Source organism: Protobothrops mucrosquamatus, unplaced genomic scaffold (assembly GCF_001527695.2).
Source record: "Protobothrops mucrosquamatus isolate PMUCROS unplaced genomic scaffold, P.Mucros_1.0 scaffold511, whole genome shotgun sequence".
Taxonomy (NCBI): Eukaryota; Metazoa; Chordata; class Lepidosauria; order Squamata; family Viperidae; genus Protobothrops; species Protobothrops mucrosquamatus.
In genome coordinates, this window is record NW_015386825.1 from 155604 (window position 1) to 212005 (window position 56402).

The 56402-nt window shown below is 38.4% G+C and overlaps 3 protein-coding genes across 3 annotated transcripts in view; 1 reads left to right on the top strand and 2 right to left on the bottom strand.

Annotated features, from left to right (window-relative positions):
* Positions 1-7669, bottom strand: part of SYTL3 (synaptotagmin like 3) — a 23012-nt gene extending 15343 nt beyond the window's left edge. Inside the window, exons 1-3 of the mRNA XM_015816854.1 lie at positions 7454-7669; positions 5363-5578; positions 4312-4376 (exon numbers count right to left, since the gene is read on the bottom strand). Coding sequence (XP_015672340.1) covers positions 4312-4376; positions 5363-5578; positions 7454-7563 — 391 coding nt within the window. The 5' untranslated portion in view covers positions 7564-7669. The remainder of the gene's footprint in view (positions 1-4311; positions 4377-5362; positions 5579-7453) is intronic.
* A 7789-nt stretch (positions 7670-15458) lies between these two features.
* Positions 15459-22588, top strand: DYNLT1 (dynein light chain Tctex-type 1). The gene is made up of 5 exons (XM_015816848.1): positions 15459-15583; positions 16717-16758; positions 21027-21150; positions 21363-21440; positions 21810-22588. The coding sequence occupies exons 1-5, from the start codon at positions 15557-15559 to the stop codon at positions 21878-21880; spliced, it is 342 nt and encodes a 113-aa protein (XP_015672334.1). The 5' UTR covers positions 15459-15556; the 3' UTR covers positions 21881-22588.
* Positions 22589-27466: 4878 nt separating this feature from the next.
* Positions 27467-54291, bottom strand: TMEM181 (transmembrane protein 181). The gene is made up of 17 exons (XM_015816849.2): positions 54152-54291; positions 46709-46812; positions 43448-43503; positions 41724-41814; positions 40565-40695; positions 39783-39899; positions 37991-38071; positions 37235-37334; positions 35453-35583; positions 33633-33724; positions 33037-33094; positions 32138-32240; positions 31977-32028; positions 30964-31046; positions 29590-29679; positions 28923-28989; positions 27467-27923 (listed from the first exon to the last, which is right to left on the bottom strand). Exons 1-17 carry the CDS (start codon positions 54280-54282, stop codon positions 27845-27847), a joined length of 1566 nt encoding a protein of 521 aa, XP_015672335.1. The 5' UTR covers positions 54283-54291; the 3' UTR covers positions 27467-27844.
* Positions 54292-56402: the final 2111 nt, after the last annotated feature.

Genomic DNA, 56402 nt, shown 5'->3' on the forward strand with positions numbered 1-56402 from the left:
ACCCAAGAGCTATTAACAGATAATAATTATTGCTATTATTAATACTTACTAGTCTGTTAAATTATTTTGGCTTCAAGAGAGTTGTAACTAAGGTTTATCTCTTTATACATCTGCAGCCAAACATATTGAAATCATCTAATTTCAATGGGAAATAAGCATAATCATGGGTAGTAGGTTACTTCTGGACCAGCTTTTTCATTTATTCAGTTTCTGGTTTACTGTTCCAAAGTTTAGCTTTTTTTTAATCAAGAAATGCTATTTCCCATTCATTTTTCTTCATTTTTCAAGACTGAGAAATCAGTTTGTGAAAACGTGTCTACAAGACTATTTGAATTTATTTGAATTCTAATTCTGGGTGATATTCAAGACTAAATGAGTAGAATTCAACATTTACAACTAAATTTTCCTTTCCTTTTCATCACATCGCATTGCGCTTCCATCCCAATCTACTGCAGGGCATCTCTATACCTGCAAAGAAGATTTTGAAGGCACAAATGTGAGGAAGAATCTTCTTTGTCCGTTCTGCTAATATGATTTTGCTATATCTGGATTGTAAAGATGCAAACAGATGATCATAGAAAGAGTTATTTATTGGTTGTCTGGACTCCTATAGTTCACGTATATTGTAGATATGGTAGTTCTATGCTAAGGGAAGTCCTTTCTCTGACAGGACAGGTTAATATTACACTGCATTTTGGAACTGGATTAGTATGAGCTTTTAATAATTTAACATGTTTTTTTCCTAAATTTTACTGTAATAATGATTGTATTACATTCAATTGCATTAAAACTGAATAATTACTTTGGCATTATGATAAAGGGCCAAGAGAGGGCACTGTTTGAATTCATAAAATAATTTATGAATTCATTCATAAATTCAGTGATCAATAATTTGCACTGAAAACTGCTCGGAGTCCAATATTTTTCTAGGAAAACATGGAATTATATGAGTCACCTTGCATATTTAGACAGTTGTGAAAGTCAACATCTTTGTTCTTATGAAAGAACAAATCATTGTTCTTGATTACCAAATTTCTCCATTCAAAAATTCAGTTTTCTCCCTTTTAAGCCGTCAATATAGGAAACATTATCTTCCCAAAGTTGATTCCCTCTTTAGTTTATAGAATTTGATATTACATAATTCCCAGTCATCTGGCCAAGAAACGACCTGTACATCTTGAGGTGGGGAAAAGGTTGATACAAAGTAATCTAGCTGAAAAACCAATGTTCTGGAAGACATCTTTTTACACATACATAACTGGACTTTCCTGGGAGTTTTCCCATTATACTCACACCCACCAAAAAGTCTAGCAAGAGCTGCTGAAGAGAAGAAAGAAGCAATCTGAGGCATCCAAGTATCATCCAGGTGGACAATGACATCAGGAGCGTGACATTGTGGGATAAGACAGTACTTTTACAAATAAAATGGGATAAGACAGTACTTTTGCAAATAAAAATAATACTGACTTCTTTGGGGGGGTTTACTTTAATTATATACCTAGATTTAGATTTTTATATATATATTGTTCCGTTAAATACTGTTTAACATATGCATTTGCAATGTAATTAAAATTCACTTATAGATTATTTTCCTATTATTTTTTTTTAAAATGGTAATAGAACTAATTTGTTTTCATGATTTCCTCTTTTCCTTGCACAACCTTTAAATTGCATTTCCTTTCTTCCCTTTTCTATCATTTAAAAAAAACATACACTAAAAACATATGCAACCGTTTCTCATCACCTTCTGTGTCTCAACACTAGCAATACCTTTGGATAAATTCCGCTTTTTTGCAACTAGAACAGAACTCAATTTGACCTCTATTTTCCAGTATTTCTCCAAGAGAAATGCTCTGGAATTAATGATGGGGGGGAGCCAACTAAGCACTGATATTTGGTATAGGCAGTTTTGACAAGAGTGTGTATAGAAATTTCCACTTAAGAAAATTCTCACGATAGCTTTTTTTTTTAAAAAAGGAAGGGTATGATTGCCCTTGAGGAAAAACAACCCACATCCATATTTAAGCAGAACATGGGCCAACCACAATGGCACAAATATTGTGCAAGCCTTTACGTTCTCCACAACTCTGTCGGACAAAAGCAAGCAAATTTAAAGTGCTTTAAAGCAATTTGAGTCAATAAAGTTTGCTGTTTAAAGTCATGTTCACACTTTTAGAATAGAATAGAGCTGAGAGGGACCTTGGAGGTCTTCTAGTCCAGCCCCCTGCTCAAGCAGGAGAACCTATACCATCTTAGACAAGTGACTGTCTAGCTAGCCTCTTCTTAAAAATCTCAAAACTCAAAAATTTCACTTCTGAAAACACAAAGGACATGTATCCCCCATCTGTCTCCTGTCACAGGCAAAGCACACATGCACAAAGAGCAAAATTAAAGATGACTTAGAAAACAATGCAAAGGAAAGGCAGAGAGTAAACTTATGTGATATGCTAAATTTTAAAAATATATCAATTAATTGTAATATTACTGTAGGAGATGACTAGTGTGAGCCTGAGGTCAGGGTCAACCACATTATCAGTTTGGAGTCTCTAAGTCCGGCCTCTCTTGAAGTCCATTAACTCTTACCTGGCACCAATTTGCCTTGACCATTGGTAGATCAGATTCTTGTGTATAAGTAGCATGAACTAAACTTGTAGTACGTTTGAACTCTATTTTGGTTCCTGATTTCTTTCATCTGACACTATTTAGGGACTGGAGGGATTTGAATTCTCAGCATGTTAAAAAAAAAAAGACCCCTTTGTATGAATATTGTATTTTTCCACCCATGAACCAACAAGGTTATCATTATGAATGAAAGCAAATATACGCGTCCCAGGATAATGTTGCAGGATCCAGTCTGGGTCTTCCGAGCTTTCGGATTTGTGTTGGAGCCCATCATCAGGGAACTACTCTCTACCAGAATATGTGCCTTGGGTTATTCTATCTCTCGTATTTATGTGGTGCCTGGTTGTGCGTGGCTTTTTAGTTGTTGATTGGGATGTTGATGACTAGTTATTAATTACGATTTCAACAACTAAAAAGCCACATACAACCAGGCTCCACATAAATGCTATGCATAGAATAACCCAAAACACACATTCTGGAGAGAGAGAATTTTCCAACACAAATCCGAAAGCTCAGAAGACTAAACCTCTGGTCTTGGTAACCGGCCCAGACTGGATCCTACAAGATTATCATTGTTGTTCTGTGTTTTGGAAAATATTGTGCCCTTTTGCCCAGGTAGAATTTGCCACCAGAGAAAGGTGCACCCTGGTAAGGAAATCCTTCAGCAAATGTCTTGCACTAGATGAAAGCAGTGTGGGAATAACTCTCCAAGAATATACTTTCTATGAAGGAGGCCATGTGGCTACTGAGAGGCAATCATAACTTCCTTGGCACAACACTTGGTCACCTTTTGCTTCTTCTATTGCAGAAAGTCAATGGGAAATTGACCTCCTGGTCAGCAGCAAATAAACAAGTTCCTTAATTTTAATGATACCTCACTTATTTTTTTCTGCCCCACCATTTTTCTGAGAGGTACAGGTGGCATATATTCTGCCCTCACAGCAGCAACTCGTGGGCTACATTGGCCTGCAAGGGAGATCTGGCCAGGGAGATCTGTGGCTGAATAGGTCAGGGATTCTAATCTGGGTCTCTCCGATCCAGTGACAGCATCTTCACCAGTGGACAATGCTGGCTTTCTTGGGTTTATCTCTACTTTCGCTTCTGTTGCTTCTCTTTTACATAAGCAGTGAATACTTCCATATTTCCATAAGGAATGGTTTTGATTTTCAGTAAATGTTTCCTCTGAGTTCATTCTAAAACTCCCATTACTGAATAATAGCTTCTCATTTAAAAATAAGTCAAAATATCATTTCTACCTTGTTCATTTTTTCCCTATATCCAAAGCGCTGCTGACTGATCTCATAAAAATGAACTGCAACCTACCAATGACTTCTCTGAAACTGTGATAATATCATATTGTAGTTCTAACATTTCTATCTATATGCAGAAATTTGCTGGAAATAATGGTGATGGGATTCATGACATAAGGAGACCACACACAACTCCAAAGAAAGACAACCAAAACATAAAACAGATATGTATAACTGTCATTGTACTAAAATCAATGTAATCAATCAATTACTACTATTATAGCTCAATAAAACTGCACTCTGAAATTTCCACACTCATAGATTTCCTTTCTAGAAGACTTTTTTTTGCTAAGATAAAACACGAATTAGAAAGAGAAACTTATCGAAGTAATCAATTTATCTTGCATATGACTTAATGCTTCTGTTTTTTATTTGGTACCTTCAGTGGGGAATTTCTTTGCTCGCTCCTCAAAGAACCATTCACCTGTTTTCACTTTAATAGACCTGCCAGAAACAAAATAAGTATTTATTTGAATTTTATACATGCCTTTTTCAAGGAGGATTTTTGGAGACATAAATGGGCTAATTATTTTTTAAAAAATCGAACCAAATCAGTTCCATCATGGTGATCAAGAGCAGTGGAACGTCAGCTCTTGCATAATCAGTTATGTATTCTGTGATTTCGCACAAGCGTACAAACCCCCTTCTTTTCAAATCCTATGCTAATTCATATCCAGAGTCCCTATAGCTGCCGTTTATTTTTGAAACTCCATTCAAACACCATCAAACACCAACACCCCAGCTCTATAACAATTTTATCAATAAATGAAACAAAAGTAGTTTTTCCTGAAAATCAGCTCATACATATACCCACTCTCAGCCCTTTTTTCTTTCTTCCACAGGAAACGGTTTTTCCAGTCCTCCTTCTGAAATGGCAGACTTACACTTTCTCAAGGCCTTCTGCCATTTTCAGCAGCTGGCAATTTGGAAATTCCTATAAATCTGATTCCCCAAATAGAGGTTCCCACTGTCAAATATACACAGGTGGCTCTTAACTTATGACCACAATTGAGCCCAAAATTTATGTTGCTAAGTGAGAAATTTGTTAAGTGAGTTTTGCCCCATTTTACAGCTTTTCTCACCACATTTGTTAAGTGAATCACTGCTATTCCTAAATTAGTAACCCGGTTGTTAAGTGCACCTGGTTTCCCAATTGACTTTGCTTGTCAGAAGGTTGCAAAAGGGAAATAACATGACCCTGGGACACTACAACCATCATAAATGTGAGTCACTTGTCAAGCGTCCAAATGTAAATCACGTGACCATGGAGATGCTGCAACAGTCCTAAGTGTGAAAAATTCATCTATTAAACCAGCGTGCCAGAATTCCTCATCCAGGCACGCTGGCTGAGGAATTCTGGGCATTGAAGTCCACAAGTCATAAAAGGGCCAGGTTTGAAGACCCCTGTATTAAGTAAGGTAGGTTCGTACTCAGAAGCACAGCAGACAGTGCATTTCCACAGAAAGGCATTTAGAGTAACGCGACATTGAGAGCATATATAATGGCTGCATCCTTTGCACACTGCTCCTCTATCGAACAGGATTCCAAACGACTTCTGACAACGGGCACAAGACCGTTTCTGAGATCCATAGCTGGCACTTTTTGTTCCTTTACGCCAAAGTTGCTGCAGTTGGGTTTTCAGCTTCCTGTAGTTGATCAGAAAGAAATAAAAATATTCACACATTTGCCAGTGGAACATGTATTAGCACTACAAATTCTAAGTCATCTAAATATTATTAAACTGTAGCTGTGAATTGTGATACTCTGAATTCCATGGAGTCCGGCTCTAGCAGTTTTGCCAGTTTAAGGAGGGGAGTTTGAAGGGCAAAACTAGAGTGTCTAACTCTTTGAAATACTCAAGATATCTATTTGTTGTTGTTCAGTTGCTAAATCATATCCGGCTCTTCACGACCCCATGGATCATAGCATGCCAGGCTCCCTGTTCTTCTCTGTGTCCCAAAGTTTGCCCAAATTCATGTTAATTGTGTCAGTGACACTAACAATGTCACCTCTTAAAACTACTAAACCCTCTTTCTAAACTTGGCCCTGACCACCCCTCCATTTTTGCAACATGATCCTAATGTAAAATCTAGGTACTATTCTTGTGCAACTCAAGAATGGCTCAGCTAGCCTCATCAATGCAGAAACAAGTTCTATCTTGCATTTTCGTCTATTGATCATTGAGAAACCATAAAACTCTAACATTCTCTAAAAAGTATTTTGATGAGAGAGAATTGATTGAAAGTTTAATTGGTGGGAAAGCTGATAAATCTGAATGAACCTGTTTACTCTGTTCTAAATGGGATCTCAGTTCCTCTGAAAGATCAGTTAGGAGTTTTCCATGATTTGGGACTGATATTTGTAGTAAATCAAACCAACCATAGTGAAGAACTATCTGCAAGCATGTAAAATTTCACAAACATTAAGATCTATCTTACTATTAGTATGAGTTATAGAACATGTTTATTAGTATCCATTATTTGTGCAACTTTGCCTTCAAGAATATGCTTGTTCAATACAGTATCTATCCATCATTAGTTAAGGAGGCTTATGAATTTAATGGGTTTTTAAAAAGTGACTGGTTTTGAACATGGAATTGTTTTCATGTTTAAAGATTGATGGCTAGTTACTACTGTTGCTTTACTAAATGATATGCTTTCTTAACATTTAAATTTCTGATACTGTAAACTGCTTTGGAATATTATGTTGAAAATCAGCATGGAAGCATCAAAAGCCTACTTTTTCCAAAATTCTTAAAGTTGCCAAGCTGACTCCACTGGCAATGAATGATGGCACTTCCACCCAACCACCAGTTTCACTCCCCAAGCCCACAAAAATACTTTGAACTTGATCTGTGAATATCTCTGCTTCTGCCCATTTGAAATGTTGAGAAGGCACACAAACCACTGTCCCACTTCAAACTGCTGCAGAGCCTGTAAATCCAACAATCTACACAAAAGGGGAAGAAAAAGAACCAGTTATCTGGAGATTGGCAGATCGACTGGTTCTGTCTTTAGGGAAGAGGAAATTGATCAAACAGAAACCAGTTTTACTCTGATGGTTTTATCTGATCTAATTAGAAGTTACTAAGTCATCAGCTAGCATTTTTATTACAGTAAGTGAACTATAGGAGTTGGAAACAAGTGGTATACAGTCCTCATCTCAGGACAGTAATGGAGCATGCTGATGATGATCATAAGTTAAAACAGGTTGGGCACTTGACTGACCTGTTTTTATGACTTTTTTTGCAGCAGTTGTTAAGCAAATCACCGTTGTTTTTTTTTAATTAATCCCTGAAACCACTTAGGTTTCTTCCTACAAATTATTTCATTCAAAATTTCAACACTAGAGGGTGTTTTCCTGCTATCGTACCACAGAAGCTTGGACACTAAACTTGTACATTTTAATGTACCATTTTGTTTGGTTCTCAAAAGATACTGTATTATATATTTTGAACAGTACATTAGCTTTCACAGCTCAGAAAACAACAGCGCCTGCATTCCAAGATAGAACATACATACCTTACTCTTTCTTCCTCCAGTTTTCTCAACATCTCGTCACGGCAAAGGACATTTAGAACAATTTTTTGCTCCAGTTCCTTAAGTAAGTTAAGGTTAAATTCTTGGGACATCTTCTCTTCTGACAATCACAAGACAGAGAATCCAGTGTTGTCCAGCAGGGAAAAGAGTTATGAAGATTTACATCCTTCATTCGTCAGTGAAGCATTTGCAATGCATTGTTCTTTTTAAAAGTGGTAAAAAAAATATAGGTGTATATTCCAGAGAAGCCTTTGTTTTCACAAACTCATTATCTGTTTAATACATCTGCTCTTCTTATTAACAGTTGTCTGCTTCCTCCCATGAAGAAGTGAACTTCAGGCTGCTAATCTTCTGGAAGTAACATTAAATTGAAAAAAGAAATAAATTAATAATTCCGGTAGAAAACTGGTGTGGCATGAAATGTGGTTTATCATTGCTCAGTTTCACTCTGCTTGTACATCGTTGTGCAATTTGTTATATGTAGCTTTCAAAAAAGTATTTAATAGCCAATTACAATAAGCAAACTAATAAAAGGTACATGGAATTAAGGGCTGTTTCCTAGTTTCATATTCTCTCTCTCTCTCTCTCTCTCTCTCTCTCTCTGTGTGTGTGTGTGTGTGTGTGTATGTGTAGGGGGGAGAGAGAATTATGCTTTGCCTATGTCTCTAGAGGCACATAAAATGGCTTTGCATAAAACAATGCAATTCTGATTGACCACACCTCTCTCATAGAAATCAAGAGGATTTCCTTTTGTTATTTCCAGCAATGTGCACTCATATTGCATCATGGATATTGATTCATGAATTGATGTACAATAAATAGGAAAACCACGGCCATCATCCTCAAGCAAAAACCAGGGAGAATTTCAATGATGTGACTTGAAAAAAGAAATAATAACAGAGATCAAAGGAGAGAGAACTGTCTGGAAAAAAAACACCATTCATCTGGAGTTCTGCATATATGAGAAATATACCTCCAAGCGACCATGTTTTCTAGGGAGCTTAAGAATTTGCAAGTTGGAGATTATCTCTTTTTATGCAAAACGCACAATGTGTTTCAGATAAAAGGAAGAAGTTAGCTTTACCTTCATGCCATTTGATCTGAAAAGGTAGCTTTATAACTTCACTGATTGCCTAGAAGACCAAAGAAGTCAAACTGGTACTTTTTATGTTTTAAAAGCTTGTCTAAATTACTTCCTACAAATAAAATCAATTAAATCTAAGCAGATAACTTAGCATTCACACCATCATCAGACATAAGCAGATGCAGAATCTCATTGTTAACAATGACAGAAGTGCCCATCTCTGAATCTTTAGGAACTGATTTGGAATTACAAACCATTTTCTGTAGAATAACCACATTGGCATGAATGAGATTATTCAGAATTAAGGCATGATTGATGTTAGAAAGTTAAGTATACAATGAAGAGGAAATGAGAAAAGAACAGAAGTTGTGTAATGCATAATTTCATATTATGAATCTCTCTCTTTGGAAGTCAGGAACTCAGTTTTTCACCTACAAACATTTTATTTGAATATCCAAGTACATCCTATAATTTTATTATAGAAAAATCGAGCACATTCTCATTAGTAGTGGAAATGGTTTACGGGTCGCTGACTCTTTTTTTTTTGCCATATCAAATATCTAGCATTGTACACGTATCTCTCAAAATAATATTAACATGTTTCTTATTCTTGTGAATATAAAAAGGCAGAACTTGTCCAGGTTTATATTCTATTGGCAGAATATGATTCAGTTATTGGATAATTGTCAGCTATTATACTACTACCCCTAGCTTTAGTTCAGGAATGCCAAGAAGCTGACCAAATCTCTAAAATTCCTTTTTGTTTGTTTGTTTTGCAAATGAGTTTAGCTATGTGTCTTATTAAATACACAGGCAGTAATCATATTTTGTCACATTATTTTAACTAAACTTAAACTGAAATTAAATTAAATCAGATTTCATTTTTGTGCTGGCTGGCTCAACCTGCTTCTTCGGTACCAGCTCTCTCATTCTTTAAACAGATCCTCCAGCATCTTTAACTGGGTCCTAATGGGAATGTACTTGTTTGCTACACATTCATAATACTATAGGCTGCCAGTCATACTGGCGCTGGTGAGACACAGAGGAAAATAATACAGAAAGAGTCAGACACCTCAGCCCCTCTTTGATCCTTTTAAAACTGGTGACAGAACTCTGGCCAGAGAGAAACTGGAAAAGAATGGAGCCCTGATTAAAGTTTGGGAATTTCCAAGAAGCTATATCTTATATAATAATAATAATAATAATAATAATAATAATAATAATAATAATAATAATAATAATAATAATAATAATAATAATAATAATAATAATAANATAAAGTTGGAAGGGACCTTGGAGGTCATCTAGTCCAACCCCCTGCTCAGGCAGGAAACCCTATACCATTTTGGACAAATGGCTGTCCAGTTTCTTCTTAAAAACCTCCAGTGTTGGAGCATTCACCGCTTCTGGAGACAGGTTGTTCCACTGGTTAATTGTTCTAACTGTCAGGAAGTTTCTCCTTAGTTCTTTGGTTAGTTTCCACCCGTTGCTCCTTGTCCTGCCTTCAGGTACTTTGGAAAATAGCTTGACTCCCTCTTCTTTGTGGCAGCCCCTGAGATATTGGAACACTGCTATCATATCCCCCCTCGTCCTTCTCTTTGTTAAACTAGACATACCCAATTCCAGCAACCGTTCCTTATATGTTTTAGCCTCCAGTCCCCTAATCATCTTTGTTGCTCTTCTCTGTACTCTTTCTAGAGTCTCAACATCTTTTTTACATCGTGGTGATATCTTGTAGATATCGGTAAAAACATTCTACGAGGAATTGAATGTGGTTCTATTTATTTCCTTGCATTGAGTCTAATTTACCTTTTATTTCTCTGCACAACTAGCAGAGGGGTCTCCAAACTTGGCAACGTTAAGCCTTATGGACTTCAACTCCAGAATTCCTCAGCCAGCATGGGTGGCTGAGGAATTCTGGGACTTGAAGTTCATGAGGCTTAACGTTGCCAGGTTTGGAGACCCTTGAACTAGCATACTGTGAGTTCAGCTTTTACTCAGTCTTTCTCTTGCACTGGGGTGCTCCCTAAAAAATAGATAATGGTGGGCGGCACTGCCAAGCTGTTAGCCCAAAGGAGGAGGTATGTTCAGGGGGTGAAGATCCTGGGAAAGGAGGTTTGAGAACTCCAAACCTCTACCCTACAGGCTCAACTTGTTTGGTTATGTGGCCCCTGGTCCTGGCAAGAAAATGGCCTACCTTATCCCCATCTTCTGCAGAGGAATCTGAAGACATGGCTTCCATCAGAGATGCCCTGATGAACTGATTCCTGATTCACATCTAAGTATCCAACACCATATGATACTACACCAGTTCCCTAGATGAAGTGCATTTTCCAAAGGCTTGATATCAATATACTGTAAATGCATTGTTCTGTCATACTAAATTTAAAAAGAAAACATGAGATAATGCAATGGCGAACAGAAAATATATTTTCTTTGAGGGATTTTGTCTTCTGAATTTACTAATAGCTCTCCTAATATTATTAACAATATTTATGTTGGATTTTTAATGTTAAATCATTAGATCTGAGATTGATGGCACAGTGGTTAAGGCACCAGACTAGAAACCAGGAGACTGTGAATTCTAGTCTGCCTTATCCCCAAATCCAACTGGGTGACTTCAGATCAGTCACTTGTCCAGAATAGTATAAGGTCTCTTGCTTGGTCCCTTCCGATCCTATTATTTCTATGTTCTATGTGCTTTCACTCAGCCCTAGGAAAGAGGCAAATGCAAACCACTTCTGAAAAAGCTTGCCAGGCAGTCACCAGGAGCCAAAGCTGACTCGAAAGCACTAAAAAAAACCCCAAAAACAAATCCTTACTCTTAGAAAATAAAAACAGATCAGACAAAATTCCATGAAACTACTTTTTCCCATTAATAAATAGTGACTTACCTGTTCCTTCCAAGAAAAAAAAGAGAGCCTTGCTTTATTGAATAAGAGCTTGTTACCACCTTCTCATATGATTCTGTCTTGCTGACCCAGAGTTAACATGGAGTTTTCTCTGTGTGCTTTACCTGACTGTTGTTCAGCCATCTGCACTGGAAGTCACCGTTAGTAATACAATTTGCTCTCAAAGAGAGTCTCAACAGGTTTTGGAAGAAGCCTTTCGCTCTGAGAAAAAACAGCTGTTCCCATTAAAATGGATCTGAAACGTCTAGTCATTGAACAGGAAGAGTAATAGCAGTTAAATGTGATACTGACAGTGTTTCCTCCTTCTTCCTCTCTAATATTAGATGTGTGCAATACTGCAAACCTCAGTTTCCGCAAAGCTTCAGAATAAGAAACAAACAATTATAGTCAATATGCCATTTACAAGAAAAGATTGGGGGGGGGGGTTCTTGAGAACTTAGGCAATTAGGCAATATTGCAGTACTGTTAATGTGGAGGTGAAATTGCTTTATTTTGCTGTGAATGTGCATAATAGCATATTTTTAATGGACAGAAGGATTTTATCTTTGTTATAGGACCAAAAGCAAATTCATCACTCATCAAGGAGCAGCATCTTAGCTGGAGTCTCTAGATCTTCCGTGTCTATAATCACCTATATGTCTGTTTAAGAACCCCTGTCCATATTTAAAGAGAATACCGTGGAATAAATGAGCTTTTGCAGCATTTCTCTTATTAGCTCAATGATCCATCTAGACTAGCATTCAGTTTCTCACAGTGGCCAATTCACACTGAATCTAGAGATTAAAGGAGCCACCATGACTGTAGGTCCATTTTGCTGATATGAAGAATCACAGCTTTCCCAGAAAATAAACTTCTTGGTTCTTCGCTCTCATATTTCCACTCATATATTTTTCATCTTTGCTGGTGAAAGTGATTCATATAGCAAAAAAACGTTCCATATATTCTTGGCAGCAATATGGAGGAAGGTTGCCATTGCTTTCTGAGTTATTTTTTTCAACTTCCCAGTCTAGACTATAACTTTAGGATTTCCTGGTTTACATTATTCTTCATCCTATTATCAATCAGGCTTAGACTTTATCATCTCGTTGGGATCAGCTTTTTGGATCCAATCAAAATCTACTTATGAGTTCTAGGAATTCTGTAGGGAATATCCCTGCATTGTGTGTTCTTTGAAGGAGATAGTGCCAGAACCAGATAAGGGCTGAACAAGCCCCTTCAGAAAAGATTTTATTGTAATATATTTCAGAATAAGATTTTTCCTGTAAAACAGTGAGTTCTGTTATACTCTTCATCCACTTCTATTTGTTTACCATATGATAATCTATCCATGTACTATGGTGCTGTACAATGGAATGGAATGGAATGGAATGGAATGGAATAGAATAGAATAGAATAGAATAGAACAGAATAGAATAGAATACTTTATTTGGCCAAGTGTGATTAAACACACAAGGAATTTGTCTCCAGTGCATAAGTTCTCAGTGTAAATGCAAAGCAATAGAGTAATACTAATCATAATAAATGATACCAGTAAGAGGGGCTAGTAGAGGAGATTAGAAGGATAATAATAATAGTAATAATAATAGTAATAATAATAATACAGCCGCACAACATGGGTGAATAGACAGTACTGTGAGGATTGGGTGTTCAGCAGAGTGATGGCACAAGGGAAAACTGTCCCTATTTCTAGTTGTTTGGGCATGAGGAGTTGAAACAGTTTATGGCCAAGATGTAAGGTATCTGTAGTTATTTTCTCAGCCCTCCTTCTAACCCAAGGGTAGGCAATCTTGGCTCTTTTATGACTGTGGACTTCAATTCCCAGAATTCCTGAGCCAGTTTCTGCCTGTTTGCCTTCCTTCAACTGAGCTGTCTTGAAATGGAGCAAGGAGCCAAGAATGGTGCTGCATACACTGGCTATGAATGTCTAAATGGAAAGATAAGATGGCAGGAATGAAGAAGAGGAGCATCTAATTGATGCTTCTAAAAACTAGATTAAATTCAACAATCACAAAATTAAAAGTACAGAATAGAATAACAGAATAACAGAATTGGAATGGACCACGGAGGTCTTCTAGTCCAATCCCCTGCTCAAGCAGGAGATCCTATGCCATTTCAGACAAGTGATTATCCAATCTCTTCTTTAAAACCTCCAGTGATGGAGCACCCACAACTTTTGAAGGCAAGTCATTCCACTGATTGTTCTGTAGTACAGCAGCTCTTCCCAACCTACTGCTCCACAGTTGTGGACATTTTGTGTGTTTGTGCTTTGAGTCATTGTTGATTCCTGGCAACTACTTGGACAAGTCTCAAAATTTTCTTGGCCAGATTTTGCAGAGATGGCTTGCCCTTGCCTCCTCCCTAGAGCTGAAAGAGAGTGACTGATCCAAGGTCACCCAGCTGCTTCATGCCAAACGTCTTACTAGGTAGAACTCAAGAGTCTCTCAATTTCTAGCCTGATGCGTTAGCCACTACATCAATCTGGCTCTTCTCAGTTGCGATCTATAATGTTTTTAACACCTGTAACAGTACACCCCATTATCACTGACTATGGGAGTTATAAGTCAATATATGCCTGGAGGGCACAAAACTGGCATAACTGGCTAGATCTGGAACAGACACAACTTTCAAGCAGCAATTACACTGATAATTCCATAAATGGAGCTGACTGTTTTTGACATCACTAAAGGAACAATATTATTACAGATACCAAATACATGGCAACTTTTTATTTGTACATTATCTAAGGATAAATATAGAACCTTGCCCTAGAATCAACTTCTAGTGACTAGGTGGATAAAGTATTGTTTTCTTGCTTTCTTCCTAGATGGTATGCATGTGAGAGACTTTTATCTCTTCATCTCTTCCACAGCCCTGGGATCTCCTGATGGCTTTTTCACTTAGGTATGTTAGAAGTAAGTCTTCATCCTGGTTCATCCAAGCCGGGAATAAATAAGCAAACATGGCGACTGCTTTGGGAAGAAGGTTACAGTTTATTGCAGAAGACAGATGGTCCTTGCAAGAAGCAGCAGAGGAGAAGAAAAAGAGAGCGAGCACATGGGCAGAAGGTCTTTTTATACCCTCTAGCCCTGCTTGGAATAGTTTCCTGTTCCTGTGGCATGAACTTTGAGGCTATTTCTGAGTGTTTTTCTAGGCTTTGATATCTGTGGTTTAATCCCATTATCATATCCTGCTTCCCAATGGGGCTAATGACTCTTAAGAGCTTCTTTTGTCTTGAGATCCCTGGCTCCAAACTTCCTGATGGTTCCACATCTGCATATGTATAAGACTAGCTACTGCTTTGGGCAAAGAGTTGAGGCCAGGTTTGGTTTCTGCTTTTCAAAAAATGCTTTTCAAAATCCTTTTGGTGAACAATATCTTTCTTTCTGCCTTTTTAATATTTCCTTCTCTGGGTTAACTTCCCACAGGTATCAGCCTGGCCCGATTCTATATACCTTTTTCAAGATCGTTTCAGATGGCAGATGCTGCTATCTTTTGAGCGTCAGACCCGAGGAGTGCGCCAAAATGCAGCGGTGAAAATCATGCTCCCCATCTTGTAAGTCGGGTCACTTTTTGTCCACGACTGTTTTGGATTTGCTTCGCCCCTTCTCACTGTTGGTTGCACATCAGTGTTTTTCAAACTTGGCAAATTTAAGATGGGTGGATTTCAGCTCCCAAAGCGTTGAAAGTCCGCCCCCACCTTTAAGATGCCAAAGTTTGAAAAACCCTGCTGTGCACCCACCACCCTCCCACCTTGGAAAGGCGAGGATTGAACGCGAAATAGGAAGCGTTAATCGCCTCCAACTATCCGGCGGTTGCGAGCAAAACCTGCAAAATCCCACGTGAGACGATACGTCACAATCAGAAAGGGGAAGTGGTAACAGAGGCTGCTCGCGCCCGCGCGCAACCCGCGAGCAGAAAGCTTCGCCCAGCCACCCCCTCCGGGCATGCCCGTCTGCGTCGCATATGATTGGCTGAACGTGTCGACCGCAGTGCGCAACCGCAGAAGAAGGAGGAGGGAGGGAGGGAGCTTGTCGCGTAGCGGCAACTAACGCGCGGGGGTTGGAGCCGAGCTGAGTCAGAAGGAGGACGATGGACGAGCTCCAATCTGCCGAGGAGGTAACGCGTCTCCCGGAGCAAAGGGGCTGTCACGTCCCGGGACGTAGCTTGATCGCAGGCCTCGCTGTAACGGACCTTTGGAGAAACAGCGGTTCCGGGTGGCCTCTCCGGTCGAGACACGCCCCTTCCCCATTGTTGCGCCTCTTCCCCACCTTCCCACCGCGCCTGTGCTTTCCTCGCCTGCTTCCAAAAGGCGGCGGAGAAAGAGCCCCGCTCACTTGCGCCCCAGCGGGCTACTAGCCCCGTTCACTTGCGCCCCAGCGGGCTTCCCTGGCTGCGCTGCTCTTTCCCGGATTACGCGGAGGCGATGGGTTAGAATCAGGGGTAGTCAACCTTGGCTCTTTTATGACTCGTGGACTTCAACTCCCAGAATTCCTGAGCCAGCTAAGCTGGCTCAGGAATTCTGGGAGTTGAAGTCCACGAGTCATAAAAGAGCCAAGGTTGACTACCCCTGGGTTAGATATAGAATCAATCCTTCTGCGCGGCCGCCAAAGGAGAGCTTTGCTTTGGGCTCCTGTTAAAATTCAGAGTTTTTTAAAAAAAAAATAAAAATAGTCCTCCCTCCCTCCCAATGAGTTAAGCCATATGCACGCGGGGAACCCGTTGGGTTGCAGCCCTGGTTCCTGCAGAAAATGATTATTACTTGAATGAGAAAGCAGCCCTTTTTCTGTGAACAATGTCTGCACTGTTTATTATTTATTTTTAAATTTATTTACAGGGCTTAGATCGCCGCCTATCTCATAAAATGATTCTAGGCAGCCTAGAACAACCCATAAAAACATGACTGAAAACGAGAGTTTTTTTCCCTCTGACCCCCCATGGCAGAGCCAACATCCTCTCAGCTCAACCGTCATCCTAGCTAAACGATTGGGAGAAGAAGCGGGTCTTCACAGGCCTATTGTTCTGTTGGCTATTATATTGCTGTATCTGTCATTTATATGCTTAAGAAAACATGGAGCATCTCGCTTCTTTGTGAGAGGCTAAGAAAGTGATACAGCCTATTAAGTCAAAATAAGCTGTAAGTTACTCAGATCTGTGATCCTATTTCAATTGAATGAGTGGAGTATTTATTTGAGTGAGGCTTTTCAGTTTTGCATAATGTAATTTAAATATTTTCTGCTTTATTTTAACAGACTGCATTTGTTGTGGACGAAGTAAGCAACATTATAAAAGAGGTAAGTTTATTTGTCCTTATACATGAATACGATCTTGCATCATTATTACATCTCCTGTATTCCTCAACTGAGTTGTTTTTAAGAAAGTGGTTCTGCCAGTTAACTGGCTTTATTAATAGTTTATATTTTCATAGTACCAAACAACTGTGTCTCCATTCAAAAGAAGAATTTATCACTTCTGCAACATGAGGAATAACTGCTTCTCCAGGTTTTAAATATAAGCTCACTTATTAATGGGAATAATAACTTGCATAATCATAGGGATATTCCTTAGTAAAGTGTATGAGTGTATATGTGCACACATAGCAGAATAACAGAGTTGGAGGGATCTTGGAGATCTTCTAGTCCAACCTCCTGCTCAGGCAGGAAACCCTACCATTTCAGACAAATAGTTGTCCAATTTCTTAAAAACTTCCAGTGTTGGAGCATTCACAACTCCTGTAGGCAAGCTGTTCCACTGATTAATTGTTCTAACCGTCAGGAAATTTCTCCTTAGTTCTAGGTTGCTTCTCTCCTTGATCGGTTTCCATCCATTGCTTCTTGTCCTGCCTTCAAGTGCTTTGGAGAATAGTCTGACTCCCTCTCCTTTGTGGCAACCCCTGAGATATTGGAACTCTGCTTCATTAAACTAGACATACCCAATTCTAGCAACCATTCTTTGTATGTTTTAGCCTCCAGTCCCCTAATCATCTTTCATGCTCTTCTCTGCACTCTTTCTAGAGTCTCAATATCTTTTTTCCATCGTGGTGACCAAAATTGGATGCAGTATTCCAAGTATGGTTTTACCAAGACATTATAAAGTGGTATTAATACTTCACATGATCTTGATTCTATCCCTCTGTCTTGGCTTTTTTGGTAGCTGCAGCATACTGCTATCTCATATTTAAGTGATTGTCCACTAGGGCTCCAAGATATCTCTCACAGTTGTCATAAACATGACAAAAATAGTGAGTTTGCCTCGCTAGTAGTTCGGCTCATACATTTTGAAGAAGCTGCAACTTCCAGATGATCTCTAAAGGCTGCTTTGCATTCCAGCCAAATCATAATCAGGATATGGGTTGTCATTACCAGGGCATCTTGTTCTAGGTAGGACTGAAACCTGCACACTATCTGGAATTGGACAGACCCTGATTATGGTTTCCACTGCTTTTAAAGCAGGAATTATAAGCCTGGAGGAACCCACCACCACCAGTCACAGATAACCTCCTTTAGAAGAAACATGATCCTGACCAAAGTTCATTCATTGAATGCATTTGTTCAACCAACTCTGAATCCATCCATAATGGTAGCAAAGTCCAGGTTATATTTTACCATATTCTATAGAACAGTGTTCCTCAACCTTGACAATTTTAAGGCATGTGGACTTCAACTCCCAGAATTCCACAGCCAGCATTGCTGGCTGTGGAATTCTGGGAGTTGAAGTCCACATGCCTTAAAATTGTCAAGGTTGAGAAACACTGCTATAGAATCTCCTGAATTGCAGTACAATTTTTGCTATTTCATTTGAGACATTTCAAAGAAATTATAACTGGTCTCCGTAGTAGTCCTAACTGTAAAATCACTTTCAAGTAATGCTGTGGGGTTCTTAAATAAAAAAAATATTTCATGACAATATTTCATACATATGTGAAAAATGTGTAAATGGAGATGGACTGCTGTTTTAACTGCATCAAACTCACCCCTTTGGGGAGCACCTTTATCTTCAAGAGTGGGTTTTCAGGGTTTAAAAGGAGCTGCATACAATGAGATAGGAACTCTGGAAATCCCTTGAGTATACCTTCTAGTAACTTTTTAGGTGGACTCTAAAGCTCTATATTTCCTTCTCCTTTCTGTGGAGGAGACAGCCAGGCAGCAACAGCCCAAAATAAGTGGAAAAGGGAAAATCTTCTAAATGTCAGGAAAATGTTCCATTTCTGAACAGCAGCTTTTCTGACTTATTTTTGATGCTTGCATAATGTTGGTTAACATAAAATAACTTTAGGGACAAATACATATATAGGTTTTCTGAATTCCAGCCAATGTTTATCTTTTATTGTCCTAAGAGAACTGCATTCATAACAATACTACTATTGCTTGAAATGGTTAAGCATATCCAGCTCAGGGCTTTGTCTCATGTAATTAGATTTGGCCTCTAACTTAATTTGTAACCTATTGAATCTAGATAAATAGTGGTGGGAATGAATTGGTTTCCATGCCTTGTGGCTCACTCAGGCAGAGTAGGCTATTTTGCCCTATTTAATTCCAACTTCAGAAACAAATTGTTAGCAACTTCTAACTATAGAATCTTTTTTCTTCATGTGTCTCCTGCAGACAAATTACCTCATGATTCAGCTTTCTCAGATAATGACAAATCTTTTTTTTTCTTTTTGAGGAGCTTTGATTCCACTTATATTCCATGTCATAACTTGTAATCCATACTTAGGCAAAAAGTTTGACAAACTCTTTAGCTGTGGCTCCCAGTTCCACAGCCGGTTCTTCAGTGTCTTCAAGTTATTGCTGTCCATGTAAACCCTTTTCCTCCGTATCCATTAAGTCTTATTCCAGTTTCATGCCTTGTAATAAAATCCTTAGCCTTTTGGACAGAGTTTAGTCTAAATCTTTGTTGATGGAAAGTAAAAATTATATCTTCCAGTTTATGCCATTGAAATGGAACCTTTTTCTGCCTCAAAGTTTTGTTTTTGTACATATAGAATCTATGTAGTTCATTATTTTAGCGCAGATTATAGTTTGGTTAATAGTTGTCAAGGTACCAGTGTCTTATTTGCTAATCCCTTGTTGTAGCAACTGCCTTAACAATTCAGAGAAAGTTGAGAACATGCCTTGTTATGCTAAGCATTACAATACAGAAAGCACATCCTTTTTAAAGTTAAGTTATAGCTGATAATTTACTAAATCTATGAAAATAATCTCCGAGGCACAGTCAGTTTCCAGGCTTATCAAATGTAAATGTTCCTCAGTAATAGTTTATTAATTTTAAAAATCCTTCAGGGGGAAAAATACCCCTACCAACTAAGGCTTAATAATATGCAGTGAATGACTGTCAAAGACTCTACACACTAAATATATAGACATAATCTCTATGTAAGCATGCCCTGATAAGATCCATTTTATTTTAAGAGGGGATTAATTGTGGCTGATCTGCATTGAGACTAGAATAGAAAGGTTTAATTTCATTGGAAGAGAATAAGAATAATCCCATTTGGGTTGATGCAATAGGTTATGCTTTTTTTCCTCTCCCCCTGCTAAGGACAAATAGATTTTTTTTTAAATTTATTAATCTTGTTTGTTGCAAAACAAAGAATTACCACAACACATGTTAAAACGAAAGAGATGGCAAGCACGATAGAAGGGATGGAAAGGAAGCAAGGGTTGTCCCTCTTCAACAATAGAGTGGGGGGCCATCGGGATCTTGGGAGAATCTCATTCCGGGGACAGGCACTGCTACAGACAGGGCATGCTTCCAGAGTCCTTATAGATGACATTGTTCAAATTGCTAGGCAAATATTTGGGAGACAGCAATCAGTCAAATAATCAGGCTCTATGCCATATACTGTACTGTAATAACCAGACAAATGGAATTGTTACTAGTGGGAGCCAGTTTAGGGGAGGCAGTGCCAGATGGTGGAATGGGATATAACTCATTGCATACTAAAACAAAAGTCTCTTGCATAAGCTTCCTAATTGAATGTGGGGAAATTCCACATCAGGAGTTTCAGACAATGGAAGGGTTAAAGGAAAGTTATTTAACTTGTCTTTCCAAATAGGAGGCAAAGAGCAACTGAATCCCAGGGAATTCTGGGGACCAAACTCTGAGGAATCAATTGAGAGGTGAAACCCCTCTCAGGCCATCTTTAAAAAAAAAAAAAGAACCACTAGTTTTGGTTTTGTACACATTGTTTATGCCCAAATAAGCATGATGGGTATGCAATGATTATATGGATCCAGGTAATCCACTATTTGTGCCTGCTTCTTTCAGTTACATTGCAATTATTTTTGTTCTTGAAGTTTTAATGGCAGTACGGTTAAGATATTATCAATCTATGGGTCCCCCCCACAATGCCATGGATATGGAGAGTTCATCCTCACAATAAAAGTTCAAGGTTGTATGTCTTATCAATATTTGGGTGGGTAGGGATATTACTCATCTCTTTTTGTCAAAAATGAATTAATTGGGGAAAATGTTTGCATACCAGTTCTAATTTCTGAGGCTGATGTGTGAATTTTAAAATAGAACTATGGGAATTTAGTGATCTATATTTAATCTGTAGGCCATAGAAGGAACAATAGGTGGCAATGCATATCTGCACAGCAAAGTGAACCAATGGACTACAACTGTTGTGGAGCAGATTTTAAGTCAGTTGACAAAGCTGGGGAAACCATTCAAATATGTTGGTAAGTTAATGCGGTCTTATCATGTACTTTTCAGAAATGCTTTCAAATAAAATTAAAGCTTGAAATTTTAAGGGTGGGGAGATTCTAATAGTAATTAGTCTGAACATTTGTGGTCATGCCACAAGTACTCTATATCCTTTGCAAAATCAGATATAATTGTGTTGCATAGACAAATGCTTTTTTTCTAACAGTATTTTGTCTATAATTTATAGTGACCTGTGTGATTATGCAAAAAAATGGTGCTGGACTTCACACTGCAAACTCTTGCTTCTGGGACAATGCCGCTGATGGTATAAAACTCTTTCAAAATTGGTGTTGCTGAACTTTTTTACAGAAAATTTGTGTAACTCTGGAAGCTTTTTCTTTTGAGTCAAATAATTTGCATTGCATTTACAAACTTGATTCCAGTGCATTCACCTGATCATGGCTCATGGCTATGATGACTTACTCTCCCTTACTGTTCAAAATAGGCGATACAGTAAACTGTAAATGGGTGTGCTTCCAAACAGTTTAAATAGCAGTAGAGTTTGTCTACAAGTACTACTTAAACTTAGGAAGAGTTTTGCCATAGACATAAAAGCCTGGATTAAGTATGGATGCACTAATCTATATCTTGTGTTTATGTGGCTCTCCTAACTGGTTGCTTTTTTTTTTGGTAGGAGCCTGCACTGTAAGATGGGAGAACAAGACTATGTACTGTATTGTCAGTGCCTTTGGACTTGCAATATAATTTGCCTTGAAATTCTTCAGACCTTGTCGTTGCTTTAAGTCCAGTAAAACTGTGAATTCGGTGAATAACTAAGAATTCCCCATTCTTTCTGAGGAAAAACAGAGAAATTTCAGTACTGTTATATAAGCATGATTCCTTCTTCACATCCAAACTCTGTCTTAACACTTTAAGGACTCTTTCTCAAGGTGCTAAAACCTGAAATTTGCTGCAGTTCTATAGCTTTACTCCGCCTGTGTGGGTAAGAATGATTTTCACTCTAGATTTGTTTGTTATTAAATTATTGAAGCTCTGAATATGCGTTATGTTCGTTCCTAAAACTTAAAAAAATTAGAAATGAGGAAAATATCATGAGCACAGCAGTGGCTGACCTTTGTTGGTTTTGGAAGTAAGCGAATTGAGGCCAGATTAGTATTAGGGGTCCCCCATGGAAGTCCCATTTAAAAAAAAAATGCTATCGGTGTGTACATATGATCACCAGGAACTGACTTTGATTTGGTAACTTTATCCTAACTTTTAATAGTCCAGTATTTAACATGCTGAAGTTCTGAAAGAGTATCATTATTCCTTAATCTCATTAGCTTCCTGGGTGTTTTGTTTTGGCTGGCATTCCCCTGTAAAGCATGAGAAAAATCAAAGAAAGACTAATTGACATAGATACAGAAGTTCAGTATAAAATTTTATTATGAATAAATTGAATTTCATGATCTTTATTTTGCGCTATTTCTAGTATTTACTAAAAAAAAATCCTTTACATTACATTGAGTGTTACTTTTATGCTGTGGGAAAATTCTGTTTCATATTCCAAACCTCATAATTGCAAGCAGCAGATTCCCTGAAGCCCGGAGATTACACATTACAATAAACCATGCATATTCCTTCTTCAGGCAAAATTAAATTTACAAATGTACTCATTAACATAGCCATTTTGAAAAAGCGCTAGCCACATTTTGATATAAAATTTTCTATATTTGCCTTGTTACATCTGTTTAAAAAGATTGACATCTGTTGAATAGTACTGAAAGGATTTTTCCATATATATATATTGGCACAAGTGGAGCATAAGACAACAAATACAACAAAAGAGCCACAGAGCTAATGTGCAATGATTGCACAATTTCAGGTATTTTTTTTCTCAAATTTTGTATCAAATATGAACCTAAAGCTTGATAGCATGTATTTCTAAATAAACATGCACAAAATCAGAATTAAAATCACCATTAAAATAATTGATTTTTTTCAACATACCTACTAACTTTTCCAATTCCCAGGCATGTTACACATAATGGTAACTTACGCTACTCTTGGTGGTACTGAAAAAGCCTGTTTTATTCTTTTCAAATATTTCCATGAAAACATGGAATTACAGAAGTTAAATCTGATTGGCTTTATGGCAGTATAATATGACATTATCTCCCTGTCCTATACAATCTGTTTTCTGGTTTAATCAGGTTTTCTATCCCAGTGATGGTGAACCTTTTAAGAGACTGAGTGCCCAAACTGCAACCCAAAACCCATTTATGTATCGTCGGGTGCCGGGTGGGTGTGACCCATTGAGTGGGTGTGACCCATTGGGTGGGCGTGGCTGCAGTGGTAACGGCATACTGGGTGGGACTAAAAAGTTCAATCAATTCCAACTTTGCAAGATCTTTTTTTTTCCTGCGAGAAGTTGAAATTGATTGATAAATTGAACCTTTTTTTTTTTTTGCACACAGTGGTGGAGGCCTAAAGTGAAAAGGTTTTATAAAACCCAGCTGAAGGCCTAGCACTAGCTCTGCATGCCACCTGTGGCACACGTGCCATAGGTTCGTCACCACGGTTCTATCCAATCCTTTACTAAAAGAGCAGCTGCTTTCACTAAAGGAAACATGGCATTGTCAGAGGACATTTTAAATTTTAAATTCAGGCTTGGGAGGGGGTAAAATCCCTACTGCTAACACCAGAATTATTGGAATCCACCTAAAAATTGAGTACATTGAAGGGATAGTCTCATGTTCCCATAATGCTGAGCAGCCATCTTACAATGAGAACTACCCTAACCCCCCAAAGAACATGAGAGCTGTAAGTGAGGGTAGTATTTAAAACCCTCTCCTTTTACTAATATCTCTCTAGCTTCTTACTGGGAAAATATATTGGTATCCAAATGAATCTCCTTAACTGAAGGAGTTCTCTCCCATTATTCCCTTAACTAAAAGGGTGAAATAGATCCTGTCTCATTACACCATTATGTACTGCACATGCAAAAGTATTCTGCGATTAATAATACGCCTGAAAAATAGTCTCAATTTCCAATAAGGAGTGAGATACAAAAAAGAGCAGCAGCCCTCATCTTTGTTGGATTTTCTAAGTTAGATGTCATTCTGTATGTTCTGGAAGTTTCCTTCTGAGCTTTCCAAAACTTAAAAAATACCACATTACATATGAAAAAAGGCAATAATACACTTGTTCCTTGCAAAAGGTTTTAAAGTGATCCCCATTGGATTTGCCTCTTTTCAAAGATACAGACAAAAAAAGAGAGGGGAAGAGATGCCTAATTCATCCCATGCAAATTACTAAATTATTTAAAGAACCTAATCCAGGCAAATTCATCAGAAAACTTTTAACTGCTAAAGAATACAAGTTTACAGTTTATAAAATTATGTAAAAATAAATGGTGTACAGGTAGTCCTTGACTTATGACCGCAATTGGGACCAGGCAGTCTGTCAATAAAGGGGTGGTCATTAAGTGAGTTGTGCCCAATTTTGACATCTTTTTTGCTGCCGTAGTTAAGGGAATCTGGATGTTAAGTGAATCATGCAGTTGTTAAGTGAATCCCGCTTCCCCCATTGACTTTGCTTGTTGCAAACTGGCTGGGAAGATTGCAAATTGTGATCACTGCAACAGTTGCTAAGTGCAAGGACCAGTCGTAACTTTTTAGTGCTGTCGTAACTTTGAATAGTCATTAAATGAATAGTATTACATTGAAATCCCTCATAGAGATTTTCTTGCTGACAATGCCTCCTTAAAGTAATAAATCCAGGATGGATAAGTTCTAGTTGTGTACTAAAAATATCAAAGGTCAGACAAACATTTTGCAAATAGGAAAAAGGATCAAAACATTTAGGAAATAGTAGTATGTTTGCTAGACATTTTCAACTGGCTGAAGTGGTGCAGGCAAGTTCAGTGATATTCTGCTTACAGCTACATTACTAGGTGAAAAACCAAAGGCGCCTGAAATTCCCAAGGTCAAATGAACTTCAGGGGCATTGAACTGAATATACAATTCTAGAGAAACATAAATGAATTCAGGATAAAATAACTTGCAAACCACATTAAATAAAACTTGGACATCTTAGTGTTGAATCTAATGCTATTTGTCAGCAAGATATCGCTGGAAGAGTCTACTTGTAGCTTTCCCTGTCATCAACTTCCAATGTGCTCAGAGAGATTAAGGAAACCTCAATAGCAAAGCTGGGATACAGAAGGAGGAACAGATTTTCTTTTATCCTTTTGCACAAATTGAATGCAAACCTTAGAAAAGCAACTCAAAATAACATAAAACAACATATACTTCAACAACTTTTCATGAGTAAGCAATACAAAAAAATTAGAGGAAGATATTCTGTCTTATCGTTTTACACTATAAGCTTGGCACACTTAAAATATTACCATAAAGGAAAACTGGATCTTTCACATATACCAAAGACATGATTTACAGTAGTATACAGTATAGAACTGAGGTGATCACATAATTTTACATGTGGGACATTGAACTGCAACCCGCACTTCATCTTTTTTAGGTATCTGTTTTGAGTAACTTAGAAAAATGAGTTTATCATTGTATTAATGGCTTTGGGTTATTTCAGTTTTTATTACATTCTTGGGTATGTCTGGGATCCAGTCCCTGCATGCCTATTAAGCATCTCCTTACTATAATTTCTTGCATGTGATAGAGCGGAGAATACTGTCTCCCCTCAGCACAAAAGGAAGTCCTTTTTAATTGAGGTCCTGGAATTAAATAATTAGGCTGCTCCTGAAGCTTAAACTTAGAACAAGACCTAAAGCAAGAAATGACTCAAACGTGAACATTGGAAACACATTTAATTTTACCTGTAATTTAAACAGGGCTTTAATTCTTATGTATCATTCAGATTTTATTTCACAGGTTATAAGAGCTTCATGTGTTTAAGAAGGTTACTGGAGTGAATGAGAAGGAGGAAGATGTACTATGAAAGCACACAAAATAGAGATCCATAAGGTTAATCTGATGAAATTAATTCACAGAATCGTTCTAGATGTAAGACTAAAAGGTATTTTTAGTGCACTGTTAACTGGTATCCTCATTCCAGTTAGCACACTGAAGTTCAGTAATTTATTTTTCTAACAAGGATCAGAAAGTTGTAGAAGAGGTTATTTTATTTATGTTAGGAGATGAGATTTAAAAAGTCTGAGAAATACCATTCAAGATACTTGCAATTCAAATCAAGAAATCACATCATAATCCCCAGACCCTTGCTGTTTGCTGCAGAGCTCTTCATTCCTATTCTATATGTACAATAGGAACAATTGTACTCCGTATTATAGCCCGGACATAAAATAGCCATGAAGCGAAGGCAATTTTAAGAAAATGTCATTTGACCATATTTTATTCATATAATTCTTCCAGAGTTTTGTAATCTGAATGCATTTGTTTCTGTGCAAATCTAAAAGTTCTACCTAACTCTGCCAAAGAAGTGTTCATCCAATAAAATAAATCAACCACCATTTTGGATCCTGCCAGGTTATAAAATGAGCAAGTGCTCATTTTACTAGTCATCATACTTAACATTTACTGTGTGTTTCTAAACTACAGTATTTAATGTTCAATTTATTAAAATATTCAGAACATTTTTCTGAAGGAAGAGTATGTGATTGAAGTATATGTTCCCTTAAAAAATACTAGCATCAGCAGAAGGCTTTGCTTTGAATTCAAAATTGCCATGCATTTAAATGTTAACATTATTTTAAGATAAATCAGCTTTCAAATAATCCCTTCTCTCAATTTGTTTTGTTTTCTAAAACAACACAACTACACTAGTGTCTCAGAAAGAATGAGCTGCTGTGGTAATTAATTGTCCACAACAGAAAACAACAGATAAATTTTAGTTTTATGAATTCAAGACACTGGTTACGTATTGAATTATTATTGGGAGTTCCGGAGTATGTCATCTTTGCATCCCTGTGGTAATATTCTGCTCTTTTCTCGAGAGCCAAGAAGACCAGCCCAATTTCCACTTAACTTTGGAATCTAGAGACGTTGGGAGATGGTGCATTGTCCTGATGCTCAATATGCAACTACAAGATAATTTACTTTGGCATTTTTAAAATGCAAAGTATTGCCGCCATTTAAATAGTAACGAAGCACAGTCATAAATAGTAATGAAGCATAGTAATTAAAACAGCCTAATCAAGGAACAATCAAGAAGAAAACAACACTCCCACCAACACTGACAGGGCAAGCCATATATAAACAGAACAAATACCACTCCCTTTTAGCACTGAACATGTTATCTAATTGGGCAATGAAATGTCTTCAAGGAAAAAAACCAAGCTCAGAGAGCATCAAAGACTCCACAGTTCAACCCTGAACTGCAAATATTCTCTTATATTAGTAATGAAGGAATTAGGAAATCCAGTATTCAGTTGTTAATCCATAATAAGCTAAGACTCCCCCCCAAAACATATTGATTTAATAATCTGATTCCACAGCATTCCATCCGTGAATGCATCCTGTTGCTACTGAGTTTTACAAGAGGGGAGTGGGTAAACCACAGGTTTCTTAAAAATAAATGTTACTAAACATTCATTTCTCACTCCCATCCATTTTAGTTTTGTAAACAGAAAATGACTGGAATAAAGGACATACTTCCACCAAAAGCAAGGTTCACTTGACTATAGGAAATATAACATTACTCTTGTTCCATATTCTTGGCTGTTCCTGTGCAAATTTAATCACTGTCCGATTCCTCTTTGAATTTGGCTCTGATAGCCTGGCCATTCTGAAGTGGCATTTCTTCGTAGTCACTCCTGTCCAAATATATATTGAAGAAATGATACTTTAACATAAGCAGCAAAAATATTACAATTCCATACCATTTAAATTCTGGAATTTACTAGCTTTATTATTTTCAATCTGAGCTCTTTCCAGGTAAGTACGCAAACTATATTCCTTTATTTGCTTTCATCCTGTTTGGAAACTCCCCTTTTTTGATGCTTTTAAATTTGATTGTATTAGAAGCATGGTATAATCAGTTTAATTTAATTTTAATTGTGTTTGTTTAAAGCAATATTCATTTCAAATTTTGCAGCAGTCAAAATTCATCAAAAACAGAGATTCCAGGACAGTAATAAAAATCCTGAAAAAAATGAGCCACACAATTTTGACAGGGCTGATACATTCTATAGCTACTTAATACTGCATTTGCTTGAGAATGGATAGCTTGTAAAGCTAATTTCAAAGATATCAAACTTGGGACAAGAAAAAAAAATTAGGTACCAATCAGCATAGCCTAAAAAGAATCAAGGTTAAGATTGGGGAAAAAACTGACTAGGATCAATCATAAAATTCCCAAACCCTTCTTTCAAGCCAATCTAACTGACTTATGTACAGTATTTTTTTTATTTTACAATATTTACAAGCTACATTTACAGATCTAAATAAGAAAATCACTATTCTCCCTTATACAGTTCTTTGCTTTCATCCAATTTTGGAGATAATAATTCAACTGGCTTACTAGCTGCCTGGTGAACTTCGTAGATTTGCCATCTTTTTATAACAGTTTTATTCCTTTTGGGGCAAAAAAAACCCACGCACAACAGCAGTTGAACAATTTATGCCTACCTTTACCACATATTCATTCCAGAAGTACTTGCTTAGCATGTTTTTATTACATAAACAACTTCCGGGACAGGATAGGTTTTTTTAATGTAGGAAATGGAGAGGTCCGACAAAAAAGTGACAATACGTTTTATAGAACACTACAGAAACAAAGTGGGATTGATGACATTATTGCAAGTCTTACTTACCCATAGATAACATCGTCATCGGAATCATTCAACATGGAAAAGGCTGGGTTGTCTTTCAACTGAGATTCTGAAAGATATTTTGAATATAATCAATAAATGCATCTCTCTTCCCCAAAGATCAGTCATGTTATTAAAAGCCGTTTAATTCAGGTCTCTTCTTCCTTGTCACTCTTCGGTGCCAATTGAGTGAATATTAAATCCTCCTCTCTTTGCTTCAGTTTTCATTTATTTATTGTTATAGGTTGGAATTGGGCAATCATTTGGTGTAAAGGGAAATGGGCATCTTACCTTTATTGATTACTGTAGAGAGGGGAGGGTCCCATTACATATGTTGGGACTGAGATTTTAGGGATAGTTTCAGATTTTGCTCTGTTATCAAAGAATGGTGCTACTTTTTTTAAAGGCTCTTTTTTCCCCCCTCACATTCTTAATCTCAAAACACCTGGAAACTATGCCAAGTTCAGATTGCCTAACAAATTTAGTTCTGGAAGGTATAATAAAAAAATAATACCTGATATAACATGAATGCCCACAAAGAATATAATTTTACTATGCACTGCACCATTTGGTACTAAACTTCATAGCTTATCCATAGGTCAGTCAAACTGTATTTCAAACAAAAAACAAAACAGAATTTTGCCAAAAGAAGCAACAGAAATTAACTTACCATACAGGGCATTTTTTGATGGTGAATACACAAAGGCTAACGTGTATAGATAGAAATTTAATAAGCCATAGAATGATAAGAATTCTGCAGGTGATAACTGTCAAGGATATCATTACATATGAAACAATTCAACATGTCATCAAGATCTAAAGAACCATTCAAAAAGCTGAATGAGCCCCATTTTCTATTCCTCACCCAACAGTGATTTACACATTAAAACACTGAGTAAAAAGCCAGCCTCATAAAAACATTTGTACACATTTGTTTCCTAAGATCTTTTACAGCAGGGTCCCCAACTCTGGGTCCGTGGACCGGCACCAGTCTACGACATGCCAGAAACCAAGTCGCGCAAACAAGTGACGCCCCATCCATGGGATGCAGGCAGCACATGAAACCACACCCTCTCCAGTCTGCGGAAAAAACCTCTCTCCATGAAACTGGTCCCTGTTGCCCAAAAGGTTGAGGGCTGCTGCTTTACAGAAGTTTGCCAACATCCCACCAGCATTTAAAGCTACATTTGTTTGTGTTGCCCAAAGAGGGTCTTCCCTGTAGTTGTAACTAGCCTTTGGAAGTCTTGACCTTGGAAATTCCCCTAACCTTCAGTATGAAGATCTTCATCACCATGATGAAAAACAGACAAGCAAGCAAACAATCCTGAGTTGCTAGGTTTTAATCTTTGTGCATATCAGCCTTTTTATCTGACATGCTTTAATTTTTAACTTTAATTTGTATTGAATTTTAAACATTTTTTAAAATTAAGTTTTGAGCCAGTGAGATATTTTGAGGGTGAAATATTAGTGTATTCGACACATAAATCAAATAAGAACTAAATGATCAGGAAGACTTAACAATATTCATATTATTTTAGTGACTCAAATGACACATTGCACAAGAATCTAAATTTATATACATGGAAAGTCTATGGAGATTCTCAATCATCCAGGCCATGGTTGTCCCAAACGTGCTGTTCAAAAGGCAACTGGACTTTCTTGGAGTTTTTTTCCTTCAAAAACATTTCACCTCTCATTCAAGAAGCTTCCTCAGTTCTGGGTGAAAACTGAAGAAACCATTCCTCACCATTCAGCCAGAACTGAAGAAGCTTCTTGGATGAGAAGTGAAATGTCTTCAAGGGGAAAAAAAAACCCAAGACAGTCCAGTTGCCTTTTGAACAGCACCTTTGGGATACATACATGGAACCGGAGAATATTAACTGTGGGCTTCAGGGTAATAAGAATGTTTAGTCACTGTTGATTTTTAGAGACTACATAATGGACTATAAAGCCTATTTTACTTATTTGTGTATCAGTCTTTTCAATAACGATTGCCCTCCCATTTGATAGAAACTTTGAGCAGGATGTCACAGTAAAAGGATATAATTATGATAATGGGTTGAAAGCTCAGCCACAAAATTGTCTTGAAGAACCTGTGCTCCAAAACGCAAATAAAATATAGCAATGCTGCAAGAAGAAAAGAAATGAAATCAAAGTTCATTCTACATTTTTAATTCCAAGATCAATTAAATAAAAATCCATCTTTAAAATTAATATTAGGAAGCTATTTCCCAGGTAAACTGCAGAAAGTTGCAAATGGGCCAATTATAAACATATGCCTCCCAAGAATAATACAAGCGCCCAAATAAAGTAGGAATAAGTTAAATAAGACATCAAAATAATTGATGGGGATTATGGGGAGGAAAAAAGTTGTGTTTAATCTTGTAGGATTTCTTACAAAAAAAAACCCTACAATATTAATGGTTGACTGCTATGGTGTAAAATTTGCACAGTAAGAATGTCTAGACAGATTGTTTTAATTCTGTTCATTGAGTTTCTTTATTTTACCACCAATACCACCACTTAAAAAGAAAATATTACCAAAGTGCACTATCTAGTACAACGGTACCTTGTAAGTCGGCTGCCTTGTGAGTCACAAGGCAGCCGACACTGACAAGTTCTAACTTGTGTGTTGAGTACCAACAGGACAAAATGTTCGTGTCAAAATGCATTGAGTACCAAATTCAATGAGCTTCAAAGCAATTGAGTACCAACGTACCACTGTATCTGCTTATGTCAGAAAAGGGAGGTTGATCCAATGAAGTGCATCTAATATCTTGCACAACATCTTTCATATTTCACATAGAGTATTAGGAATGTGCAAAAAATTCTAGTCTGATAAATGTCAAGAGATTGTATTTTCCTTCCAGAATAAGTTGACCCAGCCATTAAAGAGTGGGGGTGGGTGGGTAAGGAAGGGTTGGGTCAATTTAGAGACATATAGCTTCCGAAACAGGAAGTAATTTGTCTCTCAAACATGGTCCATCCCCCCAAATGGAACATTTTGCACACTTTTAGGTATAACTGAATAATATCTTCAAACGAATAATATCTCACCTAATGATAAGCACTATGAATGTCAGCGCAGTCAAGAATTTCAACCTGAGATCTGAGAAAAGAAGAGCAAAGAGTTATTTGATAAATAACTTTCTAGAATGAAGTATCTTTCTAGAAGAATAACACATTATCAGAAATCACAGGTGAAGAATAGAGCTTACCAACGTAGGGCATATTCCGAAGCTCTGAGCACGCCCGGATTATTAGAAATAAAAGGTACAAAATGTAGACTGTCGCCACAACAAGGAAGAAGATTTTCATCCCCTATTACAAAATACATTTAAAAACCATTTTAACATTATTTTGATAGCACCACACTTCTTTTCTCCCACATTTGTGCATTATACCAGGAGTTGACAATTGTATCAGGCATTCAACACTATCCTTATTTTTACATGACTGAAAATTCAGGAAAGCGCCAAAGTTTGTAAGATTACAATAATCCCACCCCAAGGGCTTCAGTGACTTCTTGACCATTTTAAATTTTATTTTCAGTTATTGGGAATGACTCTACAGCCTTAAAATGGAGAAAAGATGCAAAAAATAGCAATTTCCTTTGTAAAATTGAGCAGTTCTCTGGAGTAAGTGCACAATTCTTAAAAACTCATAGATAGAACTTATTTTCATATGTGTTACTTATAGATTTTGTTTTTGAAAACCTAACTGGCAATAAATAAGAGAAAAAGAAAAAAGGAAAGCAAAAGATATACTAGAGATACCAAAAAGCTACTGGGGTAAATAAAAAGGAAAAATCTTAAGAATAAATCAAAAATTTAGGATCCAAATAAATGAAATGCTTACATGGCTCAATTTTGCTATATTCAAAGTAGATTGCATGCACTGCCAGAGAAGTAAACCAATTTTTTAAAATCTTTTTTTGCAGTAGTAGCTTTGAAAATAAACAAAGTTTAAGCTCTGGTACAGTTCTCCCTAATACATACAAATAATTTTAGATGTGGAGTAAGCAAATTTTTTTACACAGTTAAATAGACAGGTAAAAACAGCTCTATTTTCAAAATTATTTCCTATGCAAATCCAAAACTGCTTTATGCTAACATACCTGAAAGTTATTTGTGTCAGTCTCATATTGGTATGTTGGATCGTGTAGTTCATTGACCCTAAAAAACAAAACATGCCATGATCATTAATCTAAACATTTATCTGTAACAATCTAAAGGATATGATTTTGATATACCGTTTTTTCCAGCGTACAAGACGACTGGGCGTATAAGACGACCCCCAACTTTTCCAGTTAAAATATAGAGTTTGAGCGAGAGAGGGGGGGGAGAGAAAACTTGATGAGTAATATGCCAAACCACATGTGTAAAGGAATAAAATAGAATACCCGTATTTTCCGGCGTATAAGACGACTGGGTGTATAAGACAACCCCCGACTTTTGAGAAGATTTTCAGGGTTTAGAAAGTCGTCTTATACACCAGAAAATACGGTAGTTGGCTTTTTATTCTTCTAGAACTTTTAAAATATTTTCTAAGATCTCTTACTGGCCTTTTCAAAATTAAAATTTTAGCTCCCTTTTTCATTTATTGTTATATTAGTATTCATTCCAATATTATTGCTGTTTCTAATCTGAATTTTGTAAATTGTTTTGATGGGATAATTGGTATCTAACAAATAAAAAGAAGTAAATTACTTACGTTTGCCATATCCCTAGCGTAACAGAAGCCAGCCACAGGAGACCAACAATAAGGAATTTGGGAAAATAAAAGGTCATGCATTTCCTTTCTCCCTAAAAAAATAGAAAAGAGAAAGAAAAAGTGACAACCATATTGGATTTGCTTTACAAATATCAGTTAAAACTCTGTGAAAATATTTTTATTTAAAAGAGAGCAAGAATTCTATTGCTTCTATATTGATGTTAAATGCAAGAAGAATATATACCTCCCAAAAATTCCTTTTTCCCTATTAATAGCAGAGGAAGAGGTCAGACTGAAGTTTAATTACTCTTTAAGGAACGGCTGTCAAATCTGTGTCAGTTTCTTTGGAAAAACACAACTAATCAATGCCAATGTTTCCAAAATCTGGCAGATCTCACTTATGGCTGCAGATGTTCCTCTGCAGAGCAGAGAAATTCTGCAAATTGTTGCCTACTTTTTGGAGAGAAGTGTAGCATCGAATCATTCCGATGCTTATTTTCTTTTAATATGTTTTTTTAGATTCAGGATTGTAAAACTTGTTATTTCCTTCAGAAGGACTTCCAAAGTGGTGATCAGTGTAACAAGTCAGCCACCTGACTATGGTACTTCATATTCTTATAGAAATTTTGTTCTAACAAAATTTTATCATTTATGACCAGTGCTTTTTTTCTAAAAAAAAAAAAAAAAGGTGCCGGAACTCACACACATCTACCCTACAAGGTTCCATCCAAAAAAGGTGCCGGAACTACGTTCTGGGCGTTCTATGAGGAAACAAAGCTCTGTTTATGACACACAGTTTTTCAGTGTGAGCTCTGAAGAAGGAATCAGCAAGTAATCAACTATGTAATTAACTTGACCAAGGGCAGAACCAAAACAACAGATTTACACAGCCAAGATTCTCAAGGCCTTCCTTCACTAAAAGAAGGCATATCATTTGTTACCTAATGAATAATGGAAATTCTTTTTGGGTTGCTGGCCACATAGAGCTAAATCCAAAATTGTGTAAGTGGATTTCCTCTTGAGCAAAAGAAGCTTTCATCTTCCTCCTCTTCTTCCTCCATTGCTTATTCCATCATTTTTCATTACACTTATTCTGAAGATTGCCCCAGTATCCCAGAGGCAATATACAAGGAGCTAAGGATAGAATTCTGTTCAGCAGTAATGTTCATTTCATTAGCAAAAGACCAGCATTCAACACCTGTTAAGTACCACATGTTGCTAAGTGAAACAAGCAAGTTTTACAGAAAAGATTTAATGACTGGCTAGGATTTGGGATTAGGAGGACCCTTGTTCAGCCATGAAGCTCAGTAGATATTTCTAGACCAACTGCCATCTCATAGCCTAGTTACTTTGCAGAGTTTGTAGAAGAGATAAAAATTATACTTTGTATGTGTTTAACAAAAAGGGGATTATCACAGAGCATAAACCACACCGAAATATTATTTATTCCTGTCATAATAACTGTGCTAGATGAAAGACCCAACTTTTCCAGCAATCTTCACTTACATTGTTCAAGAATATGTACAATTCCCTTTTAAAGGCAACCAAATTGATTGCTTATTACTACAATCTGCAGCAGCAAATTTTATTGCTCAGTTTCACACAATGTAATTCAGTAATTCCTCTATTTCTTTTCTGAGTTTCCCACCATTTTGCAGGAAGAATGATGCTGTCCACTTTATCCATTCCACTTTCCTAATCCCATCCTTCTTTATTGTATTAATTGTAAAAAGCTCTAATTACTTTAATTTTTTTAGCCATTGCATCATTTTGAAATGAAGAGTTCAGAACGTTACTCACAGTCCAAAGCCAGTCCTCACCTGTACTCTGATCCCGTGGTAGACACAAAGCCAGAACAGCAGCAAGGCACACAAGAACAAAGACTGAAAGAGGTCATCTAGCATTCCAGGAAACCAGCTGTTGATTAGGAATGAAAGGGGGAAAAATGGGTCTGTAACAGAATGGGAGAGGGAGAGAGTCAGAAGACATCATTGTTATTACCCACAAGAATATTCTGCCTTTTCTATAGCACACAAGACCTAGATGTTGCTAAACCACATCCACTCAAGCCAGCCTAGCCAATATTGGTATATTGGCTATACAGGTAATACAAGGTACAATACAGGTATGTTGGAAAATATAGATCAACACATTTGAACTCTGTGCAATCACAATAATCTAAGAAAACAATGTGAAACATGTGTTAAGTATTTTCTATATGGTATTTCTAACATACTTTGTTATGGATTTTAAACATGTGCATTCTAAAGGCAATTTACTGAGAAAACATTTGCTAAACTTTGGGCTGGATTTGTAAAGAAACTGATTTTCTCTCCCATCCCAGCTTATTACAGTAGAATTCAACTGAAGATGGCCAGGAATTGGAATTGAGCAGGAATTTTCAAAATTTGGACAAAGGCACTACTAACAACTGAACGCACATATATTCACACACAAAGAAAACCCCTTCTATTCACCCTAATTGGTCTAGTGGGCACCAAGCATGGAAACAAATATTGGAGATTAAGACCACCAAAGAAGACCAATTTTGTGTAGTGGTTAAGACATCAGGCTAGAAATTGGGAGTGTGTGAGTTCTAGTCCTAACTTAGGTACAAAGCCAGCTAGGTGACCTTGGGCCAATTACTTTCTCTCAGACCTAAAAAGGAGGCAATGGCAAACCATTTTCAAAAAATCTTGCCAAGAAAACTGCAGGGCCTAGTCCACACAATCACCAGGAGTCAACCCTGACTCAAAGGCACAGACACAAATAAAAGACTAATAGAGGAATGTAAGGTAGTCAGATTGTCATCTCTGTTTCAAGGTATATGTAAGGCTACTTGCCTGATGCATCATTGCTATTGGTTCCTTTTGCAGAAATGATCATTCACCAAAGGCCATACTTGTGCCTGGAGAAAGACTGGAAACTTCCTAATAGCTACCTTGAATTCTAGAACTCCTTCTTAAGCAAGACATCAACCACCACTCAAACTGATACGTTATTTGTTACTTCTGCTCATTTGCAGAAAAACACTGTGCAGTGTACAATAATACCGAAAATGAAAAATAACAGGATAGCCACATTGATAACAACTACAACTCTGATGGGTCACGTTTTCTTGTTTTTCTAAGAAGCCATGTTTTCAAAAAAATTTCAAAACTGTAATGGGAAGGCACCTCAGAAATGGGGGGCTATCGCCAATTTGAGCATAGGCTCCCTGAACATTATATTTTAGAAGAAATGGGTTTTTGCCAAGCCCTCCATCTTTCAACACTTCTTTTTAATTAGAATAAGATGCTGGCCTATTTCACTAATCAGCTTTTTTGCTGTTGAGTGATAGCAGAGGTTAACTTGGTTCCACATATTAAAGCTTTTCAGCTACTTTAAACACTCTTAATTATTTTAGTATTAAACAGAGGGAACAACCATGCAAAAGATTTTTTTTATCAAATCTGAAAATGCCATCAGATTATGCTGATCGGCCAAGCCTAATGTTTCCAAGTGATTTTAGTTGGAATTTTAATTTTCAATCAATCTCTCACATGTGAAAGTAGGATAACCCTCCGAATCCCATCATATCAAAATATGATTTGAATAAATACCATTATAAAGTAATAGCAGGGGGAGGAGGATTGACATCCACTTCTGCTCTATCCCCCAATCTCGCATGGAGAACTTGCGCAGGGAGTGAGCAAAGAGACACTGCAAAGAAAGGAAGAAGAATTATAACAATTATGTGGTATCTGTTCAGCATAAGAGAAGGGGTGCAATTGGAGAGTATGCGCAGCATGAGTGACTTATACACCCAAAACAGAATTCTTGATTGCAGAGCAATGACTAACCATAAAATCTCATGGCTACATCTTGCTAAGGATAATGGGAGATAATGGGAGAGACCAATAATCAAGAGATCTAGCCAACATGGCCAGTAATAAGGGGTGTTTGTAATATTCAGTAGTGTCTGAACGTCACAAATGTAACCATAAAACAACCACTAAGCTGAAACTCAGCTCAAGTGTATGTGCTGCATCACCTATGAAGAAGACACACATGATGTAACAGATTTCTTCTATTACATTATTTTCTTCTCTTATTGCATGTATACTGTCTCATCTTCAACTCTGATCATTTTTCTTGCCTCCCTCACTCGATAAAGAAATATTTTCCCACAAGATTGTTTAACAAAAACCTTCCAGCATCAAGCAATTCTAATCTTTTGGATCAAGGAGAATAAATAGCAAAGCAAAGCAAAAGAACTAAACCAACAGCAGATGTACCTAAACAGATACTGATTTGTCGAAGACAGGCAAACATACCAAAATATCTTATCAAAAACTAAACAAAAAGCTGATACTCACTGTGACTATAAAAGTAAGAACCACAAAGACAAATCGGAACCAGATTTCCACCTGGGAGAAGGCTGGGTTATAAGTTTTCCACTGAAAAAAAAAAGATGTCAGAATATTAACCAAAACCTTTGTGAATAAAAATCCTTTGCACATTCAGTATTCTTTTCCCATTGAGTGCCCTTCAAATGCACATACATGTGTACCTTTATTATGGTAATTGATCAGAATACAAATAATAGCAGATGAAATAACATAAAAGAGTTGGTGATTAGTTTATTGATGTGATCAAAGTATACCTAATTTTACAAACAGTATAATAAAGTTTGACCATATTCATAGAAGTAGAATCTTTCCAGTCTGGTAATAGCTGCACCTAGAATAAAATTGGAATTGCCTGGTTATTTTATTAACTGGGAAGTGATAAAAATGGGTCCTTGCATCCTTATAAAAAGTACACCATATTGCAGGGGTCTCCAAACTGGGCAATTTTAAGACTTGTGGACTTCAGTTCCCAGAATTGTGCCCCTCTCCACAGGGACACAACCTAAGTTCATGTGGAATTTGTTTCTATCTTCCCTTAAGAACTGCCATAGGAAGTACATTAAAGCATGATAAGGTTAGTGCCCTCTGGAATTGAGGTCTGGTTATGTGGTGTAATTGTCTTACTGAACTGAAAAAACAGGTCTGACGGCTCAGGAAAATGTTCCTGGGTAGGACAGATTAATCCAGTTGGGCTTCCAGATCTCAAGGAAGTTGCTGAGTCACCATCTAGAAAGACAGTTAATTCTCCCTTCAGCAAGAGAGAATCAACTACGTATTTGGAGGACATCTGAATTGTGTGGACAGGATTAATTTCCCTTCACTTGTCTACTGTTCTTTAGATACAGTGGGTTACAAATCCCTGGCAAATGAATTTTCTCCTGAACAACAGCCAAAATCTGAAGTCCCATCAACATTTGGGAACTCACCGCCATTTGTTAACTCCTCCAATCCTATTTCAAACTAAACTTCAGAAATACAGCTCATAAAATTAAAGAATAGATAATAATACCGAATGGGCCCCAATAAGAATTAGATTCTTAGAGGCTCTTTCCGCTTTCTACCAAATTCTGAAATGTGCCTAGAGAATTATTTTTTTAAAAAAAAATAATCCCCTGAGTATACCGTAGTACCGTTGGACTTCTTTCCTTCCTATGATTTGCTTGCTGCTCTTTTACAGTCTATTTCACTGTCAGGCAAATATATCATTATTTAGACAAGGCTAATCTATCTGATTACCCAATTCTCTTTACTGCTCAAGGTATTTTAATTAACTGTTTTATTGCAACTGTCAGAATTTATCATATTTCAGAGGAGAAAAAGATACGAAAATAATTTTCTCAATTCCTCTTTGAAATCTCCAATTTCATTCCCCATGCTCTCCAGTAGTGTATCCAATTTACTTTTTTTGGGGTAATTACACTTAGCACAAGACTTTTTTTTTCAGATCAGCACTTTACAGTTTGTCTTTTTTATGTCAAGTTATATGTCTGTAAGTCATATCAGATTCAAAATCAAGTCAACTGTAATCATGTTTAGTATGTAATCTACTTCTATTCAGTTTTTTTAAAAAAGGAATTTCTTCCACTCCTTAAAAACAATGCCAGACAGATATTTGCAATTCTCTGCCTGGTAGCTTATTCAGAAAGATTTTATAATTACTGTCAACTGCTTCAGGATTTTCTGTAGAAAATCAACACAAAGAGACTTCCGTGTAAAACTGAACTTATATTTTCTGCTTACTTTTACCATTTATACTTACTGTGAAGCTGTAACTCTTGAGGTGGTAGTTCTCAAGAGACTTGTCAAAGGTAACAACAATGTTGTAACGAGTGAAATTCAAATAACCAAGATGAACCACGATAATTTCATCACAATCCTGTGAATTGGGACATGAAAACTGGGTTAGTAGATTCATAATAGCCTTAACTTCATTTTGATTTGGAAATGTGTGAATGGTTCTAAAACACAGGCGGTTTAGGTACAGCCTCTTATTTTTTAAACTAGCTGTACCCGGCCACGCGTTGCTGTGGCTCAGTCTGGTTAAATGGAAAAGAAAGAAAAGAGAAAGCGCACGTTTGTAATATGTAGCGTGTGTTGCTTTTACGTCCAACAGATGGCGCGGTTTTCAAAAAAAAAGCATGTTTTTATCTGTCACAGGTGTGACATCTATATAATAGTAGGCATATAAAAACACGTGCGTATTCGAATGCAACGTTGTGTCAAAATTTCAAAGCAATCGGTGAAGAACTTTCGGAGATTTAAGATTTTGAACAAACGAACATTTACATTTTTATTTATATATAGAAGATAGAAGATTGTTACTGACAAAGAACTCATCTGAATAAAATTGCTAATAATAATTTTTTAGAATTTCTACCAAACATATTGCCATCACTCCTCCTAGAAAGGCAGCTTGTTGAATCTGGGATTGCCCATATACATGGATAATTAATTTATGAGTTTCTCTAACAGGTAAACGATTTTACATCTACTTTAGCATTTTTAAATATATATATATATAAGAAATTTTCTTGTGCTTACCTTAGCACAGTTGAATATCCTTGTCCGGTTGTGAGTTTCTTTATTATAGTACCGTACACTTCCATTCTTTAGTACACCACGTATTGTAACTGACATAATAAATCTAATTTTCAAGCTATCGAATTTGTTATCTGAAACATTAAATCAAACACCTGTGACTGAACTTATTTTGAATCACGGACAACCTCTCCCTTTCAGTTGCATGGGGAGATGTTCTAAAACAGGGGTAGTCAACCTTGGCTCTTTTATGACTCGTGGACTTCAATTCCCTGAATTCCTGAGCCAGCTTAGCCTGACGATGTTGGTAGGATCCAACGAAAGCTAGGTCCTTTTTAAATTCTTTTAAAGGTTTTTAATGTTTTATTAAAACTTTTAATTGTTTTGCAATCTCCTGGTGTTCACATTTTATTTCTCACCATGGATATACCCAGGAGTCACTCGTCTGTCTTTAGTGATATTTTTAATCATATATATATGATTTCAATAAGAACATTTTTTCTGATATATGTTCCACAGCTACAAAAAGTCTTGGTACATACATTGCCTAGTTATATCTTGACATCAGTAATGGTTAATGTGCTGCAATCCATTTCTTGTTTACTAACACCCCATTTTTATTGGCTTCTTGATATATACAGTGGGGGAAGCAGGATTATCAAGCACCTAAGACACTGTGATACAAAACCAGTGTATCAGATATGACTGTTTTCTCCATGCTAAACCAAAATGGGACACAACACTCTACACCAGGCATGCACAATCCGCGGCTCATGGGCCACATGCAGCCCTGGACAACTAATAATGCAGCCCTACAAAATTGTAAACTTTTAAATTGTTATGTGATTTATGTACATTAAGTGTATTATATATTTTATATGTCCCAAGACAATTCCTCTTCATTCAATGCAGCCCCAGCAAGCCAAAAGGTTGGACACCCATGCTATATAGCAGGGGCCTGCAGCCTTGACAACTTTAAGATTTGTGGACTTCAGCTCCCAGAACTCCTCAGCCAGCTGGGAATTCTGGGAGCTGAAGTCCACAAGTCTTAAAGTTGTCAAAGTTGCAGACCCCTGCTATATACCATTCATAGGTATATATGTAATTAAGATAATGCAGCAAAACAGCAATATACAACTAAACTAAAAAAAAATATCCTTACCAGAAGGTTGCTCCAAGTGCACTGTACAGGTAAGCCAGAGTTGTTGATTATAAGTAGATACTGGTGGCGAACTTAAAGGAAATGACTTTGTCTACAACAAAATGGAAGCCAAAGCTGCAATCATGTGAAATCTTCCCATTAAAAAAAATCACTGTAGTGGAAGCATAAGCTAGTTCGCTTTTTAGCCGTATCTGTTAAGTACTAATAGTACAAATGTTACCCGATCCAAGTTCATGGAAATGTTTTCAGAAATATAGGAGCATGTATTAAAAATACACCTCTGACAATTAATAGCATTATCCAAATGTAATTCATTCAAAGAAAATATGTCATTCGTGCACTTCCTGGAGCAGAGTGGCTGGGTGGTTAAGATGCTGAGTTGGAGGTTAGCACGCCCGTGTTCAAGACCCGAGTGGGGTCGTGGTACAGGGTTGAGCTCCCATCCTTCGCTCCAGCTCCTGCCAGGGACATGAAAGGAGCCCCCCATACTGGGCATCTCCCAGACCAGGGGTAGGCAACCTTGGCTCTTTTATGACTCATGGACTTCAACTCCCAGAATTCCTGAGCCAGCATGGCTGGCTCAGGAATTCTGGGAGTTGAAGTCCACGAGTCATAAAAGAGCCAAGGTTGCCTACCCCTGTCCCAGACAATGGTGGTGTCACCGGCTAATCCTTTCAACCTGGAAGCCCCTTGGTGCTTCTGACACAAGTGCTATGCTATGCGATTCATAACCCTGTCAGTTTGGAAAAGGTTTCTTTTTTCTTTTTTAATAGTTTTATTCATTTATAACATCAAATGTGAAAATACAAAAGCAAATAGTAGGGGACAACAGTAGCAAAAGGGAAAACAAAAAAGGTGTGGAGAAAAGGGGGCGGGAAACAAAAAGCATTGACTTCCGACTCTCTCTCTCTGTTGCAGTAAAATCAGACATTAAAATCAAATCTCAACTTTTCACATTTCTATGTAATGAAAGGGTTTCGTTGTTTTGTCCTTAGCCATAAAACATATTCTGATCCCTAAGAAATCTTAAAAATCTGCATTTCATTAAGAGAAAGGGACTAACAGTTTTACAGATGATCTTTAGCTTACAACCACAATGGAGACCAGCAAGGCGGTTGAGTCAGATCTAATATTACAGCCTCTTTTGCCATGGTTGTTAAGCGAATCAGCGCAGTTGTTGCGTGAGCCATGCAGTCATTAAGTGAATCCAGCTTCCCCCATTGACTTCGATTGTCAGAAGCCAGCTGGAAAGGTCTCCGATGGCAATCACGTGATCCCGGGACACTCCAAGTGTCATAAATATCAGCCGGTTGCCAAGCAAACCGAATTTAGATCACATGACCATGGGGATGCTGTGATCATCGTAAGTGCAAGGAATGGTTGTCACTTTTTTCAGTGCTGTTATAACTTTGAATGGTCACTAAATGAATGGTTGTAAGTGGAGGACTGTATTCGGTATGGAGGCAGAAGGAACAAGGTAACTTCTATTACCTTGAATTAAAACCTGGGCATCAGTAGGAAGAGCTTTGACCTTTGCTACTGAACCACTGAACGGTTGTGCAAGCCGTAGACTCAAGACAAACCCGAGACCATGGTTAATATTATTCTGAATATAAGAAATTGTTGGAATGATACCTTTTTATCCAAAGTATTTGTAGAATGGTTAAAAATTGTCTATCAAGTCAGAATACATCAAATCCAAAACCAAGGACAACAAGACTTACCTTTGAACCATTAGTCATCGGAGGTATTTCTGATATGCATTCAATGACTTTGGGACCTGAACGATACATAAAGGCACAGAATTTAATCTACGAATGGCTGTGGAACTCTGGGAGTTGAAGTCCATACAACTTAAGGCTGTTGACGTGGAGAAACATTGTTGTAAAGCTATCAAATGTTTTGTTTTGTTTTGTTTTTAAAAAAAATCCAAATGCTTTTAAGACAAACACCTCATTCGGATAACATCGTGGAATATATTGTGTTAAAATTGCAGGTCAGTTGAATCCACTTCCCATGAAAGCAAAATAAAAATAAAAAATGATTTTCTAGCTCCTGAAAAACCTGTCTGCCTCACCAAAGGAGAGAATTTTGCACCTCCCTGTAAAAGCAAACAGTGTGTATCAGTCACTTAGACTCAAGTCAGCAAATACATCTGCCCCAGCTATTGTGCAAAGGTAAAGCACCTACATCAGCATCCACTTCCCCAGGATAACAAAGGTCAGGTTCATCCTTCCAACGTGACATCAAATATCATCTATGTGGCCCTGGAGGGCAACTATCCTGAAGGAGTTTCGCCAACAAACTGCAGAGGAACCCTGCATGCTTTACTTGTGTTTAGAAATTGGATGTGAGCAGGCTATATTTAAATACTTTTTTATTCAGATACTATTTTCTTATTCAATGTCACAAACAACGTTTACAGCAGGGGTCCCCAACCCCTGATCTGTGGACTGGTACCGGGCCGCGGCATACCAGCAACTGGTCCGCACAAACAATCAAAGCCCCATCCGTGGGATGCAGGCAGCAGACAAAACCACTCACTCTCTGGTCCGTGGAAAAACCTCTCTCCACGTAACTGGTCCCTGGTGCCCAAAAGGTTGTGAACCTCTGATTTACAGTATACAATATACCACCATGACTGGACCAGAATTTCCATTGCTAAGCAAGGCGGTTGTTAAATGAGCCCTGCCCAATTTTACAACAGTTTTTGGGCATGGTTAGTAAGTGAACCGCCCTAAATACATGTAAAGCCTGTCAGGTTCATCCTCAGTTTGCTGCTGAAATTCTTTCTGTTAAGTGAATCATGTGGTCATTAAGTGAGTCTGGCTTCCCCCATTGATTTGGCTTGTTGGAAGCCAGGTGGGAAGGTTACAAATGAAGATCACATGATCCTGGGACGCTGCAACTTTTGTAAATACATGTTCGTTGCCAAGTGCCCAAATTTTGATCATGTGATCGTGGGAATGCTTTGACAGTTTTAAGTGTGAGGACAGGGTTGTGAGTCCCTTTTTTCCAGTGCTGTTGTTAACTTCAAACGGTTGCTAAACAAATGGTTATAACTTGAGGACTATCTGTTTTCAATTAACTACACAAGGGGCATTTGAAACTCCCCACTAAAAAAAAAAAAGCAAACCACAACTTGTGGTGATGAGACTGTTCTACACTAGGTTTCTACTTCATTAGAGGCATACAAGTACAACTGAAACCCGAATTTCTGTTGTTAAGCAAGACAGTTGTTAAGCGAGTCACACCTGAGTCTATGAACTATCTATAATAATAATAATAATAAAGTTGGAAGGGACCTTGCTCAGGCAGGAAACTCTATACCATTTCAGACAAATGGCTGTCCACTCTCTTCTTAAAAACTTCCAGTGTTGGAGCATTCACAACTTCTGGAGGCAGGTTGTTCCACTGATTAATTGTTCTAAATTTCTCCTTAGTTCTAGGTTGCTTCTCTCCATCCATTGCTTCTTGTCCTGCCTTCAGGTGCTTTGAAGAATAGCTTGACTCCCTCTTCTATGTGGCAACCCCTGAGATATTGGAACACTGCTATCATGTTCCCCCTCGTCCTTCTCTTCATTAAACTAGACATACCCAATTCCAGCAGCCTTTCCTTGTATGTTTTAGCCTCCAGTCCCCTAATCATCTTTGTTGCTCTTCTCTGTACTCTTTCTAGAGTCTCAACATATTTTTTACATCGTGGTGCCCAAAACTGGATGCAGTATCTGGCACAGTTAATTGAACCATTGCAGTTATGAAGTGAATCATGTTGTCATTAAGCAACTCCAGCTTCCCCTGTTGACTTTGCTTTCGGAAGACAGCTGAGAGGGTCACAAATGGCAGGACACCAGATGCTGCAACTGTTTAAATACATGCTAGTTGCAAGCGCCTGATTTTGGTCATGTGTCCGTGGGGATACTGCAACTGTCATAAGAATGACTTTTTTCAGTACCGTTGTAACTTTAAATGCTCACTAAATGAATGATTGTACGGAGTGCAAATTCAAGATGGGGGAGCACATGTGCACTCTTTGTTCTTAAAGGTCACCAACTATCACTCCTCTTAAAACATTAGTATCTTTCAGTACAGGTAGTCCTCAACTTACAACCATTCATATAGTGATTGGTCAAAGTTACAATGGCACTGAAAAAAGTGACTTATGACTGGTTTTCACTTATGAGCATTGTAGCATCCCCCACGGTCACGTGATCAGGATTTGGACGCTTGACAATTGGCTCATATTTATGATGGTTGAGTGTCCGGGAGTCATGTGATCCCCTTTTGTGACTGTCAAGGTAATGATTTAGAAGCTAACCAGCTGATGTAATGTATGATGTAATGTTGGAAATGACTCAGCAGGGTCTATGTCTCTTTAAGAGCAAGCAGGGTCTGTATCTCTTTAAGAGCTTTGTATAAAAGGGAAGGCTCTGCAGATGTGTTCTCTCTCTTCTGTATTCCTGCTGTAACTGTGGTGTGTTGGATCCTGCTGTATTAACACTTGTATGTATATTGTTCCTGGTGTGTGATATTGTAGATAGTGTAAGATAAACCACCATTTAATATAGACCACTATTTACTGTGTTTACTCCTGGGTTACCTCAGTGCAATAAGACTGTGCATGCTCTGACAGTGACCCTCTGACAAGCAAAGTTAATGGGAAAGCCAGATTCTCTTAACAACCGTGTCACTAACCTAAGAACTGCAGTGATTCAAATTAACAACCGTGGCAAGAAAAGTTGTAAAATGGGGAAAAACTCACTTGACAAGCGTCTTGCTTAGCAATGGAAATTTTGGGCTCAGTTGTGGTCATTAAGTCATGGATGATCTGTAATGCCTAAAATTCATTTATCATTTTTATATCAAGATACAAACAAGGAATACCTTCAGTGGTTTCACTGTTATAGTAACGTAATCACAAATGCAGCCCAGGAACAGAAGAAGAAGCAAGTAAAAAAATCTGGAAGAAAAGGTGAAAATCTTACCTGCAATGCCTATTAAGACCGTCAAGCCAAAACAAATGAAGAATACTACAAAGACCAAAACAAAGTGGCGTTTGGACAGAGTATATAATCGCATTGGAGCCAGTCTGTAAACAAGGAGAGAAAAATTAAGTTACAGGTAAACTTTATGTTATCGGAGGTGGGGGTGTTTTTTTCTTCCGGACAAACAATTCCAAAATGAAAAGATAAGAATTTCTATCTAATATATGTGGTCATGAATTCATATTTTTAAAGATTTTTTTAGACATCACTTTGGAAGGGTTTGTATTAAACAGTAGCATATTCTTATCAAATATATATGTCAACCTTCTCGGAAGTGTATGCATAACTTATTCCTGATTTACATAAAGCAGGCTATGTCTTAATGGTAAGGGCTACATTTGATCCAATTTGTGACCTTATCATTGTCCCTGGGCATAATCAGAAAATGATACTCAGATGTTCTTGAAGGAATCAGAAAGCAACATAAAACTGTAGAAACACACACACTTCTGTTTCTGTATTTCCTTTATAATGTGCTGATGTTTACTTGAAGAGAAATTTAGAAGACACCCTCCACCCAAGAAATTTTGAATGATCCTAGATCTCTTCACTTACTATGCCTTCAGATGCCTCAGTAAAAGGCAAAAAAGATTCAGCCTTCATTATAATGGCTAGTTCTTGCATGATAATATAATGTAGCCAACATTTAGAACACATTTATATCTAACCTTGCCTATCCCCAACATTAATATGGCTTTGGGACAAGCAGTGACAATGTTTCATTCTGCATTCCAATACAAAAAAGGAAATCAACATTATGTGTCAATCCACAAACACTTTTTAAAAGCATCAACAATTTTAATAAAGACATAAACACAGCTGCTCACAGTGTTTCCTCCTAGACAGACAGGAAGAGGAGAAATCTTTCCTGGGGCCTCGTTTCTAAACTTATAATTGACACACCTCATAACTCCCAGTGAAATTACATCTCTTGACTTGGCAGCTCTTATTCCAATTATAAATGCAACAGGTTACAGACAGTTTTACATAGGAGAGCTATTACTTTCTGATTATCTTATCACATAAGTTCGGTCTTATCGTTTAAATCAGTGTTTCTCAACCTTGACAATTTTAAGGCATGTGGACTTCAACTCCCAGAATTCCACAGCCAGCAATGCTGGCTGTGGAATTCTGGGAGTTGAAGTCCACATGCCTTAAAATTGTCAAGGTTGAGAAACACTGGTTTAAATGCTATATGGAAGTCGGAAACAAGCCTGCTTTCCATCAGCTAAATCAACTTTTTTTTCAACCTGGTGCTCTCCAAAGGCGTACTATACAGATAAGCCTCAGCCGCTTTACGATGCGTGAACTTCAACTCCCAGAACTCCCCAACCAGCATGATGGATTCTGGGAATTGAAGTCCACACATCTTAAAAGTTGCCGAAGTTGCGAAACACTGCCGCAGCATCGATTATTGGAGCCCATCAATCCGGACAGTATCACAAGGAGGGAAGATTGGACCGGAGCTACCAAACTGCTCTTTCCAACCCTTGGTCTGAGCCGAATTTCCTCCTCAACCTCGGAACCGGCCACGAACTCCGGGCGGTACGTTCCAACGTAACCGGATCACATCTGGCTTCTGGGAAAGGCTTTACAAAATCTGGCCTGAGTTACGCACAGTAGGATGGGGAACAAAATTGCTAAGCGAGGGCCGTGCAGTGTTGCGTGCCCATCTGCCACCGCCCCTCCTTCCCCCCTCGACTATATCCCCTGGGCGGTCAAGGCATCGCGCTTCCCAGGGAAGCCCCCCGCTCCGTTTCCAAGCGCAGCCCCCTCTCCAACTCACCGCTCCATGTCCAGGCTGCGCACGCGCACCACGGCTCCTTCACCTTGCCAGCATCTCGCCTCCAGACGAGGAGCCGCTCCACTGCCACCTGGCCCGGTGGCGGCACCGCCCGCGAGCCGCTCAAAGCACTTCCGCGTGCGTCACCCGGCCGTCCCAGCCCTGCCCCCTGGCGAAGGGGACAGGGCCAAGAGAGCCCCGCCCAGCCGCTCTTTGGAGGAAGGGAGGGGGAGCAGCTGCGCGCTGCCAGGAAAGATTGCCGTCGCTGTCTCAGCCGGGCAATTTGAAAACCTCTAAGGAGGGACCGGGGGGGGGGGGGCGGAAAGAATTGCTGAACCCCCAAACAAGCTCAGGAATCCCCGTTTCCGAGGCTCCTCCTGCTTCTTTGCCTTCAAAATGATAAAATCCCCCTCAAGTTGGTGCAAAATTCTGGCGGCTGGTGTTCCTTGAAAATCACACAAGGTTTCACACAACACACTAAATTCCAAAACAAATATTCCAGAATAACAGCATAACAGAGTTGTAATAGTAGTAACTGTGAGAGGGACCTCGGAGTCCTAGTGGACAATCACTTAAATATGAGCCAGCAGTGTGCTGCAGCTGCCAAAAAAGGCCAACACAGTGCTAGGCTGCATTAACAGAGGGATAGAATCAAGATCATGTGAAGTATTAATACCACTTTACAATGTCTTGTAAAGTGTAAGGCCACACTTGGAATACTGCATCCAGTTTTGGTCACCACTATGTAAAAAAGATATTGAGACTCTAGAAAGAGTACAGAGAAGAGCAACAAAGATGATCAGGGGACTGGAGGCTAAAGCATATAAGGAATGGCTGCTGGAATTGGGTATGTCTAGTTTAACGAAGAGAAGAACGAGGGGTGACATGATAGCAGTGTTCAGGGGCTGCCACAAAGAAGAGGGAGTCAAGGCGCCTGAAGGCAGGACAAGAAGCAATGGGTGGAAACTAAGCAAGGAGAGAAGCAACCTAGGACTAAGGAGAAACTTCCTGACAGTTAGAACAATTAACCAGTGGAACAACCTGCCTCCAGAAGCGGTGAATGCTCCAACACTGGAAATTTTTAAGAAGAGACTGGACAGCCATTTGTCCGAGATGGTATAGGGTTTCCTGCCTGAGTAGGGGGTTGGACTAGATGACCTCCAAGGTCCCTCCCAACTTTATTATTATTATTATTATTATTATTATTATTATTATTATTATTATTATTATTATTATTATTATTATTATTATTATTATTATTATTATTATTATTATTATGGGACCTTGGAGGTCTTCCAGTCCAATCCCCCTCTTGCTCAAGCAAAAGACCCTACACTATTCTGGACAAATGGTTGTCCAGTCTCTTCTTAAAAAACCTCCAGTGAGGAAGACCCCACAACTTCTGGAGGCAAGTCACCCGTTTCACTGGTTAATTGTTCTCACTGTCAGGAAATTTCTCCTTACTTCCAGATTGTTTCTCTCCACATTATCGCCAGGCTCAAACATAATTGATTGACTAATTTCATTGATTATATGCTATTAAGAGGGTGATAGCTCTTAACAAACAGATAGATTTTGTCCATGACACTCTGTACCCAACCCAGTCCTTCAAGCACTTCAAGCACCCATTGCTCCTGAGTCCATCCAACTTGATACAGGTCATCCTTTTTTGCCCCTTCCATCTCCCTCATCATTACAATCTACTTCTCAAGAGAGTCCAAAGTGTGATAAGCTGAGTGTGGCCATTTGTGCCTCTTTGAATTGATTTGTCCTGGGACCCACTTGCCTGTTTTGACTATTTGTGATATTCTCGGGGTTTTCCAACACCAAAACTCCAAAGCACTGATGCTTCTTCAAATTCCAACTTTTGCTTCACAGGAGAAGCAATTCCCTACATGAGTCTCATCTTTGTAGAGAAAGATACATCCCAGCATTCACTGATGTTGTCTCTAATGTGTTACTGTTTGATTACTTCTATGGTTATTTTGTTTTTATTTCTTTTTGTTAATCTGTGACTGAAATAAAGATGATACTTATCTGAATATCTTTTCCAAGGCCTTCTTGGCTACTCTATCTAAGTACTTATCTGCAGCATAATCATAAAAAGCAGAAGTTAAGGATCATGTCAGCATCTTCACTGTCAATTCTAGGACTGTTTTTTTTTTTAATTTTGTCATTAATTTGGCCTTTAATTTTCAAGTGTGCACCTTGATTTTTATCAAAAGAGGTTCATTTACATTTTTTCAGCTATCAGAGCAGTATCACCACCATAGTACATGTTACTTAAGTTTCCTCTTCTAAATTTAAAATTGTGCTTCTCCAGTTTTGATTATATGCCATCGCGTCATTGTCAACTCCTTAAAACAATAGATTTTTTTCATATCTTCCACCATGCATTCATCACTTTGCCACTGATTGTCCTCTTCTCTTTCTTCCACCTTTTCAACATTACAGCCTTCTCCAGAGAACTAGATCTCAATATTATTCAACATTTTATTTATAACATGTAGTTCCTTAATTTGGAATAAAGTAGGGGCAACTGGATGGAGCTGAACATTTTCTGGCTGGATGCCCTTCCTGACACCTTTATACAGCATATAATGTTGAATAAATAAGGGGATGCATACAGCCTTGTTTTAATTCTTTGCCACCTGGAGCCCATCTCTATTGCCATGTTCTGTACATGGCATGGTTTCTGTCCTGTCTGAGGTTTTGAAATTAAATATTTTGGGATTCTTATTTTCCTAAGGACTTTCCACAACTTCATATGGTCAACACAATCAAAAACCTTTCTGTAATCAAGAAGGTCAACATTAATAGCAATACCAATAGCATTTAGGCTGATACACTGCCCCACAGTGTTTTACAGCACTTTCTGGGTGGTTTACCATGTAAGCATTATTTGCATATTTTCCCCAACAATCTGTCCTTTTTCAATCTCTTATCACTGCTGCTTTATATGGATATGGCTTAGAGTGAAGCATGTACTACTTGTTGGGTTTTGTAAACTATGATTTCTGTTTATCACAGTGTGTGAAACATGTCAGTGGAGGTTATTTAATAAACCATAATTCAGCCAAGGTTTAGTGCATTGCAAACTTGTCCCATGTCTCTAATGTGTGAAAACCTCCCACATTTTCCCTCCTGGTGATTTAATGATAATGTAAATCAACTCTAAAGGAAGGCTAAACCTAATGTTATTGAGACAGCTATAGAAACAGAGCCTTGTGATCCTGATTGTGTTGTATCTCCTCTCCTTCTTGTACGTCAATGAATTTTGATAATATTCAGGAGCCTGAACTGCTTCTGAATACCATCTTAAAATATGTTTCAGGCTCTTTTGCCTAGGACACGGTTCTTGCATATATCCCTCAAAGTCAGCTTCCTTAATCTCTGCAATAGCTGCTTAAAATAATTGATTTTGAGGAAGTCGAAAGAAAGTAGGTAGATTCTTTAGGGACTGGGATATCTTATCAGGCTTCTAATCTCAAAAGGTAAGTTGGCCAGTACTGCATACTGTTGCATACTTAGCTGAGGGGAGGCTGAGGTACCATTTCCTTTTTTCATCTCAGGCAAAGTATCTTGGGTGCATCTAATGTGTTTCCCCGAAAATAAGACTTGGTCTTATTTTTTATTATTATTATTTTTCCTCCAAAAGAGGCATCAGGTCTAATTTCAGGGGGTGTCTTTTCCACGGTCTCACCTCACCGCGGTGGCACCAACAGCCCCACCCAGCTGGCCCACTTCTTCTATGGCCGAAGGAAATGCCTCTGCAGCTGAGAATGGAGCTCTGGATTGATGCTTGTGGCGCCCCCCCCCCAGCCTGCATTTCGCCATCAGAGGCCTTCTGGAAAGGCCTCTGCAGCCAAGAAGCGAGCTACGGATTGAATCTGTAGCTCGGTTCTCGGCTGCAGAAGTCTTTCCGGAAGGCCTCTGACAGCAAAATGCAGGCCGGGATGCGCCACAGAAGAAGTGGGCTAGTGAGGTGAGGCAGGTGTTGATTCATGGGAGGCCTGGCTGCAACGGTAAATGGGTGTGGGGTGCATGGGGCAGCTCCACTCTCCCACCCCCACCCTAGCTTGATTTTTAGGTGTGCGCCTTGCCCCAAAACTAGGGCTTATTTTGGGGATAGGGCTTATATTAGCCCACCCCCAAAAATCAAGCTAAAGCTTATTTTGGGGGTAGGTCTTACTTTCAGGAAAACATGGTACGTCCTTCTAAAAACATGACTATATTTTGGCCAGCATTACTACTCACAAGTTCTGGTAAACATATACAACAGCCAATGCAGATGTTCACTGTATTACCATTCTCAAGACTGAGCATTGTGGGGGTTTTTTCTTTCTTAAAAATATTATAGCATGATTGTTTTGTTTTGTTTTTTTTAAAAAAAGGATCAGGGGCTCACTGAGTGGGGAAATCAGGACCGAGCGATTAATCCATGTCACAGTTAAATCTAGGAAGCAATTAAATTGTATTATAAGTTAATATAATAAGCTAAATTTTATTTTAAGGTCTTAGGTTTAGACATAAAAATAACTATTGGTTCACTTTTAGTTCCCACCAAGATGATTGTTAATGAATTTGGTTATTTGAGATTTTTGCCAATGGAAGTGGAACTTTGTCTCCAAATCAAATATTCCTCCCCTGAATGCCCAGTGAGAGACCAAAGAGAAAGAGAGAACTTTATCTCCATCATGACTTTTGGAAACTTTTGGATAAGGCTGTCTTCTTCAAGAGATACATTCTTAACTGTGATCCTATATATATTAATTGAAATTGCTTACTGGGATACACTACATGGTAGGCAGGTTGAGCAATTCTGGTTTTCCCGTATCATTTTCTGTCACATAATTTCTATGCACTTATTGCGAAGTTAAACCCCAGCTTCGAGGATATGCATCCCTTCAGAATAGGCAAGCACAGACAGAACCCTAATCTGGGGTTATCATCCAAACATTTAGACAAAGAACAGATTTTTTTCCCCAATCACCATCAGGATTTAAGAAATGTAAGGAAGCCTTCCCTTCCCTGACAAAGGGAATCTTTTAAATCTTCAGTCAAGACCACATTCCCAAGAAAACAGATTAACTCAGCTGGGAGAAATCAGAGCTCTTTCACGACAGCCATTTTGTAACGAAAGGGAATTGTTCTCATGATACTATATAAGCCAAAGCTGCTTTTCTAAGGTTTACATGAGAACCTTGTTGCAGGCGCCATCTTCCACTCCCCCACCCACCCTGAGCAAGGAAGGAAGGCTGCCCAGAATGTGAAAAGCTCTCTGAGCATATGATCTTGCCTAAATCATCCACTGATGCTCGGGAAGCTCGCTAGTCAGTCCCCCTGGCCCACAGGCCCAACTGCTCATGCACACAGTCCCTCTTAGGAGACATTAAAAAGCTCCTGCTCTCAGCGTGGCCTTTACCAAACTGGTGTTCCCCCAAATAGGGTTGAGATGAGCAGGATGCGGAGAGTTAGTGATCCATCCCATCTGACACCCCAAATTGAAGGAAGCCTCTTTTGCTTCCCTTCCGCCAGCCTGCGGGAAGATGCGGGGATGCAGCTAGCTCAGGACCGTTCCCTCGCCCCTCTCCTCTTACCTGTAGTAACGATCATCCTTGTAAGGGGTGAGATCCTCTTTGATCTCCTTATAGGTCTCTTTGATCCTTTGGTAAATGTGCTTGAACTCGCCGCAGAGCGGGTTTTCGAAAGCGGGGTAATCGGCCTCCATGCCGCACCCCGATATTAGAAAGCTCTCCCGCTCCAGCCCCTTGACGTCCGTCCCTTCCTTCGCTCAGCCATGAAGCCCTTTTAGCCCTGTGGCCCCCAAAGCTCTCCGGGCTGCCGAATGGGCCATCGAAGGCCGCGGAGACGATCCGGGAAACTAGTCGCTGGAATAAATCCGCCTCCCTCTGTGCTTCTCCGTCTGCCTCGGTCGCTCTTTCTCACCGAGCAGAGCGCCGCCACTGGCGCGGAAAGGAATTTCGTGGAAAGCTGACGCTCGATCTTTGGGAGCTCGACCTTTGGGAGCTCGAATTTGGCGCTGGGGGAGAGGGGCTTTTGGAAGGCTGACAAAAGGCCGCGAAAACTGAACCCAGGAAATTATGCTAACCTTTCTCCCTTCCTTTCCAGCCTTGGGATTCCCGAACTTGGCAGAATGGGGGAGGGGGGAGGGATCAGCACCAAGGATAGCGCCGAGGAATCCTTTTCCTCAACGCGGACGCAACTGGGCTTCAGAGTCAAGAGGAGGACGTCCTTGTTTGCCCCTCCCCCTCCCTTGAAACACAGCCACACGAGAATTAATCTCCCATTTCAGCCTTTTCAGTCAATTGTTGTTAGTTTCATGTTTGTCCTTCAGTCTTCGTTTGTTTTACCCAAAGAAGTGCAGTTTCTGCCATTACAGGGATAGCGCCTTCCTGCCGTTTTCCAGAATTTAGCTGTAAAGACTGCAGCTCGGTTGCTGACTAGGATTGACAGGTTAATTAGCTATGTAACATTAAGCTGGGCTCAACGCTTGGTGATTACCTGAGCTAAAGGTCTCCCTCTCCACCTCTCTCCAAGGCAGGGGTCCTCAACCTTGGCAACTTTAAGACTTGTGGACTTCAACTTCCAGAATTCTTCAGCCAGCTTTGCTGACTGAGGAATTCTGGGAGTTGAAGTCCACAAGTCTTAAAGTTGCCAAGGTTGAGGACCCCTGCTCCAAGGGGATAATTCCAAGGGGAGTGCTGTAATCTTGTTAGTAATCATCCACCTCTTCCTCATTATCTTCCATTCTATTTCCTTTAACTGACCAGACATAATTGTTTGTTTTAAAAAAAGATGCTCTCATATCTCGTGTCCAAAACTTTTGTCAACTGATCATTGCTTCAAGGAACTGTGTGTGTATGCACCTTTAAGTCAGTCTGCAGTTTTCTTAGCAAGATTTCTGAACTGGTTTGCCTTCAGTTTAAGTTATCTTGTTTTTCCATTGTCCACCTTGAATTAGCTCATCTTTATACCTCTGTGGCTCTATTCTTCTTTATAAGATCTTAAGCTAAACTTGTATTGCATAAGGAATTAATGTCATGGCTCAATTATTTTCACGTTCATTTACATTACTTACACTAATATTTTACAATCTGCATTCCATAGAGCAAGGGTGTCAAACTCGCAACATCACGTGATGTGTCGCGCTGTATCACAACTTTTTTTCCATTGCCGGCAATGGGTTGGGCACGGTTTTGGCATGACGCATCCGGCCCGCGGGCTGACAGTTTGACACCCCTGCCATAGAGAATGTGTGCATTTTACAAGAAGCTATTTGCTCTTCAGCTACTATCCCTTGCATTTCTAAACAGTTCAAAGGGTGTTTTATCTATAAATGCCATATTTGACAAAGGGCCAGCTGTCTGTTGAACCTTAGTATCTATTGGGGACAGTTCCTGAATATGATTCTGTTGCTCTAGAAACCCATTTGTAAAGGGATCCCATACAGTATAATTTAAATAATTTATTTTCTTAAAATAATTCTTGGTTCTCATCTTTTGATGTCGTATTTATTGACATTTTAAAATATCTTTTCTTGCCATTTGTTGTTTGGCATGGGAAGGGAATGTTTTATAATTATATCTTCTTCTTGTGGGATCTTTCCATAACTTCCTGAATTCCTTTTGCATGTATACTGAATGTGCAATGTAGAGCTTATTTTTTGAGTGGGTGCATTACACATCAAGTCTTGCTGGCGCATCTATTCTTTATTGATCTGAATTTCATTCCTATATTTGGCAGCTGTAATTCAGTCTGTTCCGCAATCTGCATCTTGCAGTGTTATATATGAACGGACTGCACTTCTCCATCTTTCATTTCCTATCA

Bases quoted from the DNA above. Each gene is read 5' to 3' on its own strand.
- DYNLT1 (XM_015816848.1), top strand. From the start codon at position 15,557: ATGGACGAGCTCCAATCTGCCGAGGAG. The intron at 15,584-16,716 runs GTAACGCGTCTC...TTATTTTAACAG, and splicing joins AGCTCCAATCTGCCGAGGAG to ACTGCATTTGTTGTGGACGA. The intron at 21,151-21,362 runs GTAAGTTAATGC...TATAATTTATAG, and splicing joins GAAACCATTCAAATATGTTG to TGACCTGTGTGATTATGCAA.
- TMEM181 (XM_015816849.2), bottom strand. From the start codon at position 54,282: ATGGAGGCCGATTACCCCGCTTTCGAAAACCCGCTCTGCGGCGAGTTC. The intron at 32,241-33,036 runs GTATGTTAGCAT...ATTTTGTAATAG, and splicing joins CTGACACAAATAACTTTCAG to GGGATGAAAATCTTCTTCCT. The intron at 27,924-28,922 runs GTAAGTAAGACT...ATATTTGGACAG, and splicing joins GATGACGATGTTATCTATGG to GAGTGACTACGAAGAAATGC.